At 38.7% G+C, this 72,089-nt stretch overlaps 2 protein-coding genes across 2 annotated transcripts; one reads left to right on the forward strand and one right to left on the reverse strand.

Annotated features, from left to right (window-relative positions):
* The first annotated feature begins 27,449 nt into the window (after positions 1 to 27,449).
* LOC124155075 lies at positions 27,450 to 55,371 on the forward strand. The gene is made up of 7 exons (XM_046528815.1): positions 27,450 to 27,932; positions 33,324 to 33,594; positions 40,527 to 40,655; positions 44,697 to 44,922; positions 47,226 to 47,574; positions 49,172 to 50,257; positions 53,967 to 55,371. Exons 2-7 carry the CDS (start codon positions 33,324 to 33,326, stop codon positions 54,180 to 54,182), a joined length of 2,277 nt encoding a protein of 758 aa, XP_046384771.1. The 5' UTR covers positions 27,450 to 27,932; the 3' UTR covers positions 54,183 to 55,371.
* LOC124155227 lies at positions 32,483 to 32,878 on the reverse strand. Its single transcript, XM_046528942.1, has one exon. It carries the CDS (start codon positions 32,876 to 32,878, stop codon positions 32,483 to 32,485), a length of 396 nt encoding a protein of 131 aa, XP_046384898.1.
* Positions 55,372 to 72,089: the final 16,718 nt, after the last annotated feature.

Below are 72,089 nucleotides of genomic sequence, written 5' to 3' on the forward strand. Positions count from 1 at the left end.
GATGATTTTTAAAACGACTTTATTATTAAAATGGTGACTCTATATATCTAAGTTAACACATTATTTTCTGAACGGATTTATTCACGGTGAAGAAATAAGCTAGGGAGGTGGCAGTGGTTGTGTCCTCGTGTCCTTTCGGATAATTACTGCCTAATCTCCTTTAAATAAAATTCCAACTCATAGTCACTACAATTTTCACTAAATAACCAAATAGACTCGTAGTTGAAATCATTTTGAGAATCCTAGAGTAAAACAAATATTCGCAATTCGATTGATAATCATAGTTTTCAAATTTATAGTACTCGATTACGAAAAAAAGGGGAAGTAAGGAGAATGAAAACGCAAACGCTTTCCTACCTGTGGGTTTGCGAATCACGGTTAGATATATGGACCAGGTGGAAATAAATTGCCATATGAACGCTGTAACACTAATTAATCCAACGATTATTAAGAATTATACATTTATGACCGAAATGGACATCTTTCATTCCTTCAACTTTTAAATAACATTTCAGCAATCATACCGCTATTATTCTATACAGAAATATTATCTTCTCACTTTCTGATTTAACCACTATGAATGTAAGATGATGCCGAAAAAACGCATTATTTTTGGGCAAATTTCTTATTTTTTTCATCATGCTACATTATGAGAATAAACCTGAAGTTTTTATTCTCATTGAGGTGAAGCCAAGTAAATCCGCATTGTATTTGACTGTGATGTATTTGGACCCATTTAGTAGATTTATGGAAATGCAATGAGTTTATGCACGAATGTGCAGTACTGCGAACCTCAGAGTCAGTTGGTGTTAGACCGTCACAATGGATCGTGCTCCATCTTCTGAGCTTTCTGCGGCTGAAAGAGGTGTTATCGCTGGCATGGTGGCTTCTGGAATACCTATCTCTGAAGTTGCGAGAAGGATGGGAGTTACCCGGATCACCGTTCGGATGTGGGCTCGCCGCCATGCGGATGGCGACCATACGTTGCCCTAGTAGAAAAAATTGTGTTCTTTTGGTGTTCTTTATATGTTCATTCAGTGTTCAAGTGTTCTTTTGATGTTCTTTTGGTGTTCTTTTATGTTCACCAATTTCTTGGTGTGTTCTTTTGATGTTCAATTTATGTTCTTTTTATGTTCATCTCAGTGAACACAAAAAGAACATTTTTCTTTATGTTCATTTTGTGTTCCCTTTGAGTTCATTTTATGTTCACCATGGTGAACACAATATGAACATTTTTTATGCGTTCATTTTATGTTCACTTTGTGTTCATTTTATGTTCACCATGGTGAACACAAATTGAACATTTTTTTATATGTTCATTTTATGTTCACCATGGTGAACCCAATATGAACATTTTTTTATGCGTTCATTTTATGTTCACTTTGTGTTCATTTTATGTTCACTTTGTGTTCATTTTATGTTCACCATGGTGAACACAAATTGAACATTTTTTTATATGTTCATTTTATGTTCACTATGTTGAACACAAAATGAACATTTTTCTTTGTTGTTCTTAAAAATAAACCAGTATAAAAATTCTCATTCCTTGGAGGTGATTGTGGATAACTGCAGTTCATGTGTCATGACAAGTAGCTTTACATAAAACAAGTAGTAATACAGATGATTTTGGAGACTTTGTCTACCAAAAATGAGTTTGAATTTCGCCAACTTGAAATCCACAAAACTGTATTTTTTAGCAGTTTTCCATAATATTTCTAGAAATTTAAAATAATGAATTTCCGGGAAAAATATCCCAAAATGAAGGCATATCATAAAAAAATGGACATTGAACGATCCGAGAATGCAATCAAGGAACACCTGAAAACACTCTCAATATGTACTTTATTGCATACTAAACAGGGATAAGGCCTAAGCATTTGGCTTTCTACTAATAAGTTCGTTTCTAATAAAAAAAGCTGGAAATAAAATGATTCGAAACTTATCCAAACACTGATATCTGATTCACAAAGATGTGAAAGTGTTCACGGTAATGATGGGACTTCCGTGAAACCTTTTTCTTTGTTGTTCATTTTGTGTTCTTTTGATGTTCAAAAAAGTGTTCATTTTGTGTTCAAATTATGTTCACAGACGAGTGTTCATTTTGTGTTCTTTTTATGTTCTTTCTGTCACAAAACACATAAAAAGAACATAAAGTGAACATTCGGTGAACATAGAAGGAACACAATTTGAACATTAAATGAACATAAAAAGAACACTGGATGAACACACTTTTTTCTACTAGGGTGAGTGGCAAGCATAGATCGGGGAAACCACCTTACACAACAGCAGCGGAGGACCAAGCTATCGCTCAGTACGCTCTAGAAAACCCTTTAACAAGTAAAGGGGCTGAGGGAACTCGACAAATTTTAAATGTTATGTGCAGTTATGCCACCGTTCGACGGCGCCTCCATGAGGCGGGACTAAAATGTCATCAGCCTGCCCAAAAGCCATTGTTAACTGAGCAGCATAAACTGGCAATACTGCTATTTGCGGAAAAGTTCATTAACAGTCCGCAGGTATATTGGGACCTGAGTATTTTTCGGACGAGAAGACATTTCGAAGTGACTGCAACGGCAGAGTGCATTTGTGGCGTCCTCGTAATACGAGGTAAGACGCCTGTAGCTTCATATGCTATATTCTGATTGTTTTGATCTATTTCCTGGATTTTGTTCATTAATGATTTCTCTCTCGAGTGGGAGAAGTAGTAAATAATTTAAAGTTGTAAATTGAAAAATGAATAATCTTTTTTACAGAATCTTTTTTACGAGTGCTTTAAAGACAATTATGAGCCATAAATACTTGAAGGAGTTAATACTTAAAATATGTTTAATCTTAGGGAAATTGAAAGACACTTTTCTATAATAATAATATATGTAACAGTTATAGGTCCTCTCTTATTAGCTATGAATCGGAAAACATACTAAGGAGTCGCGGATCAGAACGGATATCCTAAGTTAAGATAAGATAAGTTTTTGGGGCTGTATGACTGCTGCCGGTCCAGGTCCTCTAGTACGGACATCTGCCAGAATGAACGCGTAAGAGTATGTCCGTATTTTAGAGGAAAACTTGGTCCCCTAGATCAGGGAGGTTGTTCCTGAAGGACAGGTCTCTTTCGTTCAAGACAACTATCCCGTTCATAAGGCAGCTATAGTGGACAATTTTTTTCATAGATACGAAGAGATAGAAGCTACACCATGGCCGGCTCATTCACCAGACCTGAATCCCATAGAGAACCTATGGGGAATGATGGTAAAAGAATGGCAGCCGAGGGGCGCCACAACACTGGATGAGCCAGAGGTGCATTTCCACGACTTGTGGAATGCATTTCGAAGACGGCCTCATACATGTGAAAATTTAGTGGCATCAATACCCAAACGTCTTCAAAAAGTTGTTGAGGCAGCGGGTGACGCTATTAAATATTAATTAACTGAAAAATGTAACTTTTTATTTATTTAGCACCCCTAACTTCCCTCTCTTTTTCGTAATCGAGTACTACAAATTTGAAAACTATGATTATCAATCGAATTGCGAATATTTGTTCTACTCTAGTATTCTCAAAATGATTTCAACTACGAGTGTATTTGGTTATTCAGTGAAAATTGTAGTTACTATGAGTAGGAATTTTATTCAACGGAGATTTGGCAGTAATTATCCGAAAGGACACGAGGACACAACCACTGCCACCTCCCGACCTGATTTCTTCACCGTGAATAAATCCGTTCAGAAAATAATTTGTTAACTTAGATATATAGAGTCACCATTTTAATAATAAAGTCGTTTTAAAAAAATCAGTATTGATTTTTTTCTTAAGTCAACTGTGTCTACTACGTTGATGTAAAGAATGATTCTTTTACAAAATGAAAAAAATGTAATTACTTCGGATGCGAACCCCCTACAACTCTACCGCATCTACCGCGCACAGAATGATCCTAATCGTCTACGGAGCAACGACTTGGTGAGACGTTAATGGCAAGTCAAAATATGAATCTAAAGATGGGAAAAACCTCGCCACGGAGGCCGCAAGAAAATACTCCGACTACCCAACCTGTGCGTGGACGTGAGTTTCCTCAGTGCATTCTATCCTCTCGGGCATTTGAGCCTTTAATTTGACTCGTCTCGCTATCCCGATCGCCCCCTCGTCCGTCCTCGTCGGCTCTTGGTGGCGTACAGGTGGGGAATTCAGGCTACCTCATGTACCAACCTTCCCAGTTTTTACCGACCCGACCACATCAGTTAAGTGGAGCTCATGGGTGTCTATACCATTTTTCTGAACTGACGGCGGCTGACTTTGAGCGTGCTCGAAACCCACCCACTCTTCTAGCCAATCACAGAAGAGCGACAGGAGAAAGTGAGGAAGAGTCCGCAGTCTCTCTCCGAACTCCGAGCAGTGCACATCGCTCTCCAGGTAGCAGTGTTGCCAAGCCGAATCTTTGGAGATCGCACAGCACTCGTTCTGCCGCCCCCGAAAGTACCGTTATTCCCAAGGATGGCAACGCCGGTCGGCCGGAGGGAGGGGAGCTGAGAGGAAAAGGGAAGGGGATGGAGGGGAACGGAGAGGTGGAAGGGGCAGCGCTTCTCATTGGCTAGTTTCTATTTTCCACCCAGCCGCCGTCAGTTCGGAAAAATGGTATACATACTTTTGAAAACGATAGTACATTTGGCAACGTCATGTTCGCTCCTCCTCTCTATCTCTCTCTCTCTTTCTCTCGGTAGTTCCCCTCCCCTATCAGCGAAACCTTCCGAGAGTGTCCGGGCTCTCACGAAAGCTCACCCGCACACATTAAGTGAATAGATTATAGTCGCATAATATGCTTAGCATTCCATACCACCTTATCCGGTATTGTCCACAAATTTCCACACTAGAGAATGACGCCTCGGTAGATTAACTGGCTAAAGCACCCTGCTGGAAATCGTGGGATCCGAGTTGGAATCCCGGTCAAGGCGAATGATTTTTTTCTTTGTGGATTTTCCGCACAATCAAAGTGTAGTTATTCGAATTTGCGAGGCGCAGTGGAACTAATTTGCCGGTAACCTAAATTGCGCGTATTAACAAGGTTGATGGAAATGGTAACCCTTGATTGAATAAAACTCGGACTCCGATGATAAAAGCTGAACCAAACCACTCGGACAGCGAGCCATCTTACTATCCTGCGTTAGAAGTAGGCGCCTTGGTGTACCTGTATTTTGGCGTTTTTGAATGTCAATTCCTCTAAAATTGAGAACATCATCTATGTCGAAAATATGGTATAGAGCGTTCCTCATTTAGTTGTCAGTACGGTCCTTATGGAGAACAGGGTTGCCAAGCTTCCGCTCCGCCGGCAGGCATCCTAAAAGCGTATGCAACCTCATATAATAGATTGCCAAAATGGTGTAGTTCAAAAAGGAGGATGGATCGCACGAAGAACTGCGTGAATTAAGAGATATTTTGGCATAAAATGCAATAATGATCTACCAATACAATAGAGCCTTTGGTTAGAATTGCAAGACCTGAGTGCTGAAACCAGCTCTCGTAAAATTGGGCATCAACTTAGTCATGCTCATCCATGGAGTTCTTCTCGCATGGAAACACATTCGATGCTCCTTTTATGAACCCTTTTTCTGTCCGTGCATGTGCAATTGCAAATCGTCCTTCTCGGGAAGTGGGGGATGAAAGCAAGGAAACCCTGATGTGGAGATTCTATTTTTTGTTGTGCCAAGTCTATTTTTTTCCACTGATTTTCCAACATTAATCCAGGTTTCGTCTATGGATACAATTGTATGAAAACATTTCAATCAATTTTGTGTCTCATTTTTGATAATTTTTTGTAGTTAAAGATGTCACTGTGATTTTGTTAAAGAGGGGATAAGTAATGGGATTTGATTTGTTGGAGGCAAGTCTATTTGTGCACATTACTCAGGGATAAAACCATTGGGCCATAATGATAAAGTGAATATCAGTTTATCTGTGGTAATATTATTAATACCCAGCCCAGTATAGGAAATGGTTTAGATTCATCTTCCTTTATGTTTGCTTGAAGCACTTTTCAATAGAGTGATCAAAGACTTTGAGATGCGTTGGCTCCCTAATATTGTTTTCTTCTAAGCAAGCAGACTGTTTGATCTTGATTCCAATTATGCAGGGTATCCCATTTATCTTGACCACCCGAAATAACTTTTTGTTCAGATGGAAGTTCAAAAATGTGTCAAGCTAATGTTCATAAGCCCTCAGGGGGACATTAATCAGCATGACTGCCTTCCTTGTATCTTTGTTTCTACAAAGATTTGAAGAGTGTGTCTTTTTTAAATGACACCCTATATTTTTTATGAATGACTGGTGGAGTAGTTCCAATACCCGCCTTCCTGCACTAAGTGCTATTGAGTCAGACATTTTTCATAACACTGTGTTTATGTTAATGGTCCACTGTGCTACATTTTTGAATAAGTCTTTAGGAGAGGAAATGAACTGCCAAATAAAAAATATAGGGTGCCATTTTAAAAAGACATACCGCTGTTCATATCTTTGTAAATAATAAAGCTACAAGGAAGTCAATCATGCTAATTAATGTCCCCCTGACGGCTAATGAACATTTGCTTGACACATTTTTGAATTTCCATCTGGACAAAAAGTTATTTCGGGTGATCAAGATAAATGGGACACCCAGTATTCTTCATGTAAAATTGTCATAGTGGATGTGTACAGCCTTTGGTTCAATGAATTATCCCTAATATAATAATTTTTATTTCAGATTGATTTTTTGAAAAGAGTTGGGGGTTCTACTCCACCAGATGCAACAAGGCGTGGGTTGAGAGCATCATTCTTAGATGATATTGCAAAATATTATTTATTGGAAGGCCTTAAAGGGAACATAAAGTTTGGACAGACACACATTCATTTGGCTCTAAGCTGTAAGTAAAGTTTTCAAATTTCTATTAATTAAATACTTCAATGAGACCAACATATGTCAGTAGCTTAGGTATTTTCCTTGAGAGCTATCAGCAATCCATCCTTGCATTTTGTTGAAATTCTTGCAAGGACATTACTTTTGTTATTTTGTGCTGTCCAGCGCCCAGAATTGAATTATGCTCTCTAGTCTCTTGGGTTGTATTCAAAGTTAGTACTCTCCCTTTCAATACAACCCTAGCATTCGATTATTTTTATTACCATTCCTATGATTTTCAAGATTGGCTGTTCTAAAAAATATCATGAGATAATTTCTGTTTTCTTTGAATGACATTCAATTATTGTTGTGCTTGCTTATTTCATTAACATTTGGACTAAACTTTTATTTCTCTAAAGTAAAGAAACCACTCTCCAGCCTTAAATTTATCAGGTGGATTTTGTGGGAAAATTAACTGCTTACGCCTTAATTATCGAGGTCATTTCAAGATCTCATGTAATGACAGTAATGATAATAGAATCGCTCAAGAAAATGACTAAGTATATGCAGCCAAGCTCGTGTCTCAAACCCTTGTTTGTCATTTCATATGAAGTAATTTTCCAACTCTTGCCTCATAGAAAGTCCAAATTTGTGGGCTCTGACCTAGGTGGCAAGTGCAATACTAATCCTGCTGATTTCATCAGCTGACCATCACATCTTATTGGTTATGTGCATCTATTTAAAAATCGCCCTATAAAAACTACTGTCTTAATTATATTATAGTCAATTTACTTCTCACCTTTATAATAAGATGAAAAGTACATTATACATATTTTTTAGTAATGTAAACTTCTTCTGGTCCCATAGTTATTTCTGAAGACCTTCTTCAGTATTTAAAGAGAATTGAGAAGACGCAGCTGGAAATTTTAAAGGAAATTCGGGCTTTGAAAAGAGCTAAGTCGAACTGCCAGATGCCAGATGAAAGTGACAACGACTTATTATTGATCTGGAAATTCCCCATGGATACAATGGAAGAATTTGATGCCCTGGAGGTGGAACTCCTCAAAAAGCCATTCCACGCAGCTCTGGTAAAATAAAACTTTTGAGTGTCATTTGTTTGATGGGCTTTTATAAGTAGCTATTTGTGAGTTTTTTTGTGTTGTAAAAATTCCTCTGATTTTTCAGACTGTAGAGTTATGCAGACGAGGTCGGAATAACATTACTGAGGGTGTTTTCGGCATGTTATACCACCTATTTACCAATAACCTTGGTCGGAGATTTTCATTTTTCGGCCATTCCGAAATGAACACTAAAAAAATCCAGTTCTGTGCCACCAGAACGTGTGCCTGTATTATTGGTATGTTGTGCTTATAAAATTATTTCAAAATGGGAACTGTTCAATAAAACTACTTGTGTCTAAAATCCTTACTAAAATTTAATTTCAGATACTTTCCGTTGCAAGCCCACATTAAAGGAATATGGCCATAAGCACATAAAGGAGAAGGCAATTGACTGGTTCAGGCACGCTGAGTCAAGGCATCAGAGGGTGGAGGAAAGGAAAACAAATTGTAAACAAGGAATAATAAAAAAATTTCCTTTGAAACGACACAATTTAAAGTATTATTTATTAAAGGTTGCATCACGTTACGCTTCTGGTGGCGAAGATTTGTGAAAATGTAGTAAGGATTAAATTTTGGCAGTAAATTGGTTGACGTGAGACGTAGCTGCAACGTTGTGGCAACCTATATGGTTTACAGAAGGTTGCAGGCAGGTTGCAATCATGTTACGTGTCACGTTGCAAAGATGTTGTGAAGACGTTGTGAAAACGTAGTACGGAGGACGTTTGGCAGTAAATAAGACGTTGTCACAACGTTGCATGGAACTCCCAGTTGGTTGCCGTGAGACGTTGCTGCAACGTTGTGGCAACCATTATGGTTTACAGGGAATGATCCTCTGTTCATGGCAATATTTTTAGCTGCCTAAAATAAATATCCGCCAATGAATGATAACATTCCTGTGGATGAGGATGCTTCATTTTCTTCTGCGTTCGAACCCGAAGCCTATGTCCTCAAGAAGACGATATAATGTTGTCCTTTTGACAAGTGAAAGGTCATTGTCCATATTTACCGATTTCTGAATCTATCTGTTCTATAGTCTATCTCTCTTACTTCATTTGTATAAGCAGTCTATCTCTCTCTCTCTTTCGGTCCATCTCTCTTATTTTATTTACAATATTTCAGCTTGATAAAACGAGAAATGAAAAATTGTGACACTTATTTCAATTATCAATGTTTATTCTTCCTAATTTAGCATTAAGATATTACTTGGATAGCATAACAGTGGCCTCATACGAATCCGCCTAGACGTCTACAACATAATTTTTGGCCGAGGTACCCAGGAGCCTTGAGGGCTTTCCGCACAGACAATCCATATGGGTGGCAAGTGCTTGGGGGGTGAGAGTGTGCGTAGGTAGGTCGTAGGTGCATGGATTTGGTGGGCTCATGGTGCCAAAGACCCAACCTGAAACCCATATGCTATTGTCTCAAGAGCGCTACATCCCCTAGAGTAGACCTGGCGACCCACATTCCTGCCGCATGTGGGACCCAAATGTGTGGTTTGGTGGAGGGTTGAAAGCTTAGGGGATGTATTTAAGGGAATGGAATGGATGACTTAGCTCTTCCAGCTAACTCAAAAGATCCTGTCTGGATGTGGACGGGAGAGTTAGTGTTTATAAAAAGGGAAATAAATTCTTGGTTATGGAATGTGTAAAAGAAGGGGAAACCCTGACCAATGAATCTTCATTTTTAAATACGTGGAGTGCTTTTTACTGCCATACCTGGAGATATGATATCCATAAAGAAGTTACGCGAGGAAAACCTATTAATTGAAATGGCAAATTAGAATCAGAGTTTTAAACTGTTACAATAGGGTGGTTTCCTATTATTTTTTTATTGCCTAAATCGAAAGATTATTGCTCCTGGAGTACGTATTTCGCGCTTTTAGATTTTTAAATGACGATATCTATTTTTCGCGATTAAATGAAAAGTGAAAAATTTCAAGCGCGCAAAAACGCGACGCGTAAGTAGGAAAGTCCGTGCGCCGCATTTCTGGTTCCCCCTCTCTCCTTGTGAAGTGACCTTGATCGAGGCTCTGAGCGCTGATAGGACGCAGGATGCTAGCGGATAGCTGAGTACCTTCCTGTCTGGTAGCGCATGGCTTAAAAAAGGTTTATTAATACCTTATCAAGCGAAGAAAACTTTCTGACCTTAGCCAGTTTTAATAGGTGATTATTAAGACATGTTTCCCTGAGCTCTGTGCCTCATGCATGCATTGGTAACCTCAGACGATGTATAACTCCTATCCTCTCGTGTAGAAACTAGGTCCCTGTGACGTCACGCGGAGCGGAATCGCATGGGCGCCAATCTGGCCTTTTTCAAATGAGGATAAAATTTGACCCTTGCCATTCGTCTAAACCGGTATTTCAAAAACCAAATAATTTGTGTATCATGAATACACTAATGGTGGGCAACGAATCGCAATCAATGCCTATCGTTTTCTTTGATGAAGGAAACTACCCTATTGTTTAGGTGGAACCACCCCAACTTCATCCCTGTTTTACATGGACAGATCGAAATGCAACTCTGTCTGTGCATTTGCAGCATTCTCTCCCCTCCTTGGAGTCATCAAGGCAAAGTTACATCCATCTAGTGGTGTTTACACAGGAGCTTTTTGCTAGCAAGACGGCTTTGGAAGCCCTAAGTGATGGTGGTGGCTCTTTTTATATATGTACTGACTCCCTGAATTCCCCAAAATCCATTATTTTTCCTAAGCTCTTCTAGATAGCCATACGATCTTGGTCCTTCTAGCCTCAATGTGCCGGGTTCCCTCGTAACCCGTGGAAGGGTTTGAAGTGCCACACCCAGCCTACAGTTAGAGTTCCATCCTGCAGGCCATCTCTACTATTCATTTACCAGACAAGAATTGAGCGACTACCTCTGTCAACAATATATTCCTCTTCATGTGTGTAGGAGTAGACTTTAGAGCGTGGAAAATTTTAGTTATTGACTAAGAACTCCACTTCAAGGCGAGGTTTTGTATTTATTGAAGTTTGCATTGTGTTGACCACTGCATTTTTAAATCAAAGGTTATGTGGATGGTGATAAGGCCCTTCTTGGGTGAGGTCAGACACAGAAGAGGGCATATGCAAAATATAACAGCAATGATAATACTGATTATTACCTGAGGAGGAAAATGTTATCTCCTCCAAAGATGGTAGAAGGTGAAATATTTATAATGCTTCTTTGTTATGATCAGTCACTGCTTTGTGATTTCGCATTTGATAGTTATTACTGTATTAATTCCAGTTGTGCCATATGCAGAACCCACAGCAAGGCATAAAACTCCTCAGCCTACAGAAAGCCAAAAGTTTACTGTGCACGATTTAAAAAATTCATAATTTTCTGCTGATTTTATTAATAATATAAAAACCTCTCCAACATATTTAGTTCAGCCATTAATGCTTATATGTACCAGTACCTCAGGTTGGTTATCCACTAATTTGCATTTCTAGTGGGAAAATCAGTTCACAAATTAGAATTTTTTAAATATACTTCTAGGTGAAGTATTCCACAAATCTACAGTGTTTGTTCATAGACATTTGTATGAAGTTACAGTTATTAGTCCTATGTTGTTCTTTTGAAATCCTCACTTTCTGGCCTCATTGTTGGTGGGGTGAAGCACATTTTACAATCACAGCCAAATTTCTAACTGAATGGCCATAAGTCCTGTGAAATATAAAGCCAGTATATCATATACCTTTTTTCAAGATGTATGAGATTCCTATTCTCTTCCTCCTGCTTCACATTGTATACATATTTATTTTTTATTTCAGATGCATTTTCCAGTGGTGGGGGATGCAGCTTTGGCTGAGAGGAATATAAATGTAAATCTCAATTTAATGCTATAAATTGTGCAGAAGGTTTGAAAAATAATTTAAAAAGTGCATCTGATCATCTAAAAAAGGCTTGATTGATATCTTATTAAAAAGAGTGGATACCACTAATGTGCCTCTACATAAAGTGGTAGAGACTACACAATCGCTGGTATTGACAGTGGAACAACCTCGAGGAAAGACCAGCACATGTGCATGAGGTCCTGAATGTGGAACTTTAATTTCCCATCGAGGACTGTCGATGAATATGAAGCTATAATAATAATAATTAACTCATTTATTGCTCTAGGAGTTTTAACTCCTTTGGAACATACAAATTATTAAAGTGGTGAGCAGTACAATTAACATAGTAATAAACCAATCTGAAAAAACAAATAAAGGAAGTAGCTATATGCATTACTACCAATTGACATATACAGTGTTTTCATTTAAGCTATGGAGAAGAATCTTAAAGATATGGCATTCAGGGAGTTAGTGGTAGGCAGAGATAGATTGCCTGTAAGCTAGTTTAATTGCATATTGCTCTTACTCAGTGGCGGATACAGAAAACACTCAAGGGGGGGGTGCAACATATCTTGAGTTGTCTTAACTTTTACGTTAATAAGAGATGATCAAGTCACAGGCAAAGTATATGAAAATTTTATTTAAAGTGATTTTAAACATGTAAAAGACAATGCCATCTTATGATATAAAAAAGTTACAATTGTGGTTTTGCAATGTTCGGCAATACAGCCGGACCCGCAAGGGGGGGCGCGTGCCCCATGCGCCCCCCATCTGTATCCGCCACTGCTCTTACTGCTGTGATCTATGATCCCTTTACTTTCCAGATAGGTGTATTGAAAAAGTATTCACGGGAAATCAGCCAGGTAAGGATGGGCATTGCTGCCAACGTTTCAATGGCCTTCTCTGGCATCGTCCTGAGTCCATCGTCATTATATTATATATGGCATGTTGGCAGCAATGTCCATCCTTACCCGGCTGATTTCCCGTGAATACTTTATTAACAGCATTCGCCGGGAAAGCACCAAATCCTTCTTCAGGTGTTTGAAGATTCACGATGGGGCTTGGCTAGAGACTGCTGCCAATGAGATGCTGAGCTTTGCAATGACAGATGCTCTGGGGAAATACTTCACATGCACAAGAGTTATTATTATTATTATTGCATAAGATACAATTTGGCAACTGGCCAGGTGGTAACATGTATATACAAAAAAGAAAAACACAACATCCCCACAAAGTCACATATCAACTAGACAGTTGTACAAATTTTAAAATTTAATTAAAATTTCTAAAAAAATTAATACTTTTTCAGCTTTTTCTGAAATATTTTTACATTACTAGGAAAGGGCTCAAATAACTCTGCAGGCAATCTGTTCCAATCTTCAATTGTTTTATTCAGGTATGAAATTTTTTAACATTGGTCCTCTCCATCCCAGAGTTGAGTTTCTAAGATTGAAGGCTGGATAAATTAATATTTGGTAAGTAATTCATTGGCCTTTATATTTCAACCAATTGAATTTTTTTTTTAACCTGGCGTTATACCTCTTGTGGTAATTGGCATTTTGGATAAGTTTTCAGCTAGAAGTTTATTTTGTAGCTTTTCCTACTATTCTGCTGTTCTAAATTCATGCGAGGAGGGAGTTAATGTAAAATCAGAGTAAATTAATTGATTTTGTGTATCAATATTCAAAATGGCAAGTTGAGTTATTCAATATTTGGATTGTGTCATGGCATTTTTTTCTCACCTTTACTTCATTTATATAAATTTATTCAAGTAATACCTAATATAATTTTCCATGTTAAGTAGCCTTAATTTATCTTAATTTTTGATCTAAAATGGTACTACTGCCAGGACAGTTAATCCCTATTATGTCATAGGATTTTTTATATTGTTGTGCAATTTTTGAACTTTTGGAAGTGGGTTTCAAATTCAAAGATTTATTCAGTATTTAAAAAACACATCTCAATCTAGGAATTCTTACCCTTAAGGCTATTGGTATATGTCAGCCTCAAGAGAACAGGATATGAAATGTGTAATGCCATTTTATTAAAGTGAACTAAATTCAAATTTTTCATTCCAGAAGTGATACAGGAGAGACCAAGCTTAGCCAACTACTCAAAAAATAAAAGAAGTTTGGGAAGGCAGTGGCAGAGTGGCTGCAGTAAGCAAATACAAGGGAAAAGAGGAAGCAAACCATAAAGGATGCTCAACAGAGGTCTAATTGAATAATTACGTATTTAAAAATATATGGAATTGAGAATTTATTGTTGAGAAAAATGTTTTGAGAACTTTTAATGAAATTTTTATTTACAGCATGATTTTCCTAATCATTATTACTTGAATATTCCCTCCCCCTCAAATCTGAATACATCGATTCCTCCAGTGCAAAAACACTTAACAATGGCCCACTGAATCAAATCTGCTCATCTAGTGGCCCAACAATACGAATCCCCTCAGCTTGCAGTAGCTGGAGCATAAACGCTCACCTCTGAAGCTTGGAGATTAAGAGGTGAGCGTTTATGCTCCGGACACTGCCAGCTGAGTGGATTCGTAATGTTGGCCTACTAAATGAGCGGATTTGATTCGGTGGGTGATTGTAGAGCATTTTTGCAGTGGAGGTATCAACATGGTTGTGAAGTGGTTGATGAATTTTGCCTTTCATCAAAGAATCTATGCCTTATATTAGGGCATATGTCACAACTTAAAGTCTGTTAATTGAATGGAAATTGTGAATTGGATTGCATTAGGATTAATGAAATATATCATGGTATTTTCCCTCACTTTACACCATCATAAGGAGATAAACACATCTTAGCCCATTTACTCAAATGAGTAACAGCTTTACAAGCACTCAGTGTCAAGTAAAAATCTTTCATTGAAAGAAATAACTATATTTAAAATAAATTAAAGAAGCTGTCACAAAGTGTTTTCCAGGTCATAATATGAAGGCCTTTGGAAGAGAGCATTCAAGTTATATCCTTGATATGAGTCATCATGCAATGCAATTCACAATTTCCATTCAACTAACTAACTTTAAGTTCTGAAACATGACCTTACATAAGGCATAGATTCTTTAATGAAAAGCAAAATTCATTTACCACTTCACAATCATATATTCAGATTTGAGGTAGAATGTCATTAATATGAATTCGGGAAAACAACTGTTAGCCAAACAAACAAAATTACTGTTAATAAATCTTTTGTAAAATTCTCAAACAATTTTTCCTACCATTTAATTCTCAATTCCATATATTTTTAAATAATTAATGATTTAATCAGATCTCGGTTGAGCATCATTGACTAAGCATAGTCTCCCCTGTATCACTTATGAGAAAAATGTTAATTTAGTTTACTATTACATAATGTCATTGTGCGTTACATATACTGTTCTCTTGAGGCTGACACAAGTCAAATAGCCTTCTAACACTGATGTGTTTTTTTTATTACTGAATAAATCTTTGAATTTGAAACCCACCTACACACAGGGGCACAGCAAGAGGGGGGATATGTTGGGGATAAACCCCTCCCCCCAGAACTCAGAAATTTTAAAATTTACTCCATTTTACTTAATTGGATAAATATTACCAATAGAATAGTGTAAGGATAAATAAAATATCCCTCAGAAAGCCGTAAAACTCACCATTTTGAACCATTTATCTTAACAATTTTCTGGGGGAGGGCACCCACACCTCCTGTATGCCATACCACCCAGTATTAGTTGCTCCTAAAACCCCCTATAGCCTTAATTCCTAGATGTGCCCCGCATCCACAAGTTCAAACAATTTACAACAATGAAAAAGATCATGGGATAAATTGTTCATAAGGCAGTATCATGGAAGAAGGAGGATTAACTCTCCTCCTTCTTCCATAGTAGTATGATTTTACATATAAAACCAAGATAAATGAAGTTAATTTAAGGTTGAACATTATACCACTCATTACTTGAATAACTTTAACTAAATGAAGTAAAGATTATAGAAAATGCCATGGCCAATTCCAAATATTAAATAAAACAACTTGCCATTTTGTTTATTGCTTCACAAAATCAATTAATTTACACTGATTTCACATCAACTCCTTCCTCACATGAATTCAGAACAGCTGAATACTAGCTTGAATCGGCATAATAAACTTCTTGCTTAAAACTTACCGAAAATGCCAGTTACCATGAGAGGTTACAATAAGTTACCACTGGCATAAGAGGATTTAAAAAATTCATGGGGTTGAAATATAAAAGCAAATGAATTACTTATCATATACTATTAATTTATCCAGCCTATAATCTTTGAAACTCAACTTACTCCAGGTTGGGACTCGTTTGTATGTGAAGCATTTTACCAGAGCAAATTGCAAATAAACAGCATCCCGTTGAAGGTAATCACTAGCTATGTCCCATCCTAAATCTCTAATACAACTTTCTGAGAAGTTAAGGTATCATAAGTCATAGAAGCAAGAGGAATATGCTATATGCAGGCAATTCATCTCACCATACCACTAACTACCTGAATGCCACATCATTAAGATTCTTCTCCATAGCTTCATATCCATTTATCCATTGACACAAGGGCGTACCCAGGATCATCATAACAAAGGGGGGGGGGGGCAAGCCATGATCTAGGGTGGGGGCAAATCAAGTTATGACGTTAGTTTATGAGATTATTTCCTTGAAAAAATATTTTAATTTTAGTTACATATCTTATACTAATAAATATCATTTATCGTGGGTTTAAAGTAAATTTGTCGTATGTTTTTGTTTCAATTCAGTTCTAATTTTGCTTAAAGACTTCCGATTTTTGCTTCTAGGAGGGGGCAGCTGCCCCCCCCCCCCCTGCCCCTCTCTGGGTACACCCATGCATTGACAAGTCCTCAATGGGAAATTAAATGCCACATTTGGAACCTTTTGCCAGAAGCGGATACAGAAAAAACTCAAGGGCGGGCACAAAATATTTCTTGAGCTATGTATACTTTTATCAGAATGAAAAATAAGTCGCATGCAAAGTTTGATTAAGTTTTATTTAAGCTGATTTTACACATGCATAAGATAATGCTATCTTATGATATGAAAAAGTTACAATTGTGGTTCTTCAATGTCAGGCAATGCAGGTGGCCCCGCAAGGGGGGGAGGTGCATGAATGCAATACAAAGCAGGAGGAGGAGAATAGGAACCTGATACATCTTGAGAGAAGGCATACAATATACTTGCTTAGTATTTCATGGGACTTATGGCTGGTCAGTTAGACAAGCGATTATGATTGTAAAATGTGCTTCACCCCGCTACCAATTAGGTCAGAAAATGAGGATTTCAATTGAACAACATAGGACTAAAGAGGAAACATTTAATGAATGTCTGGGAACAAACTCAATTTCGCAAACTGATTTCCCCTAAGGAAACAGAAATTTGAGAATAACCAACCTGTAGAGCCACTGGTGTAAGTATTAATGGCTGAACCACAACTTGGAGTGGGTTCTGTATTCTTCCAAAATTCTGTACTTTTTAGAAGATATCAAGAATAACCAAATGTAGTCGCAATGAACACAGTTAAGAAATTTCTTAACCCGAAACTTACTCCAGGATGGGTTTAGCAGTTAATGGCTGGCAGTGATGAAGTATATCTGTCTATTACTCATTATAAGAGTGTAGGAAAACATCAGGGTTCCTTCATACTCTGAAAGCCACAAAGTATGCCCTGCCTCTTGCAGTCTGGCACATCATCCTCCATGGCCAGAATGAACTCTACGACAACCCATCCCTCCATTTTTATCACAGGTCACTACCTACTTCATGTAGGGATGCTGTGACATAAAATATTCTTTGGGGGGATGGCCCTTCCCCTTTCCCCCATCGCTAGGGGTGGCAACACGGGAGATTGGGGGGGGAAGGAGGGGTCAATGGCAAATTTAAGAAAACGACAAGCCTGGAAATATATTTTACATTATTTTTCCACTTAAGATTTAACTTTAAGCAGATTCAGTCAATGCGTGTCAAAATAGACAATAGGTTTAATAATTTATTTTATTTCTCGGAACCTTGGGGGGGGGGGGGGAATATATCCCCTCATTCCCTCCTATAGTTACGGCAATGTGGGGATGTAATTATAATTATGCCCAGCAATTCTTCCCTGGCACTCAAGTTATATATCTAGGTAATGCAATTTAACCCTCCACCAAGGCTAAACAAATATGTACTTGCACAAACACACAGCAATGAAAACAAATTTATTTTACAAAAGTGACATCACTTCACACTGAATTCACCAAATTATAATGCTCAGGATAGTTAACAGAAGATTTTATCTAACTGATGAATCATCACAGCAACATGATAGGACTCAGAAGATTCCAAAGTAACACTAGGTACAATCGTCCCTTTGTTGCTTAATGGATTCAAGGGACCATGTCATCTCTAACAAGAAATCCTAAGCTTTGAAAATTCCAACCTCATTCAGAGTTGATTGGACTGTGGTAAAAGCTGCTAGTATTGAGGAATTTTTGACCAACTACAAGGCCTGAATGCCTGGTAGCAATGTGGTTGGCTATCACTGCAAAAAAGGCCGCTCGTGTTTAGAGTGATATACTTCACGGTATACTGGAGTATTTTAATAGTAACACCGTTAAACAGCTTACAGCTGAGTAACTTGGAACATGGTGAGTTCGCGACCAGTACAGTACGGATGCAGGAAAGAAATGACCAATAAATGTCGTTGGGGATGGTTGCAGGTGTGGTCGGTCGGGTAGCCAGGAATTTCATTTGAGGGGGACAAAATCAGGACGAAAAGTTTGTATAAACAGGGTACTAAGTAGAGGGTTTTTTAACTAATTTAACACTTTTCACAATAAAAAACTTCATTTTTCAAAGAAATCTTTTGTAAATTCATGATTTTTCAATATTTTGTTTGCTCTTATGAAGCAAAGTAATTGCTTTTTTATATTTCGGGAGGATGGGATCCAGACCCCCCGGATCATGTCATCGAGTACAGAGTAATGCACAGTGCCATACCAGAAAATTTTGAAATATAGCCGGGTTTTAAAGTGTGGATAAAAACTTTTGTAAAAATTAAGGTAGGTACTAAATTTATGGAGAAATTTAAGCCTGAATTACTATTATATATCTAAAACTATTTTTTAAGGATCATGTTTGACAATTTTTTTGGTCCATATAATTCAGTTGTCCAATGAAAACTGTCCCGCAGAGAAAAAAAGAATAAGTAAAATATTTGGATACGGTTTCCGTTTTTTTGTTATTTTGATCTTGATCCAGGGTACGAATACAAGCACCAAGCCTTTGATTTGACCCTTTGCATCTGGTTGAGGAGGATTAGGGTATTTACACACATAAACGCCGGAATCGGGAAAAAAACAACGATTTATTGGTCGTCCAATACAGAGATATGATAAAGACGAGACAAGTCGTTGAGCGCGGTGAAGGCATCCTTCACGTAGGACGGATCGGGTGTGACTGTCATGGCGCTGACCTGTAGTGGCGTGGGTCGTCGTGCCTGCCACCTGGCGGTGGCGTCAGTGAGGCATCTGAACAATTGACGACCGGTCGGCGCTCGATATAGTGGCGCGCGATTCGTATCGTGCCGCCACATGGCAATGACGCCGCTGCGTCGAAACTAGTAATACCTTTCAATAAATTGGTGGAATAAAACAAAGATTTTTTTATTTTATTATTGAAATTCTATCATCGGATTTAAACCAGGGATGGCTAGTGAAACGAAACGAAAATATTTCGTTCCGACCCGGAGGGAAACAAAAATACGAGGCCTAGGTTTATTTTCGTTCCTGAACGAAATTAAAATTACCAAGGAATTTAGTTTCGACCCGGGACGAAACTTTACTACCGGGAACGAAACTAAAAAAAATCGAAACTCCACTTCTCATAGTTAAGTTTCGATCACAAAAGTTGAGTGGACGGGGATAAGAGAGAATAGTTTCGACCCAATACGTTTGGCATGCGTGTAGAGATGTTAAAACATTGACATTAAAAATCGAGTGGTCAGTTTGCGTTCACCGTTCTCTTGTTAGTGGTAAAAAAATGAGTGCCCCATGCATCTAATGGCGGTAGGCCGAACCTCCACTTCATTCAACCATACTTCGTACTTGGTGTGTGGGTCGAAACTAAACCGTTCGGAGGTGAAGCACGTGGTCCAACCGCCCTATTGAAAATTTCTATGGGATTTCATTTTCCTATAGTAATTTGACAATGGGAAACGTTTGTTCCTATAGGAAATTTTTATGTTCCTACAGGAAAATATTATGTTCCTATATGAACAATCAAATTTTCCTGTAGGAATTATGTTCCTATAGGAAAATTTGAATTTCCTATAGAAAAATTAAAAATTTCCTATAGGAACATATAATTTTCCTATAGGAACATAAAAGTTTCCTATAGGAACATAAAAGTTTCCTGTAGGAACAAACGTTTCCCATTGTCAAATTAATATAGGAAAAAGAAATCCCATAGAGATTTTCAATATTATCGGCGGTACGAAACATTATCTGTGTTTCGTTTCGTCCCAGTTTTACTTTGACCCGAAGTAGTTTTGACTCCGATTTCATTTCGACCCTGGGTTTAGTTCCCCGGATTTAAATCCATTTCGTTTCGTTTCTAAATTTCGCACTCGGGAACGAAACTATTGACATTTTACTGGTTTCGACTTTCGTTTAGTTTCTATTGCCATCCCTGGTTAAAACAATCGGAAAAGAAACATGTAAAGAAATTTCCCTCCCCTAACTCCCACTCTCTTTAGCCACACCACAGAATAAGAACCTACGGAATTCCCTTATTCTGTGGCCACACCAGCTGACCAACAAAGATAAAATGAACAGTCTATAGTGTGTATACCGTAAGTTGGCGCACGGGCTCGCGAAGTACCTGAGCCGCGAGCAAAGGAGGGGAGGAAAGGACCGACAAAAAAAAACTGTATGGGACCGACACTGGTAGCTGGCGGGTCCGTTCGCCCGTCCCTTTCCTCCCCCCGACGAAGGCAACTAGCATCTCTTATAGAATTATTAACTGTTTTTACTTTCTCATAATATCTCAATCTAAATAGCATATTTGTAAAGTACTAAAAAAGCTTAGAAGAATGATATAAAACACGAAGTGCTCCGATCATAAATAACGAAATGGTCGAAAGTAAAAACAAAACATGCAGTATAACGGCTAATAAATAACTGGTACTTCGCGAACCCGTGCGCCAACTTACGGTATACACACTATAGTTGTGATCTGTAGAGTCACAACAAAGCGATTGCGTCTACATCCCCCGCATCGCTTCCTCTGCAACGCCGAGCATGAGCGCGGAGGCGGATGTGCAGGAGAACTTATCTCCGCGGACGACGCCACATGCTGGGGATGGGGGAAGTGGGTGCAGAATATCGCCCGAGATAAAGAAGTAGAATCGAGACGAGTGATGAGTCTCAGCTTAATCGCACTACAAGAATTTTGCATTAGCACGTTAAAAATTTCAAGAACGTATGCATTGGATTAAAACAAAAACTTTGGTGTATTCCATAAAGTATTTAGTTAAAGATTCGACCGGTTTCAACCTTTTCAGGTCATTATCAAGAGATGAATTCACCTCTTGATGATGACCTGAAAAGGTTGAAACCGGTTGAGTCTTTAATTAAACACTTTATGGAATACAACAAAGTTCACATTTTAATCTTAACCTCATGATAATGACATGAATAGGTTGAATCCGGTTGAGTATTTTAATAAATACTGCGTGGAATACAACAAAGTTTACTTTTTAATCTATCATGTCTCGATTCCACAAAGTAAACTCTCGAACCATTGATTTAATATTCAGTAGACCATCACTTTAGGATGGGTTCAACTTATGCTCGATTCGACACACGATCTCACCTGGTTTAGATGGTATTCGTGAGCAGCAAAATTCATCGTAAGCCTATTCTGTAACTCGTGAAGTCACCATAACGAAATATTTCCGTTCTCTATCTTCCATGCCGACTGCGTGGTGAATGTTGCTACTCTGTGACTCATTTTTAACGAATTTCGTCGGTATGGAGAGAAATTTTTTCATTACTCTTCGCTAAGTTACGAAGCATGCTGTATCCCTCGGTAAGATCGAGAAACCTTTGCGACGGTAGTATTCTGTTTGCAGACAAGATTATATAAATGGAAATAACGTTAAGAATAAAGCGAATCCATCGTTATTATTGCTTTGGAGGAAACACCATTTTAATACTATTTATTTGCTTGAATATTAATAGCATCATGCAAGGAATAGATTTCATTATTGACTTGTCCTTTGAAAATCTTGGGGTGGATAATGATACGCGGAAAGCTATGACCGAGTGTATATAAATTCAATGTTAAGGAGTCATGTTATCTCTAGACTATTGTAGAGATAAAATACTTGTAGGCTCTCTCTATAATCTGCAGATAATCGACCTCCTTAAAATTGAATTCATAGCCTATCGGTCACCCATTCGCGTATCGTTATCCACCACCAGATTTTGATATGACTTGTTAACATGGAAATCTATTTCTTGCATGGAACCATTACCTTACTACATCATTAATAATGGGAATTTCCTCCGAAGCAAAAATAACGATGGATTCGCTTTATTATTAACCCTCGAGTGGATGCACCCGATATTTTTACACGACCGGGCGCGTGGCGTACTTTGTCCACTTTACATGCATTTATATGATAACATTCGATTTTTGTTAAAATTTATCTTTATTTATAGTAAATTGTTCATGCTTGTACATTTACAGGTGATACGGATATAAAGGTACACAGGTGGTATACGGCCGGTCGTGAGGCGTAATGTATACGCCACGGGTGTCGGGCTCCTCATGACGATCTAAATAAAAATTGCTAAAATACTAGGTGCTTTAAAAACTTACGCATAGACAGTCAAAATGACTTGTAAGAATACACGAGGCCATTCAAGAAAAGCAAAGCACGAGTTACACGGCCGGTCGCGCGGTGTACTTCGTACGCTATGGGTGTCGGTTCCTCTTGCCGATCTAAAAAATAATTAGCTACAATACTTCGAGCTTTGAAAACTCGCACGATAGACAGTCAAATAACATTGTGAGAATACTCGAGGCAACCGTAGCCCATAATGTACATACAATGTTGAAATCCTTGGTTTTCGAAGATTGGCGTACATTATACGTCAGCGCGCCCGCTCGAGGATTAAAGTTAGGTCCATTTACATTATATTGTTGACTCAGGCAGAATAATACTAATTTAGAACCTACCGAGGGATGCAGCATATATTTCTGAATCACGAATTAAACATTGAGATCAGAATAGCGTTAAAACTCGTCTAAGCGGAGGAGTTCTAATCTCAGTGATTCACATAATCCACCGATGATTGAAGAATGCACTTTCGATTTGCCCTCTTCTGTCACAAGTATATTCTGTGCGACCAAGACTTCTTTTCGTAATATCTTCAACTTTAAACACTGTAAGCAATGGTATTTTCGATGTATATGATGTTCTTAACTGTAGAGAGATTGAAATCAAAGAACGCCAAAAGACTGGTACACCAATAGTTCTTCTATTTCTAAAATTGTACGATGGCTAGGTGGCCGAGTACTTGTGTTCGCCTTTTATCATCGGAGTCCGGGTTATATTCAATAGAGGATTGCTATTTTCATAAACTCGGTTGTTACGCGAAATTTAGGTTACTGGCAAATTATTTTCACTGCGTCTCGTAAATTTTTTTTTATTTTTTTTTATTCTCAAACCACCGGATACAGCTCTCATTGGCCATTTTACACAGGGGTGTTCAACCAAAGTAATAATTAAACGTACACAAACGACCATGCCCTGGACTGGGGAAACCTACCCAGGCGGGACTCGAACCCGCGACCTCTTGTTTGGCAGGCGAGAACGTTGCCCCGCCGCCACCGAGGCCGGCAATTCGAATTGCTGCACTTTAATTTTTCATTTTTGATCATTATAAAGTCCTTCATAGGAGATGTGAGGGTAGGTAGCACGAGAAAAAACTTTTTAGTGATTCAGAGAATAAGAGGGTGAATTTCGCCAATATTTAACTATTTCGTATATAATGATAATTCCCGTGATAGTAAATTTTAACGTGGTTACTACATATACTTTTTTTACGCAGACCTGCTTATCTTATGCAAAAAAGGGAAAATATATTATTGACCCTGACAAATACTTGGTATGTATTAAACTAAGTATTTAATGAAATTTGAAAAAAGGTTTTAATTCCTCATAAATTTATGTGAAATTACAATTTTTTAACATTTCATTATGTGAAGTCGATTCCATGGATTCAAACCCGAGACAAAGAATTATAACTATGTATTTATAGCGATACGTGATCGCTAAGATGATGTCAATGACTTCATTTAATTATTTGCGTTCTTCCGAAGAAATGTTATTGCATTTATTTTATTCCCATGCCACCAAATACAACACAAATCGGTCATTTTAAATCGGAGTGTTCAAAATATGTGTTAATTACCCGCGTGCGAACAATAATGCCCTGGATAGGGGCAACCTTCCGAGGCGGGACTCCAACCCGCGACCTCTTGATTGATACATATTTGTCTTTGAATTCCCTTACTTTCTCATTGCTGGGGTAAACACATGAACCAACGGTAAACTTATCGAAATACTACAACTGTTTCTGTCTCTCGAAAGTGGCGGCACAACCAACAAATCATTCACTTAGGCTACCGGCGATTATTAAGAAGTTCCAAGGCCACTTTTAGGTAATTCGACGTTATCATCTGGAAATCAGACAACGAGGTTTTTTTTACCGGGGAGGATGTTAAAGATCCCTAGATTCAAAGAAATACTATCGTTCCTTCTATTCAATAATCTCTCTCATTTACTTTCTCACGAATAGTAAGGTGATAAACGTTGCAAATATTCGCAATAGGGAAGTGCACTAATTTTTTTTATTGCCGAACTTGAAAGTTTAGCCTAAAAACGAAATATTAGTATAGTCGCTTTTTTCCTGCATCTGGGGTATGCACTTTAAAACGTTTTGAAAGTCGGAAAAATTCATGTTGCGCTGAAACACAGTGCCTCCATCTTGATTGAGATGTGACGTCACAAGGCAGTGCGCGCAGTGGAGTATCGCTGTATTCCCTCGCCTTCTTTAGCGTGGCGAGTTTCCGGGAATCGGTGGAGTTTGCTGCCAAAATATGTCGGCTAGTACGGAAAACATGAATTCAAAAAGGAATTATAAGTGATTTTTTGTTCCAAATTGCATCTCGACGTCGAAGAAAGCCTGGAGAAGATATTCATTCCCGTGCCCAAAGCACAAGCCATAGGGAATAAATGGTTCAAGGCTGCTCCTGACTCTTACCTATCGATGATATTCCGTTTTGAAGATCATTTTTAAAGTATTGTAAGATCAAATTGATATATGCATCATAATAATTTAATTAATAGGTACCTCATTCATATCAGAAAGTGTGTTAAGTCAAAATATAGCATCTTCCGCGTAGACCTATGTAATGTATAAACTTAAAGTAGTTTGGTTAAAGAATTATGGCGCGACTGTTATTTTTACACGACCGGGAAAAATGCGTACTTTGCCCATGATATGTGCATATATGATAACAAACGATTTTTGTTAAAGTTAATCTTTATTTGTTGTAATTAGTACATTTATGGGTGATACAGATACAAAGGTACACGGCAGGTCGCGCGGGTATACTCCACTGTTGACGGGTTCCTCTTATCTAAAAATATTAGCTACAATACCTCGAACTTTGAAAACTCGCTATACAGGCAGTAAAAGTACATTGTAGGAATACACGAGACCATTCTAGCCCAGAATTTACGTACAATGTTGAAATCCTTGGTTTTCGAAGATTTACGTATTTTATACGCCAGCGCGCCCGGTCCAGGGTTATCAACTTTTATTTCATCCTATTTGTTAATTGAAATTATATTTCGGAATGGTTCTTTTAGCACATAGTTACTGTGTAAGTAAACTCCCTATGTAGTAATGTGAATTACAACTGTTCGAGAAATATGGCATTTGAAATGTCTGCGTTTGAAATGACACTGCTTAAATACCTAAACGTCATTATGATGATAAAAATATTGTCTTATGTCTATGATTGCTGCATTTAAAATTAATGATTAACTTGACACCGTAGAATCACAATGAAGAGAGCAAAATATACTTCCTTAATGAAGTCACGAACCCTGGGCCCCCGCGTGGAAATCACACACGCTAACACTACTCCACCTCACATATCTTATGAAGTTATTCATATTCTTAAATTATATATGGCTTTTGAAAAGTACCGCATGAAAATTAATTAATTAAAGGCAAACTAAGGCCCATTCAATGGAACCACTATCAGTTCAGAGACGTGTTCACCATTCCGAAGGCCATAAAAAATACGGCATTGAAAAAGGCGGAGCAAGGTACGTGGTCTCCCCTTGTTAGCCTTAACGCCTCGCATTTCTGTAACCTGTCCTCCTTTTTCAAAAATTCAGTGACCATAAATACATCAAAATTTAGTAAATCGTTGGAATTTTCCTTCTCCCAACCAAGATTAACTTTTCTTGAACCCATCCTGGACAGCGAACCACTGCAACAACCAGCCAGCTCGGAAATAAGGCTCACATCCCATGATTCTAGTCGCGAAGGGCGAACGTTCCGGCCGGCGTGAATACATACGCAACGAATATGTCTTGCAGCAAACGTCTGAAATTGGTTTATTAGTTTGACTTACTTCTTACAAAAAAGTTTTGGCATGATAAAAGGCATTGTGCCAAAATATACCCAGCGAAAAATAAATACCATCATCTATTTATTAAAGATCCAATGTGCTATTCGCACTATTTCCAAACTTGAAGTTGACACGTAAATGAATATTAATATATTACGCAATGATGAAGTCCTGTACTCAAAAGAGAAGCAGCCACATACATATTCTGAAGATATTTTATGACAGCAAAAAACGGATATCCTCAAATTCAGTAATTTTTCTATGCAATAATAGTGGTAGAACTAAACGGCGTAGAAGCTGCCTTCTGCTACTGCCTTGTGACGTCACGGCCAATATTCAACAAGGACACCCGTTTTAGCGGCCTTTGAATTTTTACATATTTCGGACGGTTATCTCGAATCAAGTATTCACTATTAGGATTTAAACTGTGGTTTTACGACATTATGTTATTCTAAACTCTAATTTAAAAAATGTGTTCGGTGCATTTGAAACACTAGTGCACTTCCCTATTTGTAAAAATTGATAAATATAAAGATTCAAAAACATAACGTAAACAAATCTGGAGACATGATCGTCCGGTACATATGAAACGTGAGCACAGAAAAAATTGTTTCGTCAGGAATGATGTGAGTCGAAGTAGGAGTAGCAGCCGCTTTTTATTGCGGAGGAAAAGGCAATTATCTTAACCAGAAAGAGGAAAACATAAAAGTTTGAGCAATTATCTGAACCAGGAACTGAAAATAAATCATTTATTCAGTTTACTCATTTTTGGAGAACTAGATTAGCTTCAGTGATAAGATCCCTTCAGCGATAACTTAGGGATTTTATCACTGAAGCCAAGTAGAATAGATAAGAAGAGTGATAAAAGAGATTTGATTTTGGCTTTTATTTAACCTGGCTCAGGTGAGGCCACAATCCGGCCCATCTTCCCGTGGGCCAGGGAGATGATTTCAGAGACCAAAGGATAGACCCCAAAAATCGATAAAAAGCACTATATCCACGTGGGTGTATTATCATGACACGTAGTCATTCACCACGCTGAAGCGAGCATTAGCGCTCAAGTGGATATCAGTGTAACAAAAAAAGGCGATCCGAAATTTATCACCATTTGGCCCACCTCCGCGATAGTGAATCGACGTATCAGGCTCTCCGCGTCCTTTGACTAAGTTGGTGTTACTGTGAGGATCAGCAAGTCAAAACTTACATGCATGTCCACCAATTACATCGAAGTGACACAATGCACGGTCGATATTGACTGCCGGGCGAAATGCTGCTCTGAGGAGTGACTCAGAGGAATCCGAAAATCCTGAAAACTCCTAGGGTGGTGATCAAGAGCTGCTTTTCCAAGAGAAAGGAAATAGTTTCCAGAACCCAAGGTGCTTATGGTGGAGGAGTCTCGAAAAAAAGGTAAAGGTATCACAATGGTGGTTTATAAGAGATTTGAGCTGAGTTAGTGAGATGGGAAAAAATTAGCGGTTTAGAGAATGGATGGTGAATTTCGCATAAAGTTAACTATGCCGGAGATAATGATGATTCCCGTGATAGTAAATTTGAACGTGATTTAGTCTTCTACATTGTTAATACATATTTGTTCATTTTATGTAAAAACAAGGGTTATGTATATTATCCAACCCCACAGCTACTCGGTATTTATATATGACGACATATCGATGGCTAAGTTCTAACAACACGTTTCTCAAAAATTGCAACTTTTTAGGAGAGCAAAAAAACGATTAATTTTTTCTAAATGTACGCTCAAATGAAAACCCAAAAATTCATGAAACTGAAAAAGAAGCTAACACTTGCCAACTAAGAGTTGTGTTTTTGCTTGAATTCTATTTTTTAATGTGATTACACTCCGTTTAAGATGCCTGTGTCAAACCGGCCAAATTTTGAGGTAAGTATGTTAGAACTTAGACGTCGATATGGTATTTCTATCTATAACCCGGGATAGGATATAATTCCTGAAGATAATATCGGCGAATAGAAGGGAAAGATAAGTTACGAAAAAAGACAGCACTTTCCGCCATTCTCTCATGCTTTTAAAATAAATAAAAAAACCAAAATTGTTTTCCACTTTTCATTAGTTGGTGACGTGGTTATTATTCTTGCTAACCATCAGTAGCTCGTTCAAGGATAAGCGGTCATTGAGGGAAGAAATACTACCAAGAACGTCATTTCGAGGAAAAAGTTACATCGCCGATCGTTATTGGTGCTATATTGGGCTTCATTGTGCGAAATAACTTTTGAATGGAAAAGAAATTGCATAATGACCGCTCCTACCGCACACCCTTGAGATGACTTCGCTTAGTGAGGTACATTACCTTTTGTGATCCTATTCTTACTTCAGGGGATGTGTCGTACCTTGCACTACCGACTGAGCTGTCTTTATAACACATTATAATGATCACGGCCCGTATAATGCCTTTTCTTAAAAGCTGGGATGGCAAGTGAAACTAAGCTAAAGTCAAAACCAGTAAAATTTCAACAGTTTCGTTCCCGGGAGCGAAATGTAGAAACGAAACGAAATGGATTTATAGTCTGTATGCCGTAGGGTGGCTCACGGGCCCGCCAGCTACCTGAGGTTCGGCCAACCGCCATTAGATGAACGGGGGACTCATATTTTTACCACCAAAAGGAGAACGGTGAACGCAAACTGGCCACTCGATTTTTAAGCTCAATGATTTAATGCTGCCCACACGCATTTCAAACGTAACAGATCGAAACTAATCCCTCTTATCCCCCTCCACTCAACTTCTGGGATCGAAACTTAAGTATGAGCAGCGGAGTTTCGATTAGTTTAGTTTCGTTTCCGGGAGTAAAGTTTCGTCCCGGGTCGAAACTAAACTCCTTGGTAATTTTAATTTCCTGCGGGAACGAAACTAAACCCAGGCCTCGTATTTTCGTTTCCCTCCGGGTCGGAACGAAACATTTTCATTTCGTTACACTTGCCATTCCTGCTTAAAAGTAATATTTCCGTTTGCGTGGTACTGCGTTGGACTACATTGTGCGAAAAATCGAATTTTGAATTGTAATTGAAACCTCAGGCTTTCATTATCTTGTAGCCTCAGTCTTATCTAAGGTGCTATTTTTATCCGTTTTAAAGCATCTCGATGTTATCTCCAGCGTTCTGTTTTCAAAACTTCGGATAAAGAATGTATTGCTCGATAATTAGATGATCCCCAGAAAATATTACCAATAAAATCAGAAATCAAGCAGAAGCACCTACTGTTCATGGAGGCTGGTTGAAATGTGTTACTTGATCGTGTACAATCATCCGGACGTTTTTTCTTACCCTTACTTAATCTAGTATTTAGTGTAAAGTGACCTGATGGAAATACAGATACGATTGTAACATGTACCTATCACATTCTCATCATTGGGATAGTATAAGCCGTAAGCCGATTATAAGCAGTCTGCTTCTGAGAAAATTTCCATTGATGATGTCGTAGTGACGATAATATTTGATCGGCCCAGAGGGAAACGGCATCGATTTTCTATATTTTTTTACACAATAGTTTTTCGTACGCTATCAAAGACTAAGATCGAATTTTTTACCGCTTGATGCAACCATTGTTTTAAAAAATTACATTTGATGTCACAGTTACGTTGAATTAATCATCCATCTAGGATGATGTTTGTTGAAAAAAGTAAAAGTTTCCCGGGACCTCAGGAACAATATAAAATATACACGTCGGTTAAAGGAATGTACTTAAATTGCATCTGGTGAGGTTTCAAGAATTGGAAATGCAGCAAGTTCGGGGAAGAAAGTAGAATGACAAGACAGAACAATGCCAACGCCGTAAGATGCGCAAATATCTCAATCCTGAAAATATCAACGGGAATGTGAAACAACTAATAGTTTTTTACATATTGTTTTCACTAACTTGTGATGCACATCAAGTCTTTACTACTCATTGTTTTACTCGGGGAAAAATCTTGGCCAGTTCATCCATAGCTGAAAAAATAAACTAACGTCCCCTTAATTTTCATCATTTTGCGGTAAATTCAGTATCCGTTGCATGAAAATATTACCACTTATTTCAAAATACTATTATTTATATTATGCTCCCCTGATTTCACAGTTTTTTACTGCCAGTTATGAGAAATTTGTTAACATTACCCCTGTTTCGGAACATATAATAGGTGCTAACCTATTCGCTGCGTTATAAAAGTTTTATATGAGGTAGCAGGTTTCTTTAATGCTCATTCAAGGAAACGGTGAACTTGTTCCTTCAAGCACGGGCCTCAAGATAATTATTCAATTCACCAACCATTATATAAATGAATAAAGAGGCGGTGATACAGAGAGAATGAGGGCTCAAGGGGAGCCCTTCGAGGGCACAACACACCGGGGCCGGGAACCAGGTCAGAGACTTATACGCTCGATCACCCGGGGAGGGGGCGGAGAGGAAGGGAAAAGGAAAGAGGCGCCGCCGCGATTGGAGCCCGACGACGCCTCTGGGGTAGGGAAAGGGTTGGAAGGGACGGGACGAGGGAAAAACATTCCAACGCTATAGAAGCGAAGAGGGCCCACTAAATAGCGAAACCAGGGAAAGCCATTAATGTGTCAGCGATTTTATAGGATTATCCTATAAGGAAGAATAATCCAAATCGCTAGATAGACCGTGATACAAATAGATTGAGGGTTGAAGGCGAACCCTCCAGGGATACAACACACCAAGTCAGTGGCTTCTACGCCCGATCACCCGGGGAGGTGCTGGAGAGGAAGGAAAAAGGAAAGAGGCGCCGCCGCGAGAGGAGCCCGTCGAAGCCTCTGGGAGAGGAAAGGTGCGGAAGGAATGGGACGGGGAAAAACACCTCAGCGCTATAGAAGCGAAGAGGGCCCTACTATAAGCGAAACCCGGCAAGCCATTAATGTTCTAACAATTTTGGAGGACCATTCTATGAGGAAGAGGGATCCAACGATCAAATCGTTAGATTGACCGTGATACAAAGAATTTGAGGGTTCTAGGTGAACCCTTCGAAGGATACAACGCACCGGGGCCGGGAACCAAGCCAGTGGCTTATACGCCCAGACACCCGGGGAGGGGAAGGAAGGGAAGGAAAATGGATAGAGGAGACGCGATGGGAGCCCGCCGACGCCTCCGGGAAGGGATAGGAACGGAAGAGACGGGACGAGGGAAAAACACCCCAACGCTAAAGAAGTGAGGGGGGCCCTACTATAAGCGAAACCAAGCATAAGCAATTAATGTTCTAGCGATCCTAGTGGATTTTCCTATGAGGAAGAAAAATCCATCGATCGAATCGCTAGATATTGACCGTGATACAATGGAAACGAAACCCTAGGGCGGGCTCGCGGGGATACACTCCTGAGGCAGGGACTGTGGGCGCTAGCTTTTCTCATCTGCACCCAGAAGGGGAAGGACAGGAAGGAGCAAGGAAGGAGGCGCCGCCGCGATGAGAGCCCGACGACACCTCCAGGGGAAGGATAGGAAAGGAAGGGAGGGGATGAGGAATCCCTCACCGTCACGAAGGCGGGCGGGCCCTACTATAAGCGAAACCAAGCATATGCAATTAATATACTAACGACCTTGGAGGATTATTCTATGAGGAAGAATAATCCAACGATCAAATCGTTAGATATTGACCGTGATACAACAAATTTTTTTCGTACGAGTACTTTTGCCTGTACTGTCTACTGCCTCTAAGTACTTCTCTGACTAAGCGTCACAATTTTTGCTGACGCCAATCAAAACCCTGTTGGCCTTTAAATATGCAATCAAGTATTTTTCTGGATTTTTTTTTCAAGGATGGGCCGCAAGTGCGTTGACCAAAGATGCGGCTGCACTCCTTGAGAACTATTGTTTTTGGAATCCGTGGCAACAGTCTCTTCCCTCACCTCTGACTGCGACCTCCTGGACCAAGAGAATCGTATATCTTCTTCTTCATCCTGGCGTTTGTCCCGCGATGTTGCTAAGTCTTCTCCTTTTGGCTCAATCCAGGGCGTCTACTGGCGTGGCGTTGATGGTCTTCATGTCTTCCTTAATTCTGTCGAGCCAGCGCATCTTAGGTCGTCCTCGTCCTTCAGGGCTCAGCCGCATTGCTGTTCTCGCCACGGAGTTCTCGTCGCTACGCACCGCATGCCCATACCACCGCAGTCGAGCCTCCCGCATCTTGTCCGTGATTGGTGCAGCTCCCATTCTTTTCCGGATGTCTACATTCATGACGTGATCAAGGCGGGAGGTGCCTAGGATCCATCGCAGCATCCTCATTTCCATGGCATGCATGGTCTGTTCTTGTTTTGGTGTGGCTGGCCAACATTCTGTTCCATATAGGGCCACTGAGCGGACCACGGTCTTGTATACTTTGGCTTTGAATCGGTCGGGCATTCGACGGTCGCACAATACGCCAGTCACTTGGTGCCACTTCAGCCACGTTGCATTAATTCGAGCTCGTGTGTCGGCGGTTGTGATTCCACCGTTGCTGATGACTGAGCCCAAATATTTGAACTTAAGAATCTTATATAAAACCCAGAAATAATGTACTCGGAGAATAATATCCTAGGTGTAGCCGGAGGCTATACTACTCTCCGGCCAGGGCTATGAAAAACCCCTTCCATCGCAAACGCCTGCGTTTCTTCTCTTGAATGCCTGAACCTTAATTCAAGACTTCGACCTAGACACTCTGGTCGACCTAGACACACTAGTAGATTAATCTATTTTGCATTCTACCAATTGGGACACAACTGTATAGTCGTGATTACATATCAAATAAAAATAGTGAAATTGGGTAGTGTGTGTTCAGATCTGTAGCGCCTATTTTTATCTCCATTAGATGGGTTCCTCCGTGCCCGATGGCTACCTCGTGACCACGAGGCTTCCAGAAGACCAAGCCAAGAACGGCAAGCACCGGCAGTCTCGTCTGCTCACCTGCTTCCTCGTCCTCGTAGTCGTCGCTTGCCTCGTCTTTCTTGTGACGAGAACAGGAAGTTTCCCGTCTCAGCAACAGGATAGGCGGTGGCATCAGGTCGCTCTTGTCATGGAGCCGGAAGACTTACCTCGGCAACAAGTGACGACACAGCAGCCGACTGAAAATCCAATAGCAGGTAAAGTAATGGATGAGCAATCTACACTCTTTACAGAGTGTTGTATATCTAACTTCGACCCTATTCAAGTGCAAGGTGAGTCGATGAATAAAATTCCATTAGTCCCAATTTTATCCTTCATTTTTGAGTCGAAGTTATTCGTCATTAACAGTCATATTCATTTAATGAAATTCGTCAAAATGTTTCTTTCCATACTTATTATATATCCGTTCAATATTCGACCAAACTTGTTACAAGTGGATGCTATTGCTGCGGGACTTGCGTTCAAGACGTTTCCACTAGGATTTGATGAAAGCGTTTTCGCAAGAAAACTGGTAGTTGTTTAGTAGGAGCATTTTTTATGAAATCAATCGATTTCTTTGTGAAAATCCATGTTGAAATGAAAATACACAACCCTGGTAACTTTTCACTGGAAAATTATAAATATTTAATAAAGTTAACAGGGTTGTGTCATTTCAGTAGCATTTTTGTTTTGGGGGTACGTCTGAGGTCATTTTACACCGCATCGTGCCTTATGTAAAAACAATTGCGTGGATCACTTCATGAACTCGATGAAATCTCGAAAATCTTGATTTCCTCAAAAGGTTATTTATTGAGGATACTACAAGTTTATAAGCCGCTGATTCTTTCATATAGCCGGAGAATGTTCGGTCAAAAACTTCGTGGATTTCGTTTTCCTTTGGCTGTAAGGTTGGCAGCATGAGCTGGAATTACGATCGTTTATCTTTGAATACACTTGTGTATATTTCGAGCACAGGATACCTGCATTGCTAACACATAATAAATGGAAATTATTTTAACCATAATTGCAATATATTCTATAAATATCACGCAGGACTTCAAATGGAATTTCCCGTAAGAGCTGAAATTGCAACGGACAAATTTAGCCAAATTCCTGGAAAAAAACTAAAATAATACTTTCGTCCAAAAAAATCATTAATTCAATGAAATGAGAAATTATGATCTAAAAGAATCTTCGTGAATGTAAACGTTGATTAATTGTTTATTAAATGCTTTAACATTAGTTTAAAGTGTACCGGGACTAGCCGCGGTGATAACTTTTACAGGAGTCACCCGCAATGCACAATCGTGCGAAAGATCCACAGAGAAAAAATCATTCGCCTTGACCGGGATTCCAACCCAGATCCCCCGATGTCCGGTAGTGTCCGAAAATATCCACAGGGTAGAATGACGCTTCGGTAGCTTAACTGGCTGAAGCACTCGACCGGATATCGGAGGATCTGGGTTCGAATCACGGTCAAGGCGAATGATTTTTTCTCTGTGGATCTTTCTCACTTTAACATTAGTTTGAAACTCAATATAGATCTCATGCAGACCTGTGATTTCTGACGAAGCATAAGGTATTAATTGGTTTTATCGGGTAAGTCCTGACTATTCTCTTCTTTTATGGAAACAGCTGCATAATCATATTGCTAGCATAAAAACATAAGCTCATTGAAAATGTGAGCAAGTTGCCGCAAAGAGTTAAGTTTAAAAACGCCGCGCTTTCTCGGATTTTGGGATATGGTGTAATAAATAATTAGAAACTAGCCTATAAAAGTTATTTAACAATTAAAAATCATTATTTAAATTATTTATCAGTGTGAAATTAAGATCAAATTCATTTTAGTCTAGGAAAAACGCATAATTTCATAGCCAATAAGCCATCTATTCAGGTTATTTAAGAACCGACAGAACATCTTTTGGGAAGCGAATCTGCTCCTTTTGGCAGTGTATATGAAGCCTTTTCCGTACTAGACTAGCTTGTGAAGACTTTCAATACTAAACTAGCTTGTGCTATGACTATCTGAAGTTAGATATAATGTGTTCCATGTTCGTTCCTTGAGCTCGGAAATAGCCGTTCAGAAACATACAAACATCCTAGCTTTCGCGCATGCCTCCTCTGCCTCCTCCGGAAGCATGCCGGTTGAAAAAATATCAGAAAATACCACTTAAGATTGATAAAGGAGAATAGTTTTGTTATGTACCTTTCACAGGTACAATGGGGATTCGTTAATGAATTGCTCAGGGGTATCAGTAGCAATTCATTCTAAATAATAAAAACTGATAAAAAATAGGCGAAATATTGTCTGCAATATCGTCTAAATCAGTCAAATAATAATTAACTGAATATATTTGTTAAACATAATACGCAAAATTTTATGTTGATGCTTGAGTGCACATGGTTTCAGTCTTCCGATAACCATTTTAACCTTTCGATATACTTCCAAAATAACCAAGGGATAACCATCCGAAGAGGGCTGTCGTTACAGTGGAAGGCTAATCTCCTTGTTTAGCCTTTGCATTTTTTTCCAGTGAAAAAATAATTATGCCTCGAAGATGAAAACCACATAAATGCAGAAATTAGCCACAAAAATTAGCTAATAATTGAAAATAATTATTAAAAGTTTTATCAGTGTGAAATTAGGATCGAATTAATTTGTGTCTCGGAAAAATTATCATTGGGGAATGATAACAGGTAGAAATAGTACCCAGTAAACTACGATTATTTGCAGACGACGCTGTAGTATTCAGAAAAATCCCTAGCAGTAAAAATAGGGATGTACTAATGAACGACCTTAATGCAATCCAAGCACGGTGCGATGCGTGGCAGTTAGATTTAAATTTGAAAAAATTCGTAGTAATGAATTTCTTGAAAAAAATAACTCCCCACAGCATAGATAAACCATTCAGGGTACCCAATTAGAGACTGTTGAATCGGTAAAATATCTATGACTTAGATTCAATAATGAGTTATCGTGGAAATAATATATTCTGGAAATAACAGGTCAAGCTAATCGTAAATTGGGTTTTATTAAAAGAATATTAGGAAAGTGCGATGACAAAGTAAGAGACATTAGTTACTTCTCCCTCGTTAAACCCCATTTTGAATACGCTGCCAGTAATTGGGATTCTCATGAAAAAGACTTAAAATCAGAAAACGCGCTCGGAGAAGACCTGCAAGGTACATTAAAAGTCGTTACGATAGTCTTGTTAGTGTTACTAGACCATTTTACTTATGCATTACATTACTCTTAGACCAACTCTGATGGAAATATTTATCAAACTGTAGACTGAAAACTAGACGGTGGTTATCACTAGAAAACTAGCTAACCATGCGACGCTTTTGAAAGAAGCCGAAGAAAGTATGAAAAATGGCGACGCGATAGGTATGAATTTGTGACGCCACAAACTCTTCTGCGAAAGTTTTAAAGTCAAAATTTTCACGGCAGATGGCTGGAGAGGCTGCGAATTTCAATACGGAAATATACCGTTCTCTGACTTTGTTAAACTCTATTAAATCAATAAAATAGGTAAACAAGCCCATTTCAATGAAAGCAGACTGAGGGGAACATAATTGGAAGTACTAAGACGCAAAATTTATTGAAGGAAGAATGAAGAAAGGTCAACAGAACCAAGTTTTTAGGTAAATGGCCTCAGATGGCCGGTTACATACGTACATAATGCTAACCGATTTCGCAGTTGCTGTGTCTCTGCCAGCACAAAGCTGAATCAGCAAGCTGAAAGCAGAAAGGTGTCACACGAAATTTTGCCGGCGAGGCAAAGCAGTGTTATACAATTAACTAAGCAAGAGTGATTGCGCTGGAATCAATCTATCTCTCGTACTACACTTGCTAAACACAAGTCCTTCTTACTCCACTTCATGCTTGTTCTTCTTCCACGTAATCCACCCAACTCTTTCGCGGTGGCTCAGGAAGTCTTCCACTCTCTGCCCTCTGAATGAATGCATTCGCACATGCATTTTCAGGACTTATCTCCTGATGACCGAGACACCTTCGCCTGGCACACTTACATAGTTGGCAAAGATTCACTGGAACTGGGATAACTTTACCAACTGAGTTATACCAGTTGGAATATCAGTAAACCAGTGGAAATATCACTAAAGCAATGGCATAAATAATTTTGAACTTTGAAAAGTCATCCATGCAAAGAAAAGTACACAGAGATGCTCAAAACATTGAACGTGGAATTTTTAAAATTTAATAACTTCAATATTGAAAGAAAACTTTGACATTTTCGTCAGAAAAGGTAGATATGCAACGGGTTTCAAGGAGGTTGTAAGGATGGTCAATTATATCGCCCGCGTGATTTAAACATAGGCGTCTCTCTCGGTTAGTTTGGGAACTCGGTTGGGCGCCAAACATGATATTTTTTAAAACCTGGCAAAGTTATCTCACTTGGCAAAGTTGTCCATGTTAACGGCACTTCAAAATTAGGCGACAATTGAGATAATGTGGTCGACCAATTATTAAAATGGTCTGTTCCTATGAGGCAGATACAAAATAATCCTGCCTGCTCAAATATCTGGAGTGAAATTCATCGCACTAGTTAAGTCCCTCGTTTTCCTTTACCGGTAGGGAAAATTTCCCAAAGAAATCCAGCGACGTGAATCGAAAAAAACGGGGTTTCTTCACCTTTTTAAATGAATTAGAGGAGCAGAGCCTCAAAGCCACCCTATCTGGATGCGAGGGATGAATTGACACTATTAGCACACACTATTAACCGACGCGATACGTGCCTTATCACATATGTCGCTTCCACGCCACGGCTAATCTCCAAAAGCATATTGCGTCGCGGCATCAGATTAGCCTCTGGCTTATCTGCTACCTGCTCTTTTTTAATTTGTCTAGAGCATGGGTGATAAAATCACCGGCTCTTATCAAAAATGACGGATGATACTACACTGAAAGTTTAAAGTGTAAGTTTTATCGTTTTCAATACATAGGGAATTACTTGGTCTATAAATACAATGCTGCAAGAACCTCCCAGCGCGTAAAAACTACCGTCAGATGGGACTTCACGATTATGATCCATAATATCAACATTCGAGATAACTTTATGTCAACGTATGTACGTTTTGAAAAATAGTTCTAATGTTTTTACAATAGCGCCGTTGGTTTACTTAAGTAAGTAACATCTGTAGTAATTTACCACATTATTATAACAGTGCGGCAAATTTCTGCAGCTGTTTGGATCATTACTATCGATGAATTTCCACTAAGGGATCTCGTCATTAATCGACCTGATTACTTAAGCAACCTCCGGATTCTGAATCCATTGTGGTGGTATCCATTTGTTACCCAATTTCTCCTGAAACTAAGCACTTATAATTTCTTGTCTGTTTTCCCAATACACTCGTAACCGTTAAAAATTATTCGGAAGAGGCTGCTGTTTACCCTCAGTTAACCCATAAATAGAGATGAAACCAATCCCAATAGCATCTCATTTTACTTCGCTTCAGGTGAAGGGCTTCACGATTAAGATTCGTTTTATGTAAACTTCAGATTACCAATTTTAAATAACGACTAACAAAACCCAAAACCATGGTAATGGTTGCAGTACTCTGAGCAGAAAAAAACTATGATGAACTCTACGGGACTGGATGAACCGATACCGAATTTTTAATTTTCAAATATCTCATTCTTAATTTAATTAAAGGACCACTAATGACATGATTACTGATCTCATGATTTCTTAATTATCACATGAAGTGATCTCTCCATAATTTTGACTGACTGCGTTCATTCGTTGCCTTGCCCTCCACATTATGGACGAGAAAGCACATTAATTTACCGCAGAGGTAAAACAGAGGGGTCCTGCCAAACATTATGACTTATTGGTAAACCAAATAAATTAAATTGTTTGATAAAACTGGGAAAACCATTCCATACCGTATTTAGGTGTTATTTCCATCAATAATAACTACCGATGTGTCTTTGCCTGTAAGCATATTCTACCCGATCGAACAAATTATCTTAGTGTGTACCCAATGTGTGTAACGAATGTAGTGTAGCCAAATAACCTATGTAAAACTTATTTCATGTTTCTTAATTTTATTATTATTTCTAACAGCATATAGTAGTATAATTTGTTAGTATACGTGACGTTTTTTGGACGGTGTGGTGTGCATGTGGGAGTCCAATGCATGCTGCATGCTGGTGATTGATCACCCCCAGCCAAACACCCTAGAGGTGGCTCGCAGGGTATTATATAGATGTAGATGTAGATGAATTAACAAAATTTTCGTGTTTATCATTAAAATTTCGGGAAAAATGTCCTTCTAGAAGATATGCATCGATAAATGTAGAAAAACATATGTGCGATGCTGGCACAGAGGCCATCTATTTTTTCATGGTATTAAACTTAACTCCGAGAAAAAATTGGCAAAAAGACGCCCTAGTGGGTATCTCAATGTCAAAACGGTAAAACTTAACAATAAATTGACTATATTATCATATTGCATAATGAGGGGATAATTTTCACTAGTTCCCTGGCATCAAGTCATAACACAAGGAATGATATTGTCTACCTCCCGCTCCATATTCTGGAAAAGCTAGCCGTAGGCCCCGAAAAAGGTAGTTTCCTGCCTTACAGTTCCAAGGTCTGAATGAAAAGAATTTTATTTCCATTGTACTAATTATTGAAACGACCGGCTTCGTCGAGTTGAATAGTCGGACAGAATGAAAACCATCAGTTTTTCTCCTCGCCTTAGTTTTCTGATCTCTAACGAAACTAGCTGTGGCAATGAAATTCAAAGTGGACTGTTATTCTAATTGAATTATTTACGCACAAGTATGAAATTTACTTCGGAATTTCTGTAGCGAAACCAGCTGTGGCAATGAAATTCAAAGTGGACTGTTATTCTGATTGAATTATTTACGCGCAAATATTGAATTTACTTCGGAATTAGGTCCTTGTGAATTAATGCGCTATAATTACAAACGAAAGGGTAAAAGGCAATAGAACATCAAAAATAAACCTGCCCGCTGAAATTCCTGGACGTACACTGTAAATAACAGCCTGTATAGCGGGCATTCTGAAAAATACCAAAATCACAAATTATTCTGAAGACCAAAAACGTATAAGTTGCCCGTAGTGATTTAGTTTAATTTCGGCTTTTTCCTGAGCAGATGCAGAGGATGAGCCGACGAAAAGAGGATCGGACAGGGGATTCTTAATTCAAACTTCTGGTTGCAAGATTCCAGATCTGGATCCATTCGATCCGGCGGTGAGGAAATTCGTGAGGTTCTACGCGCTTGGTAAGTTTGATGTCCTCGTGATTACAACTAAAGGTATATATTCAAAAACTTTAAGAAATCTTTATTATATTTCAACGTTTTAATTTATTATTTGACGAAGTTTTGGTAACATGGGTTAATTTTTATAATTTAAAGAAAATTGTTATTGTTAAAATAAAATTAATATTGACAATTGAATGATTAGCGGCTGGTGTCCTAACACCCCCTGCCAAACGCCTTTTGGGCGGCTTGCGGGGTATTATATAGATGTAGATGATATGCATAGATACAATTGAAGGGGAATACATAGATTAGGTACCAACCCATCACGAAGAAATTTTTTTGTTGCCAATTAGTGCGCATTTTTATCAGTTATCAAAACTTTCCGCAGGACTGCGATGACTATTTGTTTTCTATATTTATTGGACAGGGTGTTTCAGGAGGGATAAGGGGAGACAATTTTAAATATTTTTTGTCCATAAAAATGGGGTCGCAACTCCTTCGTTTCTAAGATATGGCAACACAAACATTTTATTGGATGCACTTTGCAGTTGCCATGAAAACGGTTTTTCTTGGGTATCCAGACTTTTGAACATTTCATTTAATACTCTGGATTTTTAACTCTTTGAGTACCAACCGAATCTCTATGTACCATGCTAAAAGTGCGGAGGCATTTTTGCTGAGTTTGTAGTAACTTCGGAAAAAATAGGTCTCAAAAACAACTAAAGGTATATATTCAAAAACTTTAAGAAATCTTTATTATTTTTCAACTTTTTAATGTATTATTTGACGAAAATTTGGTGTTATGAGTTAATTTTTATAATTTAATGAAAATTGTTATTGTTAAAATAAAATTAATATTGACAATTGAATGATTAGTGAACTATCAGCATCTGAGAGTGACATTGCAGCGCTACCGCGCTCCTGGCTCTTTTCGCGAGAGAGAGCGGCAATGTAAGGGTTACGGTCATAAAATAATTAAGGTTGGATGATAATGTGTAATTATGATTGCATAAAGGATTTAATCTTTGAGCTAAATTAAACGAGAGCTTTGAGCGAGTATTAAAAAATTCGACTCCGCAAACTCACAAATTATTTCAGACAGTAGGGTAGTTTCCTTCATCAAAGAGGACGAAAAGCATTGATTGCGATTCGTTACCCACCATTAGTGTATTCATAATATACAAATTATTTGGTTTTAGAAATACCGGTTTAGACGAATCTTAATGGTCAATTTTAACCTCATTTGAAGAAGGCCAGATTGGCGCCCATGCGATGCCTCTCCACGTGACGTCACAGGGACCTAGTTTCTATACGAGTAGATAGGAGTTACAGAGCTCAGGGAAACATCTCTTAATTAATCTCTTAATCATCTCTTAATCTAAAACATCTCTTAATCACCTATTAAAATTCCCTATGGTCGGAAAGTTTCCTTCGTTTGATAGGGTATTAATAATCGTTATTGAAGCCAAGCGCTACCTACTAATAGCCTGCATCGTATCAGCGTTCATAACCTCGCACCAAGGTGGCCTCACACAGCGTACATTTGAAACTTCCCAAGCACGTCACGCGGGCTTTTCCCAGCATTCATACTTAGCCGTCGCGTTTTCGGGCGCTTGAAAATTTTCACTTTTCATTTTATCGCGAAAAGTAGATATCGTCATTTAAAAACCTAAAAGCATGAAATACGTACTCCAGGAGTAATAATCTCTCAATTTAGGCAATAAAAAATAATAGGAAACCACTGTATATTCGTACATTTTCAGTCCAACCTAGAATATTTAATGTCCTAAAAAAATCAGAGCAATAAATAAAATATGGAAAAGGCTAGAACAGAAGAAAAACCGTTTTCGTGATAACTACAAAGTGCATCCAAAAAAATGTTTGCGTCACCTTGGGTCGGTAAGTGAGGACTGGCGACCCATTTAATGGACAAAAATTGCTGTCTCAACCTGTCACCTCCGGAGGTATTGCAGATTCCTTCATAAACACGCCTTTTAACACTTAACAATCGTGAGAGAAACATTGAAACTTTTTTAAATTCGGTACATCAAATCGTCAAGATTACAAAAGAAAAAATTCTAATTATAGCGTATTTGGGGTCGCAGTCAAAAGGCCCGCTTCTAAAATCCCCGGCGACAAAAGCCCCGAGACAAAACGCCCGGGACAAAATCCCCGTGGCGACAAAACCAAGAATCAAAATAAACGTAATAAACAAGATACAGACATTGATTGAGAGGATACTTCTTGATATAATGCCGCTAACTTTTATCGATAATCAACAGTGCAAAAAGTTCCTCGTTTAAGAGAATAATACGCACGGTTTGCAAGAAAAAAATAGTGAAAAAGTGAGATGAGGTGCACACGATACAGGGATATAAAATGCTGTGTCAGGGTTTACACAACAATATGCATTAGCCAAATATAATTACTAATAATGACGCTAGGTGTTGCTGCAAATGTAATCTTACATGGAAAGCACTCCATTTCCTTGAATTTGAGTTATGTATTTTTGATATTAGTTAGTAAATCTTTAAATGTTGTAGTGAAATATCTACTTCGATTATTTATGGATTGTTTTCCTAATTGTATTGGATTTTGTCACCCGGGGATTTTTTCATCGGGCATTTTGTCGTCGCGGGGGTTTCGTCGCCGGGCCTTACGTCTTCAGGGGGTTTTGTCGCTCGGCCTTATGTCCTCAGGGGGTTTTGTAGCCGGGCCTTATGTCCTCAGGGGGTTTTATCGCCAGGCCATATGTCCTCAGGGGTTTTATTCGCCGCGGAATCTAGGACGGGTCTTATGTCGGGCGAAAATTCTAGAGGCTGACTCGAGAATCCTCTATTGTGGCATGCGTGGTACCATGTCTCGTGCAAAATTCATGAATTATTGACCTAATATGGTGAACACGAAATTTGAGCGTTTTACGTTTGATGATAGCGTCTCGACGACAACGTCGATGATCGTATTCCTGACTATTCGAAAAGTTAGTACATCAACGTTTAGTTGGTTTGCCATTCAAGAGCACACAGGAGGGATATATCTATATAATTTTAGAAATGCTTATTCCTACTGAAAATTCTACGCTGAAAATGTGATAATTACTAAATACCTCAGAGCCTGTTCTAACTTGTTTCGCGTTAATTACTTTGATTCACAAAACGAAGTTAGAACTTATATTTATCTTAGCACCTGCTTTGCGTTGCTTTCCTATGATTCAGTTTAAGCTAAATTAATATAATTGAACACGGAATTTCTTTAAACACGGCTTTGAATTTTGCAGCGAGAAATGTATTAAATCATTGCCATTTGAATTATGCTCCGCAGAAAATTAACGTTTGTTTTTTTATTCATTAAAAATGCTACTTCTGCAATAAACATAACTTTTTTCGATTTAGGAATTTAAAGGAATAATATTTTTTAAATAATTGAATGGAGGAGTATTTGTATATTTGTTTTTTCCACTAAGATCTTATAAAATATTTTATTGCGCTATCCTCTTTTTATTATCTGTACGGGGTTCGACGTGCAGTTTGTTTATTTTTTTGTGTGAAGTTTCATGGCGCTTTCGTTATGTTGCCTCAACTCAACTCATATTTCATGAGGCACAATAAATTCATGTGCCACATTGATACCTCCACTGCACAAACGCTCAACAATCGCCCAACAAATCAAATCCGCTCATCTGGTAGCCCTAGTGGTACCAGATGAGCGGATTAGATTCGGTGGGCGATTGTTGGGCGTTTATGCAGTGGAGGTATCGCCATGTATCTAAATAATTGTTGATGTCACGATCTCGTTGTTTTGCAAATTTAAATAAATATAAATAAATCTAAACTTACGCATGTTTCAAGTAAGACTCGGGGTTATATAGAATGAAAGTTGCTTGAAACATTTTATTACACCATCACGCATCATATACATCTGACATGCACAATGATAAAAAGCTAAGTCTTTTGAAGCACGCACCAACTTAAATCCATAACCTCCGATGTGTGCGTGATGTATGAATGATTTCAACACAGTTTATCTTTACGACGTTATAATATCGTTTCCATTCCCCAGAATCCAACAAACAAAGTAAAGGTGTAGAAGACAATGAAAGTATACGTCCCGACTGCAGTGGTAAATTCGGTCCTGCCCTGGTCGAGTCCAACCTGACGTCCCTTTACCTGGTGCCATCAGCGCTCTCCCACTACAACGCAAGAGATGTCTACTGCTGCTTCCGACCATTCCGCAGGGTCACGATGCATCCCAGTAATTATACTTCTAAATGCGATCATATATCCAAGTGAGTCACTTTCCATGCCATTAAGAATAAATATATAATAAGGGGTCGTGAAGCATAAAGTTTGAATTAAGAATAAAACGAAAACTTTTTTCACCTCAAAATTAATTCAACAAACCTACCGATCAAAGGAAAAATAATCATTAAAACTTCACAAACTGTTTTCAAAAAATAGTAATGTGATCCTTTTTATGATAAAAATTGATGAATGAATGTATTGTAGATGAGGTTTGTTAAACAAGATTTTAAACCCAAGGAATCGGTTGAATTCTAAAGTGATAAATCCCGCAACCTAGTTTTGATTCCCAAAGTAAGTTTCAGCAACCTCTTCAGACTCTTATCGAACTAATTTATCCATGTGCATTTTTTTTCGCCTCAAAAATTATTTCAACCAACGTACCGATCAAAAGAGAAATAATTATTAAAAATCAACAACCTTTTTTCATAAAATAATAATGTGATCCTTTTTAAATATTATTGATGAATGAATGCACGATGGACGAAAAACGATTAACAATATCGTGAATCCAAGGAATCAGTAAAAGGCTTATGTTAAAAATCACGTAACTATTACATCAAACTAGTTTTGATTCCCGAAGTAAATTTCAACAATTTATTAAAGACTTTTCTCGCACTGATATTTATCAATAAATATTCCATATTTCTGGATCGGCGACTATTTAATGTGTGTACTGACCATATTTCGACTTCACATGTAATTTTCATTCCTGGTAATCTTCCTCAACGTACTCTTTTACATTCTAGTACAGATGATGAAGTTCCGGAGAAACTAAGCCGATACGAAGACAGTAACGGATACAGATAAAACTCAAGGGGGGACGCAAAAGATATTTTGAACTACTTATACTTTTATCGTAATGAAAATGATCAATTTACATGCCAAGTTTAAGATTAAACTGAATACGCGCATAAATAAGACAATGCTATCTATAGTCTGTATACCGTAGGGTGTCGCACGGGCCCGCCAGCTTCCTGAGTCGGTCCGCGAGCCTCGAGCGCCGGTGGGAGGAAAGGACCGACCATAAAAACGGTATGGGACCTACTCAGGTAGCCGGTGCGCCACCCTACGGTATACAGACTACAATGATAGAATAAGCTCTTATAAAAAAATTTTTTTTTAAAACCAGCCTTTATATTTAGATTACAGGGGATGAGCAACGTTTATATATGACACAAAGCAAAAAAACTCAGTGACCCCGAAAAACCAAAAGTGACGTATAGGGGGGCTATAGGTTGACTGGGGGGTGGTTAAAGGGGGGTTGGAGAGAAAAAGTTATATTTTCATGTATTGTCATCGGAAATGAAGAAGTGTGCAAAATTTCAGCGTTTTTGCTTCACAGGAAGTGAGTCAAATTTGAGTTACAAGATTTGTACCAGACAAACAAACAGACAGGTTGGTGAGTTGATATAAAGGCTGGAAAAAAGTTACAATTGTGGTTCTGCAATGTTCGGCAATGCGGGCATCCCCGCAAGAGGGGCTATGTATCCGCCACTGTATGAAGAGTACCTATTCCGTTAAAGAAAATCGCGAAACTGGTCATTTAGCTGAAATTACGAGGACTTTTAACAAAGTAACCTCCGTTTGGTCACTACGTGAAACGTGGTGGGAGTATTGCCGCCACTGTTGCGTCAGCACGCACGGCAGTTCAATCAGCTTACAGTTGTGGTAGAATGAAGGTCGTTTGAGCGCTAATTGATTTTTTGGTACCTTGTCAAAATGTGTGATGCAACAGAAAATCCCACCAATGCGTGCTGTTATTCGATTGTTCACAATTAAACAATATTAGGCAGCAGCAATTTATGGGAAACTTTGTGCTGTGTATAGGTTTTTCTGCAAAAGGAATTTCAAAGTTAGTTTACAGACATAATAAGTGCTTAAATTTTCGTGAAAATTAAGCTGAATAGTAAAGGAAAGTCGCAGTTTTAAGATGCATCTAATGAATTTTGCAAATCTTCTGTAGTGTTTTATTTGTCAAAAAAACGGAGGTTACTCTCTGAACAGCCCTCGTATACCTCATAACATTAGGTACTTAAATGTTATCTTATATTGAACATTTTGTTTCCCACAAGTTTATAAAGGTGAAAGAAGTCATTCGAATAAACCCATTTAAGCATCTTATTCTATTTCATATTATCTTCTGGTCGGCAACTAACTAACTTTTTTTAAGAAAAGCAGTGTTTTTGGTAGATCCAGGCTCCACTCCCGGTTAAGTCAAATTATATTTTCCTACCGAATTTCACCGCAAGCTGCAGTAGAGATAAGAACATTTCGTTAATTTTCGCAGGTATGACGAAGAATGCATTCCTTTGAAAGGAGATGGGACCGCAGACGTGCGCGACGAAGAATTCGTACGAGTGGAATGCAGAAACGAATCTGTTTACAACGACAGCGTCCCAATGTTCTACAAAGATTTCCATTATTTCGCACCGGTAGTTGTTGCCCAGAAAAGGGCAGAGGAACAACGGAAGGAGTATAACCTCACAGACGTGGAGCTGTCATCTGAAAGGGAAAAGTGGAACGTACTTATTCTCGGCCTGGACGCCGTTTCCAGGCTAAACTTCCACAGGCAGATGCCAAAGACAAATGAGGTTCTTGAGAATTTGGGGGCTATTGAGCTCATGGGATATACGAAGGTAAGCATTAGAGAATGTAACGTCAGACAATTGTTTTTTGGTAAACCTCTTTATTCTCTTCAAATTACATTTTTTATCGTCCCACTCCTCCAAGAAACTTTCTCCTTTGCTTCCCTTCTCAATAAGTCTCATATACTCCTTTATCAACAACTCCCTGAAAACAATGAATAGCAGTTTTTAAACTTCAAACATTGCAACAGCAATAGCCCCGAAATGCATTAGAATAATGAATAATAACTTTCTCCACACACTTAACATGCTATTAGTAAGTAAATATCTAAATTCAAAGCTTAACAACTTGTACAGAGGAAACAAGTAAATTCTCCAAAGGATTTCAGCAATTGAGGCACGATAATTATTAGTAATCACTTACTTCATATGCTATTGTACCGTGAAACCAAGTTGAATCATACCAGGACACCAAGATTTCGTGCCAACTCCATATTTTCATGGAAGAGATAGTCGGTAGGGTTTCCCACTTCCATTCCAGCATTGTTTTTTTACGTGACACCATCACGTGGACTACCTATTGTCTGGCTCCTACCCTTCGACCTATCTGGCATGGGTGGCCTTACCGGGAAAACTTTATAATTAATCCCGCCAGTGCAGCTTTAGGGGTCATAGGGACGTGCAAGCCTTTCCACCGCCACAAGTTTGAGGATCAAGGGAATGGTTCGTGCCAACATGCAATTTAAAAAAAATATGGAATGTTAAAAGCCCTTAGAACTGCTCATATGACCCTTATTTGAAAAAGTACGAGCAGGGTGAAAGTTATTTGAGTATTATACGGGTAGAGTTAAAGCTATACAAGGGTGAGATCCGTTATGGAAAAACCACTTGGCGAAGCCAGGGTCCTAACACGGAACTCCCGATACCCGATCCCCTAGTCAGTGGCGGCTTGCACATAAGGACTCTCGGACGCCACCCCTCCCAAAGATTTGAAAACGGAAAGAAATAAATACCATACAATTATAAGTATACATCTAACTAACCAAAGTGTTTTTCCAGTCGCATACATCGAAAATGTAGGAAAAACCCGCAAAAATAGCGCGAGAAGTTCGTATTTGTAGACTCGGGACGCTGGCCATAACGTCCCAATCCATCACCATGCAGTCATAAGAATAGTGGTAGTGGTGGAGGCTGCTGGTGCTATGACGCGTATAAGCTTGTGCCTTATGGAAGTCTTGGGACGCCGCCCGAGCATTCGCAGTGCGACGTATCTAGTGAGTTGACATCGCCGCGCCGGCCGGCGACCGAATTAATCTTGGTGTGGCAGTGTTGCAGAATACTTTTTTTTGGTGACAAGTTGACTTATTATGTGTAAATTGTTTTAAAGTAAATAGGCCTAGTTGTAGTTGAGTAATTCGAGTAAGTAATTGTTATTGTTTTAGTGTTATTGATTGTTTTGTGTATTAGTGAGTCATAATGGTCTCAAGATTGCCTTAACACTTTCTAAAATGTACAAAATTTTCAAAAATAAATACCTGATTGACATGTATGTCTGACATGTGACATGTTCAGTGCCATGTTTTTCATCGTGAATTTCATACTAGGTGTAAAACAAAGACGCTAATAGTGATATTTGTTCTTCTTTTAGATAGGAGACAACACTTTCCCAAATATCGTGGGCGTAATGACTGGAATGCCCGAGGAAGAACTAAAAGCAACTTGCTGGCCCAAGTCGAGCGTTAAATTAGATGACTGCCCATGGATTTGGTACAATTATACGGCAGCGGGATACCTGACAGCCTACGCCGAGGATGCCGCCTCGATGGCCACATTCGACTACGCTAAAGCTGGTTTCCTCAAACCACCAGTGCACTTCTACCTCAGACCATTGGCCAAAAAAGCAGAGGACGAGAACGGACACATGAAACGGATGAACGCCAAGGTTTGCGTGGGACCCAGGCTAACCGTCGCTACGATCTTTGGCTATGCGGAGAAGGTAGTGAAGGCATTAGTGCTTGACCAGAATAAGCCCCCATTCTTTGGCTTCTTCTGGACTAATAGCCTCAGTCACGACTTCCTGAACTCGCCCGGCTACATGGACGACCCCTTATCCGAACTGATCGGGAGGATAGAAAAGACGGGAGTCCTTGAAAAGACGGTGCTCCTAGTGATCAGCGACCACGGCCTGAGATGGGGAGGAATCCGAAGCACGTATCAGGGGAGGATAGAGGAGAGGCTACCCTTGGCTTACATCACACTGCCCCAGGCGATGAGGGATAAGTATCCTTCGGCAGCCGCCAACTTGCGACGCAACGCCAGGAAAAGACTGACCACTCCGTACGACATTCACGCCACTTTGTTGGATATCCTCCGCGCGGACACCGCCATGAACCAAGAGGCGGTGTCCAGGAGGTCCAAGGAACTACCATCCTCTCCGCCGAAGGGTAACGCGACGTCGGAGCTTCCCAGGTCCGTCAGCCTATTCTTGCCAATTCCTGAGTGGAGGACGTGCAAGATCGCCTGGATAGATCCCAACTGGTGCTGCTGCCATTCTGCGGAGGAGGACATGGATCGGGAAGACCCTGTGGTGAAGGAAGCAGCCAGCATACTCATAGAGAGGGTGAATGAATTATTGGATGTCTACCCCCAGTGCGCCAAAAGGAACCTGACACTTATTAAGAGCGCCATCATGAGCTCTCCTCCAGATGAGCTTCTGCCAGAGAAAGGAAAACAGGTGCTGTTAAAACCCCATAAATAATGTATTCAACGGTGTCTGGCGAGATGTTTTGGAACGTATTGCAGTTATAAATGAAAGTGAAAAAACTTTGTGAATGTCCACAGTATTTATTCAAGTACGACGCGTTTCAGCGAATCATCGATATCATCAGGTACAAATGCATGGTTTACGTCAAGAAGTCTTATATATGTACATGCGGTCTATGGTTATGAGTTGGTGGAAGTGGGAGAGTGGTTGGGGGGTAAAGGATGGGGGAATGGAGTGGGGAGACGGTTTGGATACGTAAGGAATTGGGGTTCGGTTGAAGGTTTTAGCGGGGGCAGGGCTAACAGCGGGGAATGACTAATACCCCCCTCCTTTCCACATGTACATATATAAGACTTCTTGACGTAAACCATGCATTTGTACTTGATGATAGCAATGATTCGCTGAAACGCGTCATACTTGAATAAATACTGTGGACATTCACAAAGTTTTTTCACTTTCATTTATAACCCATAAATAATGATTTCATCTTCTTAATCATTCTATGACGTTGGAGATTTGCCTATTTTCCTTAGATAATAATTGTTTCAATGCTGGATTTCCTCTCATCGCTTAAGTATAGCCCTCTTACTGTGATTACCTTTGCGCTCCTTTCTCATTCCTTTAGATATCGATGCAATCGATATTCACATTCACATATCGTTTTCTTCTGCGTGTCTTTTTGTTTATGTTTTCCATTTCTTACGTTTTCGTTCAATTTTGGATTAGTCCTGTAGCGTGTTATCCGTAATTTCGGTCGTAGCTTCATCTCGAAAGTGTACAAAAGTCGGAGGTCCTTACGTGACAGATCAACTGTCCCATACATACATTATTGTTCTATTGGAGTTTTTCATTTTTTATCATTAATTTTTTAACTAATATTTGTTTTCCTACGTGGTATCACTGATGCATCCAGCTACTCAAAGATCTTTCGCTGTTTATCTTCTCATGACTTCAGATAACCATAACAAGATATAGCCATGCCAAGATATTAAATTATGATGATGTACTGTGGTTTCCAAAAGCTTCTGCACAATTTGAGCTTTTCACTTTCAACGCAGTTTGGAAATTGAGTTTCGGTATTTTCTATAGGAGTAGGAGGGAAAGAACAACATTCCCATCTCCCGCAATATTGTTATTACTACATCATTAAAGGGCAATTTATGCGGGATATGTGCAATGCTTAATGTCACATGAATTTTGGAGCTCATATTAGGAAATAAATACCATGTTTTACCTTCCGTCCCATATACCAACCTACGTCATGAGGACAAACAGTGGCCGTCGAAATATTATGACCATAGTATATGAATTGTTGAAATGACACATTGCAATATTTCCACTTATAGATTTATTTTACACTACGCGTTTCGTCGTTACAGCGACATTTTCAGCGACACTTGAAAATGTCGCTGTAACGACGAAACGCGTAGTGTAAAATAAATCTATAAGTGGAAATATTGCAATGTGTCATTTCAACAATATTACGAACTTCCACCACATCGTGCCTAACATCATACAAGATATAGTATATGAAAATAAGGGGACGCATTTATCCTACTTGACCGGTATTTTTATGGCGACGTACCTGTTTTTATTTTAGAGTTTGCCTTCATCAGAATATTTTAAGGGTGTATGAAGTAAATCCTGATAATCACTTATCCTTCTCTCAAATTTGAAAAAAATCATTTCGGCATTCTTTCTGTCCGCTTTCTTTTGTATTTGACAAAGAAATGTTGGCTAAAGTCCACTCATTCACGAAAAAGACAAAATACGACCGTTAGAGTGGGACTGATGAGTCCCCTCATGGTATTTTACGCAATACATAAACACGTAAACGTTAATGTGTGCATAACGTATCGCATATCGACGGCCTCGGTGGCGGCAAGGTAAAATCCTGGCCGGTCAATCCAAAGATCGCCGGTTTGATGAGTCCCGTCTGTGTACATTAACTCTATCCAGAACAGGGGTGTTTATGATCATGTATTAATTTGTTTCTGGAATTCCTGGTTTTAAGTCCAATTTGTGCTGCCATAGGTCCATTTGCTCATTAATAAATAAAGAACGTGAGATGAACGCCTGAATTCTCCGAGTAATCACATTATCTTGAACTCAATTAAGAACAAAAAAATAGAGCCTGTTCTAATTCGGGCCAATACCATCGTAAAAATGCAGTTCCATCAATATAGTTCACTCAAACGTACGTTTTTCATCATCATCAATTGTCAACTCTCCTGAGATTTGTTTGACGGAGCTCTCTACTTAATTCTCCTTTCAGCTAATCTTTTCACACCTACATACGTGTTCATATTTCTTCTCTTTCACATCCTTCTTTAGCTGTTCCTTATATTTTTTTCGAGGCCTTCCTTTTCCATTTTCGGTATTTACTTTTCCCTCGACGATTGCCTTCCTCAGGCCATCATGTCTCGAGATATGGCCTTTAAGGTTGTTCAGTCATCTTATTAAGGTTATCACGAGACTTTTCGTCTCTCCTACTCTTCATAGAACTTTCTCATTATTACCTAACTCGATCGATCCATTTGATCTGCATCATTCTTCTGTACCACCACATTTCGAAGGCCACTATCCTTTCTTTCTCCGCTGCTGTTTCTCTACTTCCGTATAGAAGCATACACCATGTACGTTATTATTTTTTTAAATCTCCTAATGGCTTGAAACTTCAATGGAATGATTAAAATCGATAACATAAAAGTATTAAATCGGCTTATCCACGCACTTTGATCTGGGACACTCCATCAAAATATTTTCAACATGTTTCCAGCCCCAGTTACGTACTACTGCGAAAAATATGAGCAGACATTGGAATTGCAGGGAAATCGAAGTAATGGGGATATCAACGCTCGAAGCCAAACGTCGACATTTTAAATCGTGCGACAGGGGACTCACCATTCCAGTCCATTCATTACTTTTATGTTTCACCATCATTAAACCACGTTAGCTATACCTTATTGCCTGTTTTTCGTGAAATGTCTTTCCAACTACCCCCAGAATCCTAGTGGGACTGCATTCAGGGTAGTATGCTCATGTATTCATGAGAAAACGCAGAGGGATAATATTGAAGAAATATAATGAATCTCTTTGATAATCCATTATTTATTTCTTTTAATCTTAACTGTAATCTCATATTTTACATGAAAGCGCCCATCAACAATTTCTTCCGCATTGCAGACCTATGAGTCCTAAAAGTGGTTCTTAATTATATTTTAATGAGAATTTTCTCGAAAATTTTTCATGCCGTCATTCATTTTTTAGGACCAATAATTCCTTCGGCCATCGCTTCACACTCATCCTTTTCATTGCACGAAAATTGAAAGCGTGATAATGAAAAATTATGCATGTAGTTCATGCTTCCTAAAATCATTCATGCCTTTCAATCTCTGAGTCATACCGTTATAAACGTTTGTTCTAAACCTCAGTCCAATTTGTATTTCCCTCAATGATAACTTCATAGTTTACAGCGGTTATCGGAACACAAATTGCATGGTATATAAGGGTTAATTAGTTGAGCTTAAAACTAAACTCCTAATTTTTGTAAAGTTGAAAATTTAGTTCATCTAATTCGCAACCCAACATAACAATAGAATTTTTCAATTTTTACTGCTGTGCGAACGGTCTGTGATGAGTTTTAACATCTCTTCTGACGAATCCTTACCATTTACAGGTTCTCCAGGACTTGGCGTTGATCGTGGAGTCGGATCCTGGATCCGCTCTCTTCGAAGCGACAGTTCGCCTCATCCCCTCGAAAGAAAAAGACAAAGGGAACACGACCTTCGACATGAAGGTCATCGGAACCATTAGCCGAATCAATAGATACGGAAACCAGAGTGCGTGCGTGGACGAGTTCCACGCTAAATTGTACTGCTACTGTGGCTCCTGACTCGTCCACCATCGCTCAAAGGAACGACTTTCATCACCCTATGTGGTCCCCGAGACGTTCTCTGGGTAAAGAACGATTCGCTGAATTCGCCATCGGCAGTGCATCAACCACAATCTCAAGTGTTAATGCGAAAAAGTGGCATCAGCAAGACAATTTTACAATTGCCTTGATACGAACGTGGTTTGACAACTGCAGGGTGCTGTGAACGCGAGTAGATGCTAAATTATTGTCTTTAATAGGAAACCGAATCCCAATTGCTGCGTAACGCTGCACGCCATGATTTTTCTCCAAATGAAGTCGTAGCTGAAGGTGATCTCTTGCAACTTCATTCGATTTAAGAAGACAACTGCTATAAACAGTTAAACACCGTCGTAATTGGTGTCGCAAAACATGGCCCATCTAGTGTGACTGCGTGGTTAATCCAATTCCTTTGATGAAATATGTAATTTACCCCTCATCGAATATCTCCTAATTTATTTGAGTCATTTACAGCCAATGGCATTTTATATGTGACTTTAAAATTGTCTTCTTCAAAAATTGATTTTGAAAGTGTACGAAGCAGTGGCTGACTGAAAAACTTAGGAGAGTGAATGGATATTCATATTCCTAGTTAGATTAGGCTCTTCTAAATGTAGCCAATAGTAATCTTTGGAGAACTGTGTGCCGATCTGAATATTGCTAAGCTTTGAGTGAGCTAAAGATGAACAATGACCAAGTAGTGCCTGATCATCACCAGTAAATGACATTGTGGACAAAGGAATTGTTAACTGAATGAGGTCCCTTAGAACAACCTAGTTAAACGTTTTAATGAAATTATTTGGATGCAAATTAATTCCATGTTATCGAATAATGGAATTTACTTATTCCCTTTGAAAATGTGGTAACCTAACGACGTAGTGGGACAGAGTTCCACAAACATGACCGCATGACTTTTGCAATACAAGACGGATCATTTGGAGTGAAATGATATAAAACTGATCGATCCATGCAATCTAAACGTTAAGTACCAAGCTCTAACGACGCACGCATTATATCAAGTCCATTACCTCGTTCAAATAATGCATAACCTTCGACAGCGAAGTTCTCCCCTTAAATCCTAAAACTGGCTAACCACTAGCAGAGGATTGACTGCAATGCTCATGAGTCGTGATAGAATTCCTTTTGTGTGAAAACTGTAGACAAAATCTGTTTCTTCACGAAAAATCAGAGACTCGCCTTTTATGGTTGACTTGGGGCAACCAGAAAATAAATTAACGTCCGTTTAATTAAGCACAAGTGCCCCAGCAGGAATTTCAGCAATGGAGTCCAAGGTGAACATTCGAACTGCATGCGGTTCTCCATTCAATAATGTTATTTCAAAACCGTACAAAATGCTCTTTACAGTTTAATGAAAAAGGGCTAAGAGAAGCATCGAAAAATGGTTTATTAAAGTTATACCATAAAGTGTTGGTAAGCAATCGAATAAAAGCAATCCGATTACTTGCAACGATTCATTTTGCAGTAATTTGTATATGTAACGATTACTTTTTACGATGTTTTATTTTTACTCGTAATTTACTCCTTACAGTGGAAGAGGAATGGTTAAATTCGTCGTAATCGCTTCCTGCTACCATGATTACTGCACTATTTTACCTTGGCCTGCAGTTAACTTAGAATCCCTAAGTGCCATAATTTGGTTGTTTAGGTTCATCTACTAGCCTACTTATGATGGGTACAAAATATGACACCTATTGTGTTGTTACAGCAGTTATATAATTGTATATATCGCAAATGGAATTGCAGCTCAGGCAATTTATATGACTTGGTATTTCCACATTTTTACTGCACTATTAGACGGATGCCAGGCGGCCTCTGAAGTGGACAATCATACATGAAGTAATTGTTACAGTAATTTTACTGATTACTTTCTAAAATTAGTAATTTATGCTCTTAATTGATTATCATTTTTACGAAGTAGCTGTAATTTCCTTCTCCAGATCCTTCAACTGTTATTTAGCCCAGTTACTTATTTATAACGCTTTTATAAAGTCGCTTCTTTGTTGGTCATATTGTCCGAGTCAAATCTTGCCACTCAATTATTACCCACTTTCCGATTAGCTTTCAAGCTGAAATTTTCAGGATTACTCAGAACCAGATGGCAATGCAATGTTTTAGTATTTTATTATGATTTTAACTACCCCTCGATTGATATTCAGAATTTAGAATTAAATATGGAGACTAGTTTAAAAAATGGCCACCAAAATGCGATGGCGGCACTGTGATCATTTAAAGGAACGAGAGTGATGGAGATTTATGACAACAAGTTTGTTAACATCAAAATTCTTAGAAAAATTGATTTGAATAAAATTTGCTTGTAGGCATTCTTTTTACTTCGTAAAAAAAACGTTGTTTTCTATAAGCATTTATTTTTATTTTGTATAATTTTTATTTTCAGTACTTTAACCAACACTGCCTTGTTGCTCGGGCGATATTCGTCACCCGCGTCTCCCATTCCCAGAATATGGCGTCGTCCACGGAGATAAGTTGTCTCTCGCATATCCGCCTCAGCGTTATGTTGGGCGCAGCGGAGGAGGCGATGCGTTGGCGGGAAATATAGACGCAATCGCGGGTCTGAAGGAGAATGAGTGGCGCGACTGAGATTTAGGAGGTTTTGTTGTGACTTCACAGATCACAAATTTCTACGAATATATCCTAATGGCTTGTGCCTAGGGGAGAATGGTATCGAAACGGGTGGAGCGATAAGTGCAGGCACAATATTTTCACGAATGGCGTAATCTCAGAGCTCAGTTTAAATATTTTTGTTTACATGATTTCATGCAAAACTATTGTAAAATTATTTTGTAATTATAATTGTTCGTATTGTTTTGTTAAAAAGAAAAAAGCAGCTATAAATTCTGGGTTGGTAACCTCAATACAGCTATTTCTTAGAGGCTAACTAAAGCTTCCCTTGGATTAAAAAATTAAATTATTTGTGAAGATTGTTTTTCTATTTTGAGGATTAATATACTTATTATAAAAACTTATTAAAATTATAGACTCTATGGAATATTTTTGCATAGCCTGAAGGCGTATCTTTTTACGTTTTATTAGAAGTATGGATACAAATATTGTTTGAATTAACTCATATTTGTAATAATAGTGCTTGCCAAGTCGTCTTCCTGAGCCGTGCAATTTCTTTTTTCTCTGGAGCAATTCCTTCAATAATTTTTGCTATGATTTTGTTTTAATTGACATTGACCTGTACGCTCGGTCGGATTTAGATGAAAGATGCCCTAGGCTATTCCACTTATAGAGGCCCTTTCACGAATACAATCAAACGTCGGGATATCAATAGGTCTGCTAGATTGTCCGTCCCAATTTACACCAACCTGCACTTCATTTTTGCAAGAACGAACAAGAGGTTGGAAGCATAAGGCTCATCATCATTTGATCCTGTGCTACTGTGGCCTGATCATAGGCGAAATTTAGATTTGAAACAATTTAACTGTCATTTAGAGGGAAACCAATTTGTCCAAATGTTTTTAGTCCATTCTATTAAACTCACCTCTTTATAAATTTAAAATTATATCGGCGATATGCGACTTACTTGAAGAACTCCTTTGGAGGTTGTGAAGGATAGTGATTAATTTTTACCAATTTCAATGGTTTTAATAGCACATTATTATTTGATACTCTTGTTTAAGTGTTCCTACTTACTCCTAATATTTCAAGATTTTCCACAGAGTCTTCCATATGTTTCTTGAGGTCAGTAAAAGAACGGAAATATGTATTTTTTCGGCTTTAGTAGAAACCATTATACTTTATGGAGTACTGTGTGTCCTCGAATGTAGATTTCGTACTTGATGGAAATGCAATAAAAAGTCTTCTATTTGAAGTATTTAGGATTAGTGGTACAGGGCAATGGAATCTTGACATCAGAACTAGAGAACAGTACATGCCAGATCTGGGGGACATTGGAATAATGAACTAAATACATAGGAGCAATAATATCATCACAAGAGGGCTTGGACCGTAGGCGAAATTAAGAAAAGTTAATTGCGGTCCACAGAAATAGACTTGAGGCGAAGATTCGCTAGAGACCCCAAAATAGACACAAAAAGAAAAATCTACATTGTAGCGAAGGATCTAGTGGAGAATCTCGAAGATTGAAGATTGCGTCCTTAGGATGGGAAAGAATTCCGAAATATGTTCTTAAATGAACACCAGAAGGAAAGGAGGAGGGCCCAAGAAGCCATGGTGGGCGGGGGTAAGAGAGGAAAGGAATGAATGAATAGAAATGAAGAGGGTTAGATAAAGGGAGAGGTATTCGATGGGGATGCATGGAGAATTGGTTGATGAAATGGTGAGGAATATGAATCACTTCTTTTTCTGGAAGATTAATATGTTGTTTGGTTCGGGAAAAAACTGATATGTAATTCCCTAATAAAAAAGACGTTGACTTCAGGATGGAAGGAGGATTTTCGTCTCCAGCACCGGGTCTCGAAGGCTTCTTTTATGATATGCTTATTTTATGATCAGATTTTCTAATATACGATTTTAATTTTTCCTGGTGAATACTTGTGACGAATATTTCTCGGGTTTTCAGCCAGGTTAATGATTTTATGTAAGCCGACGTTTCGGGAGACGACTTGTCTTCCATCCTCAAGGCTGTGTTACTTTATCGAAGTTCAATTTCACACTGAACTGGATCGGCCGTTTACCGAGGACAACAATACGGCTCAGGTGTCGTCCGATAGGCTGTATGTCTTTTGAAATTCTTCACGTTCAACCCTTATGTTTTTTTTAGATTTTCTAATGTTCCATATTTCTTACTCATCGGGTGCTACTGTCCTCGATAATGTTTTCACATACATTTTTTTTTGTCCCGATTATTATGTTCTTGAAGCAGATTACCTGTTTTTTTTAAACTTTACAATTTTTGCCGTACGCAAAAAACCTAGTGTTTATTCAGAGTCGTGGAGTTTAAGTCATGAAGAATTTTAAATGCAGATTTTTTGCCAACGTTTCAATGTATTCGTACACTTTCATCAGGGATATGAATATGTAATTATTTTCATTCATTAAAGGTGTATAACTTCACCGTTGGAAATAATCTGCAGTTAAAATTCTTCAAGACCTATGCTCCAAGGCACTGGATCAACATTGAGTATAGAGGTCAAGAGAAGGAATAAAACTCAATTAATAAACCTAAAGCTAAAAATGGCATCCATGTAATGAACCCCTCCCTTACTTTCCACTCGTTTCTCGCCTCAGTGGTAATACCCCTCCCTTTTTGCCTCCACACAAAGTGTGGGTAACGTTGTGCGTGAATGACTCCTGGGGGTCAGAGATGGTCGTTCAATCCCAGCTTTAGATTTGCTGACCCAAGGGACAGCTGGCGGGATTTATGAAAAAATAATCCTTCGCGGGCTCTCCTAGAAGCTGACGCGAGAACCTTCATTGTTCGTCGCAAAATGGTTGCGAAAAATAGAAAGAAAATATTTGTTTCTAGCCATTTCAACAGTTTCATTAATCCTCATTCACATGGATTTAACTCGACTTCACTTGGCGTAAGCTAGAGAGTCCAAAACCCGTGGAAAAAGTTGGATGACTCACTACAAGTGGAGGTACGCTAAGTCAAAGTTTGGAGTAGCTATTTGCTGAGAAAAAATACGAATTTCTCTTTAAAATGGTCCGTAAGAGAGAAAATATATCACCATCATTGTATAAAGATATTCATGTAAACTATACGTGACTTAACTTAGTTCGATTTCGCTATTAATGCATGATGTGAGCTGTTACGCATTATAAAATACAAAACAGAAATAGTAATGTCCACACTTTAATATATAAAACTCCACCAGCAACCATGGTTTCGATACTCTTATGTCATTTTCTAGGTTATTTTTCCTTGAGAAAAAAGTGGTTTCATTGTTTCGATTTCATTCTCAAGGAAAATAATATTATCTCTCATATTTGGTCTCACATTTGCATATTTTTCGGTTGGTACATTGCACACTGCGAAATATCGGACACGATGGAACTAAGGTCATTTTCGGGTTCAGCGCACCAAGTTACACAGGAACCAATCATCAAAAGTAAAAAAAAAAACAGAAACATCGGTGGTTAGTGTTATGCAACATCTGTTTCTCTCTGATGCTGCTTTTTAGATGTGGTTGTATTCGAACATCAAAGCTTTTTACCTGACAATTAGAGCAGGGACGCCGGCTTACAAAAAATATTGGGGGGCCCAAACCGGGGATCTTGCCCCGGGAAATTTTATTAGCAGTGAGTTTTAAGTTTTTTAAGCATTTTATAAGAGTCATATGATCAACATTAGAACCCTGATAACTCGAATCTCGATATCTGAACATTCCGGGGAAAATTGACAAGCCTGACACATTTTTTCCTCATACCCATAACGAATTTTTGAGGGGGCTCGGGCCCCCTCAGGTCCCATGGAGTCGGCGCCACTGAATTTAAGTATTACAAAAAGCTTTAATTCGTTACCGTTACTTAGTGGTTCACGTGCGGCAAAATGAATGTTATAATTAAGCTCCCAGATTATCAAGAAGGGCGTACAAAGAGGATGTTTTGGAGTGAAAACTTCTCAGCTCTCGTTGGATGCGGTCAAATATAGGAACTCGCGATTCGTGGGTAAATCGATGAATTGAAGTAATGGTAACCTTGATTAACACTAGAACCGCGGACGGGACTTTTTTGTCCCATCGCCTTTGCAAATGTTTGCCATTCATGTACTAGTGGTTTGATCCCTTTGAAATTTACTGAATTTTACTCATTTTTTATTCTCTTTCGAATGGTTATATCGAAAATATTGTATGATGTTGGGTTCGAGAGAAAAACGACGATTTACCTAGAACCGCGGGATGGGACTTTTTTGTCACATATGGGGAACATACAAAACATACAATTTCAGATTTTTGTACACTTATTTTGTATTTAGCGCAATAACAGTTTACTACGAAGGGGATCGATGCACAGAAACCGTTATTCTGCCAGTTAGAAGCGCAGGAGGGGTCACCTCTGCCCGGCGCGTCTGCAGGTCTGAGCTTGCAGCCAACACGTCAAAATAAGTTTACTGTATTCCTAGTTATACTTAATAAAACGTTTTAAACGTTACCAAAACCCGTGTTTTGTTCACACAAACCACAAAAAAACCGTCAATTATACTTAAACATGACAGGATCAACGTATTTTGTCAATGGGACAAAAAAGTCCCATGCCGCGGTTTTGGTGGGGTTGGAAAGTTCAGCGGTTCTAGAGTTAAAAAACTTAAATTATATCGTAAATACGTCGTGTTAGGACTGATAATCTATTATATTTGGTGCATATCCATTTGTACCAATCTTGAAATATTGCAGATTTAGAACTAATCAGCCGGTGACTTATGCCATCAGCGTAGTTCAAAAATTGGGCAGGAGAAGAGCAGGTCACATGAAAAGAGTACTACTCGTGCTGTAGAGGAGGGGAGATTCCTAAAAGTAAACCACAGGTAATTTAAAACTTCTGCTCAACGCCGGTGAGCTAAGGAGCTCCCAGCTTTTTCCCTTCCAACTCCCCATTAGAATTTTTCATGAGTAAATTATATTCTTGCCTAACATACTTAATGTCAGAAATAAACTGTGTTTGGTCTCTTTATTTTTATAACTAAATGCATATTATTAATATTTCAACTAAGTAAAGGTACAAATCCAATTTCCGAAATTCATTATTAGAGACCTCTGGGCCAAATAGATGACTCATGTAGCAGCTGGTTTCGGGAGGGGGTGTTGACACAGGCAGGCTGTAAGAGGTACTTTGGCTTGTAACATGATTTCTTCTTGTAACTAGATATCATCTTGTAACTTGATATTCTCGCATAACTTGATATTTTCTTTCGAAGCTAATGATTTATGGTCTTCGTAACATGAAACCTGCGCGAGCTATGATCTGGGGTGTCGAGGGCCAGGTGTGTGGTATCGGAGAGGAGGAAAGCGTCCAGGGGGTGGGGGTAGGAGAGCCTATAGAAGGGGAATATCTGATTTTGAGAACTTTTCAGCGTAGTTATATAATCATACGGCGTTGTGCTTCTTCCAAGTAGTTCCATCTCTTAAGGCCGTTTTACACGGTACACGGAATTGCGCAATCTGACGCACGTGCGAAGGCGCAATCAAAATTGCGTCGTGTAAAGCGGTGAATTGCTAGAACACATGCGAGAATGCGTGGATGCGAGACGGCAAAATAGCCCCGGTTCTGATTTCGTTCATGCACTGGCGCAATTCCACGCCATTTTAGAAATTAATTCAGCTCTAACCTGCGCAATTCCGTGCCCCGTGTAAAACGGCCTTTAGGAAAGATTCACATTAGGTGTCTAACGTATTTAGCCCAGTGAATGTATCCATCTGCCGTCTACTCAGCGTCTCATGATATTAAACTTGGTAAGAATGTAGTCTATGTCTATATCAAGATTCAGTCACAGTTAAGACTTAGATATTGATACTCCCTTTCGCAAATTCTGACTAAGTTCCAATGGTCTTAATACCATGCAAAGCCCACCTGTTCACGCCCTGTGAGGATGATTGTTTTTTATTAGACAAAATATGTCGTGGCGAACACATTCCGAAGAGGCTACTGAGTGTTCAGATAATACCACATTGAAGTTATCCTATTCCAATTCGGAATTTTGTGTATGTCTATAGGACACTACCAGATGTTCGAAGCCACGTGCTCGAGGGTATCAACTAACCAATGCTAAATCCAAACATTGAAAGCAATATGTTGCCTTTCCCTCTTTGAAAAGTGTCAAGGATACAATAGTAGACAACTCTCGATGAACCATTGTCCATGTCCATGTTTTTATTCATTTCATTCAAAATTATGTCCATGAATTTTTCCTATTCGTGATTTTTTCATGTCGGGTATTCTTGTGATTGAATCCAATACTGCGTTACTTCTTTAGTTTTACCATGGGCATTTCCAAGTCCTTTACATTTCACGCAGTCCCAAATGAAAATTGCGGGGTCGACACAGTGGAATTTTCTCATTAAATATCTTGGAGATCTATTTCAATAAATTTCTTTATTTATCTTTATGAATGAATTTTAAAATAGCATTATTTTAAAAACTACCATAAACGACGGTTGTGGCGAGTGAGGGGAAATTGGTCAATTTTCAAACATTTAATGAGGATAATGAGCCAAAAAAGGCTGAAAATGTCTTTATTTTGTATTCACTTCTTTGTTTTTACATTCAATATTGAGAAAGAAATTTATCTCGAGTAGGAAATTTATCTCGAATAGGAAAGTTATTGTACATTTCACAATTGCTAATTGCAAAAAGACATTCGAAGGTGAAAGCTGTTAGCTCGAGATTTTAATTCTCACATTTATTTGGTCCAACCCCATACAAGCGACATACATTCTCATAAAATTATCCCCTGTATAAATAATCTGATTTGGAATGAATCGCTTTCCGTTGTGGAAACTTAGATACTAAAGAAGGAGGACGATAAAAAAAACAATAAAATTCATAAATGTAACCTAAACCTGAAATACGGAAATTTACAAAATACAGATTAATGTCGCTGGCTGTCTATTTATCTTTAAAAATATTAAAAATTAAAAAAAAATAAAACGTTTTTCTCGCCAACTAAAAAGAAGAAAATATATTTCTCTTACCATATCTGAGTCTCGATTTGAATTGTTACTCAAATGGAGACATACTTTATGACAATCATTACGTCCAAAACGAAAAACGTTGGGCGCATTTAAGGTTGCATTTAGTGTTTGCAATAAATATGAATTTGGATTATTATCATTTGCAGTTGGGTTTTCCATCGTTATATAAATTGATAGTATCTGCTACTAATTGTTACTATTCACTATTATTAAGGTTATTTAAAATTCAGTTTATATTGAATGAGAAGGTAATTCTCGGTACTTAACATCTTAACGTATTAGAAATTAGCACCTAATGCGTTGATTGATTAATGTTAATATTCAAGAAGTCATCAGTTAATGTTTAAGTACTCTGCAATAACGCATGAATGCCTACAGTATTCAGCAATTTAAGTATTCAGCATTATGAATTAACCTGACACGCAATGTTTGAAGATATGAGCGTTTTTTATTCTGTTTTAGTTCTCAAAGATCAGTAAATTCTTCAACTGTGCGAATGCGTTGATTTTAGATAAGAATATGGTTGGTAAATCAAATCGCAGTTTAGTAAAAAAGAGCTATGTCACGCATTGCAAATACTAAATGCAATGTTATATGCGCCCAACGTTTTTCGTTTTTGTCGTAATGATTGTCATAAAGTATACCACCATTTGAGCAACAATTCACATCGAGACTTAGATATGGAGAGAGAAATGTATTTTCTTCTATTTAGTTGGCGAGAAAAACGTTGTTTAAAATTTTTTTTGTTCATAATATTATTTTCTTCTTTTTAGTTTTAAATGATTTATTTCTTTTCTTCTTCCTTTCTCTCTCTTTCCTTATGTCACTATCACTCAACTAACTAATAATTTATAGTTTTGAATTCACTAAAGCAAGTTATTTCACTTTATAGATTTTTATTAAATTTAAGTTTTATAAAATTTTAAATTTTTTACAAAAATTTTCTGAAAAATGCTCTTAAATGTTGCACAACATTCAATATGTCACACAACAAATTCGCTGTAATGTGATTGCAGCGCCACCGGCGCCAGAATCATGACAGAAAGCGTATAAATATACATTGTCATTAAAATCTGAGTTGGATACAAAGTGTCAAAGCTCATAGTCGTAAAGTGTGTTAAAATTGATTTACAAAATTCCACCGCATAAAAGACAGACTGACAGACGGACAGATAGGAAAGTAAGTTACGAAAAACGTTGTAAAAAAATTCAAGTTGATTGTGTACGTTATCAATGAGCAATGATTTGCAAATAAAAGACCGATCGAGGAGGTTTGAGGCGTCCTGATGACTCGATCGTGTAACATGCGCATTTTTTTGAGTAACCCCCGTGTCTATTTGGGACGGGAGTCCAGCAATTGACTACACCCGAGTCCCTAGTCCTCAGCGAGCGAGCGAAACGCCGCGGAAATGGTGGAAGTATGTACTACAAGGGCCTTGCTCCTTTTGACACCGCAGAACGAAATTGTTAGGAAGCACGCCCGGTACACGACCCCTGCTTCCCTTTAAGCTCTGCCCCTTCCCACTCCTCTCCCCTTATCAACACAACGCGTACCCCACCCCTCATCTTCCCCTCCCCCTCGTATCACTGCTGCAAGGGTGAACTCCCTAGCGCGCAGAATCGCCAAAAACCCCTCCCCCTCCCCTCCTCCCGGCGCTGGGCGACCGACGACGTACCAAAGGGGGCCTTACTCAGATGCGGGTGGCGGCGGGAGGCGTAGCGCCGCGACGCTCCTCCGTGATTGCGGTCGTCCAGGACCGCCCCGACGTCGTGCTTCTTACGGAGTTCTTGCCGGGATAGTCTTCGCAACCTAGAAGGCTTCGTTCGAAGCTTCTTCACAACTTGCCCCACGTGACCTCATCCACGTGTACCCCAAGGTTCATCTCATCCGCTGCCGAATTCGACGCCCCCGAAGAGAGGGAGGCATCGCCGCGGAGGCTCGGCGGACACCGGAGGTCGCGCCGGGCAGCATGCGTCGTCGGGACCGCAGTCCAGGGTACAGCGGTGAGTGGCTTCCCCCGAAATCGACAGATACCTTCCCCGTCAAATTCGTTCGTTTGATCGTGGCAGGTCGATCATGTGGATATGGTAGCGTGCCTGGGGTTTTCCGTGGGTTTTGGCGCGCCCCATCCGCGTGTAAACAAGGGTTGGCGTCACGTGGCTAGTGGACCGCGTACGGACCAGCACGTCACGACTGCGCCATCCGGCCCGCGCAAGAAATAGTTGTCGATTATTTCACTTCCTACTTTTCGTTACTGGTGTATTTCCTGTGAAAAGCTATAACTTGTCGTTTGTTTGTATAACTGCAGAAATCGCCTGATTCATCTCCGTCAAATTTGATCCTGGGAGGTCAATCATGTAGCTTTATGTCTGGGTTTTGTTGAGGGTGTAAGCGTGCTGTTCTGCGCGTAAACAAGGGTTGGCATCACGTGGCTTGTGGACCGCGTACTGAACACGTCAATACTACATCATGTTGCCCACCTAAGAGAAATTTGTAAATTATTTCTCTCCCTACTTTACGTCACTAGTATACTTTTAGTGTAAAGCCGTAGCATGTCGTTCGAATAACTGTCGCATGAAAATGTAATTATTGTGCTTTCCTCATGGCAATTAAAAACATAAGGACCTCAAGTATTAGGTTATCGTCCCTTAGATTGAGGCATTAAATTGTTGATTTCGGTGATGAATTATGAGAATGGTTCATGGCTTTACATGAATGAAATTAAGAACGTAATAATCCTCCTAAACAACATTCTTTGACTGCTCGTTGCGATACCAAAACATTACCAGGTAACAATAAGCATTCGCCTCTAATTTCATCAGAGGAATACATTGTGGACCCCATTGTGTTTTGAATGGAATAAAGTGGAGGGAAGGCAGAAGCCCAGGAATGTACAAAGACAGAGCAACGTCATTTTACAGATGAAATTCCAACTCAAAATCATCAAAAGGATGTAATTTAGTACTCTCGAGTTGTGATGAAATGGTGAAGTAAGTTTTAAATAATGTACTCTAGTTCAGTAGCCATTACTTTTTTCCTTTACTTGCTCTTCATGTTCCATTATCAACGTATAGTATAATTATTGTATGCCTCTATGCCATACAATACGGTAATTGTTTGCAGGCGCAGCTAGGCTTCTGGATTGTCATCTGGTCTCTACGGATGCAATTTGGTCCCTAGAGACGATGACCTAATACTTACGGACCACATGTTTTGAATTGCCTCGGGGAAGAACAATAAATGTATTTTCATGTTTAATTTTCGCGGTTATTGTTTATTTTTCCCATCGTGGTTACTCATTTACTATTCAGGGTGAAGGAACATTAATTTATTAAAACTAATTAAAAGTCAAACGGTTAAAAATTAAAACTAATTCGGGTTGTTATTGTAGTCAGGTTAGTGGCATTGCATTTGGTAAGCCTTAGATCGAATTCCGCCTGTGACGAATGTTTTTCAGGTGGATACTATTTTTTAAACTTATCTTTAACTTTGAGAAGGCCGTCTAAATATCATTTCAAGCTGGTCTCTTGCGCTGTTACATGAAAAATTAAAATGTAAACCTCTGAATCTTTATTTCATAGAATGCCGTATTCTACCTTCTGATGTTTATGGTATGGTATTTGTAGGAGGCGACCGACAGCTGAGGTCATTTGCGCCATGAGGGAAGGGTAGGTAAGGAAGGGTGGAGAGAAACCCGGCGTCGGCATTAGCCTGCTCTTAACGAAAGGCGCCAAGGGGACCACGGCTTAACGTCCCATCCGACGGACGGAGTGTTGCGCTTGAAATGTCCTCCACACAACATTCAAGCAGGGATCGGGCAGTCTTTGAAAATTCTCTGCCACTGCCGGGATTTGAACCCGAGTCCGCTGGGTGGGAAGCCAACACTGTAGCCACCACACCAACTCGATCCCCCTTCTGATGTTTTTTCCCTCATTAATTTCCTCCAATCTTGCTTCGGTTTTCTTGCTGGTATTCTGCTATAATTTTGATGGTTACAATAATGATATAAAAATACTCCGATTGTCATGAATGGGTCACATTACAAGGGGGCTACTGCCCGATGGCTCTTTCCTCCGAATCGAACGACTCAAGCCCCACAAAACGTTTGACTCATCCTCCCCTCCTAAATGTTTTTGAGCTTTTCTTTTGAATCTTAATTCTTAAGATTATTATGATTCGCATTTTACTCATATTTTTGTATTCAATAGTAATTTGCAGTAATTTTGTAGGAAATCCCCCACCCAAAATATAAGTTCACGACCTCCGAAAAATTCAATGACGCACTGTGCTTCATCTAGTGTCCCACCTTCCTCTCTTCTCCAACGTCTCTCCAATTTTTTTCAAATCAATGATTTCCTTGATAAATGTGGAAAAAATTTAACCCAATATCAATTTACTTCTACCGTGTTCTGGTATTGGTTATTTTTCTCGGAATTCCTGCTGAGTTGAGCCGTGGTTATCGAATTTTTGTCTGTAAAGTCTTCTATTGTACGAGTTGCAAATGATAATTGGGAATAATAATAGCCCACCAGTAATATTTCGTTACACTTATATAAAAATCATAATGTAGAGAGGTACTTGACTCAATTGCTGTATTTTTTACGATCAATGCTTGCGTGATAGAATGTAACCCTGCCACACACCCTAGAAAAATACTTGCATGTTTTTTTTCTTTAGAAGTTGTCTCCGCTAACGGATGTCGCAAAGACTTTGTTTTTTGCCAACATCTAGTCAACCCACGTGGTAACAATTTGACCTTCACTACTCAAATTACATTTCACATCGATTAGCGCAGAATTTTCTCATAAAACCGACGGATATATGTCATATGTACGATTAACATTCACCGAACGCACCAAGTTATCTAATTAATTCCATCAACCGTTTGATTTTGCAAGGTTCATTTGATCATTAGATTCCGGTCCACGGCTTTATACGGTGCTGACTATATGACGGTGATGTAACATCAAATACCCAAGCGTGTAAAGATAATGTATTACTGTGGTGTGTTATGTTGTCTCCGTACGCAGCATCAACTCGTTTTCGTTTTAACGTCATCGTAAACATAAGTTAGTTGTGTACGCTATGTGTAGCAAGCACATTACATTAGCTGTTGTGCAGGCGTAATTATTTGAAATTCAATCTTTTATTGTAATTCAGAATGAATGATGCAGTTGTATAATTCCAATTGTTGAGGGATATCGACACGTGCTGGGTTGGATTTCCGCCTTTTTGAGTTTTGCATTTAGCATAAGTAATAAGTAATTTTATCCTAAAATATAAAATGATTGAATATTAATTTTTACAAACATTTCACACACAAAATCCTTCAAAAATGGAAATCTTTTCTTGTTCCTTTCTATTTTTTTAAATTTTATGTTCATTTCTGGGGCGTTTAAGTACCCTCACGTCAAATTTAATCACATTTTTGTATGAAGTACTGCGCCGTGGGCCCTCCTAGATTAAATTATATTTTGATATTTTCACATATAGCTTGTTTTGTTATTGTTATCATCTTATTCTTGAATACCCATACTAAATTTGATGTTATATCTGAAGGTGCGTTTACACTGAGGAACAGAAAGTACATATAACATGTTTCACGAAAAAGTTACAAATCCGAGTAACATGTAAAATGTGTTATAAAACAAAAAAATCGTGTTATAAAACATGTTTTCTGGGTTTCCCATTTCGTGTGGGATATTTTGCTTTATAACAGAATGTTACATATAACATGTTACTCGGATTTGTAACTTTTTCGTGGAACATTTTATATGTAATAACTCATTTATAGAGCATGTTACTCAGTGAAAACGTTCCTTGACGGTTAATGAATTTTACATTAGGTAAAATGGACTTAGCCGCTTGGAATAATTTTCCATTTGAAAATTACTCCGCATTTTACTTCGCTACATTTTAAGCTCCTCTATTCTTCCTGACAGTAAAGGAAGACACTCAGCGATAGTCTTTTACAATTTAATTTTACAAATTCATAGAGTAGATTTAAAAATAGAATTAATTAAACATAAAATAATGAAAACAACTCAACTTAGGGATGGAGATAAGCTCAGAGTTGACTGTGATGACAACAAGTTGACAGAGTGACATGACAGAGTTGACTATGAGAACAACCCGATGATGTGTGGTTGCTAAGGGACATAACGGCTCTTTGCGAATATTTGATTAAATTATCCCATTCTTTGAAGGGCTATTACTATCTCATTCCATTAATAACCAGATATTCTTTTGTTAGTGTCAACACAGTGGCGTAGCGAGGAGGGAGGTTCAGGGGGTCCGGACTCCTCCCCACTCCCCCCCCCCCCCCCGTAATATAAAAGCACACTTACTTTGCATCACAAAAGAAAACCATATATTGAAAAATAATGAATTAATAAAAGATTTCTTTGAAAAATGAAGTTTTTCATGATTATGAAAAGGGTTAAAATTAGTAGAAAACCTTCAACTTAGAGCCATGTTTTTAAAAAATCTCGCCCCCTGGTTTTAGACCCTCCCCGAAAAAAATTCCTGGCCACGCCCCTGTATCAACAAACCACACCAATTTAGTTCTTTAACTTGAAACTTGAAATCGATGATTAAAAGCTAGAGCTCACCCCAGAGTAAGCCGCAGGCCAAGGAATTGCGCACAGTCAGGGGAGGGTGGCCAGAAGCTGTTCCAGTGCTACATTGGTGCACGATAAATTTTTTATTAGCGTTGTACTAAGGCTTCAACTGCGACGAGATGCTGTGCAAGCCCTCACCAGGCTGTGTAGCACGGGGTTACTCCACACCACGCATGCAGCACTCATCCTACTATCTGTAAAAAAAAAAGCAAGACACTTGAGTTTGAGGAGCTCTACAGTGTAAACGAAGCAGTCAAATTCAGTGCAACAAAAATCATACGATGGAGAATTTATTTCTACGTTTGATCATTTGCTTCAAACACATTTCCGCCCCATAGTGTTTCCTGTACTTAATTTTTACTAAAAACGTGTACTCGTTTTTTGCGCGTGAAATCAAGTTGCCCAACTTTGAGCGCTCGGTATTCCCGTAGTTTTCGTGTCAATGACTTGGGATTTTTTAGCAGGTCAGAAACACGCTCGTTTGCCGTATGCAAGCCGAACACACAGAAAAGTGACAAGCGGTCAGACCAGAAACTAGGAGATTGCTAGGGACACGAATACCATGTAAATTCAACTCCTAGTTAGCTGTATAAAACGAAAATTTAGCATTGTAAGATTCATGCATGAGTTTTAAATGCCAAGAAATGCATGCAGATGCCTAGTATTGACAAATATAGTTAGGCATTAACTACCCATGTGGAGCTTATTTTATACATCCCGAGTGAAGCTATCCTATAGAGTTAAATCGTCGCAGGTGAATAATGGTCTCTTAAAATATACCAAAAAGACGAAAATCGTCGTTATGTTAGATTGCATCGCCGCGAGGCGATTTTTGTCCTTTTAGTATATTTTAATTTAGAGGAATAATAAAAGCATTTTCTGACATGAAAACTTTAGACATATTTATTTTTACATAGCATACGTAACTTCGATGTTCTTTTTCTTTTCTACACCTCGGAAATTGAAATCTACCTTTCGGCCATTTAAAAAATCGAAAAATGGTTCAAATTTCATTTTAAAAAGCTCTTTGTAATGAAAAAATGTTGTCCTCTCCGTATTAATTACAACGAAATGCTCCAATCAAATTTTTTCCGTGCCGAGATGAAGAAGAGGAAATGTTTAGCCGTTCTCATAGTTTTTCGCGTATTTCTCTTCACTACTTCGACGGTAGAAGCTAAACGTTTAGGTACCTTTAAACAATGTTTAATGATTCATTGTTGTAGTCGAATAAACAATGAGTAAAACGGTATCTGACAAGACCCTGTGGAGCTTTGGTATGAATTTATACAAATACTCAAAGTTCAGCATTCTACATTTTTGCGCCGATAGTAGACCATTTTTTTTCCTTGGGTCGGTTTTCCATTCTAAATTCCTAATTCATTCACTTACACAATATTTTCATCTTATGAGAAAATTAAATCTAACTTTGACTTATTATTGTTACCTCATATGTAATAAATTGAAAAAAAAAATCAATCTGTACCTGTGTTATTTACACGCGTAGTCGGGACAACGGTTACCGCTTGCGATATATCCATAGCCATCTATTTCTTCTGCGCACAAAGTTGAACGGCTTCAACTTCACAGGTAGATAGAATCAAGATTGATCACGTAATTAATCGTCTAGTAA

This window comes from Ischnura elegans, chromosome 3, assembly GCF_921293095.1.
Source record: "Ischnura elegans chromosome 3, ioIscEleg1.1, whole genome shotgun sequence".
NCBI lineage: Eukaryota > Metazoa > Arthropoda > Insecta > Odonata > Coenagrionidae > Ischnura > Ischnura elegans.

What these genes read in the sequence shown, in the direction of transcription:
- LOC124155227 (XM_046528942.1), bottom strand. Translation starts at nt 32,878, where the DNA reads ATGCCCGACCGATTCAAAGCCAAAGTATACAAGACCGTGGTCCGCTCA.
- LOC124155075 (XM_046528815.1), top strand. Translation starts at nt 33,324, where the DNA reads ATGGGTTCCTCCGTGCCCGATGGCTACCTCGTGACCACGAGGCTTCCA. An exon ending in GACTGAAAATCCAATAGCAG is followed by an intron (nt 33,595 to 40,526) that starts GTAAAGTAATGG and finishes TTTCCTGAGCAG; the next exon opens with ATGCAGAGGATGAGCCGACG. An exon ending in AGCTCATGGGATATACGAAG is followed by an intron (nt 47,575 to 49,171) that starts GTAAGCATTAGA and finishes TTCTTCTTTTAG; the next exon opens with ATAGGAGACAACACTTTCCC.